The sequence below is a fragment of the Euleptes europaea genome, chromosome 15 (assembly GCF_029931775.1).
Source record: "Euleptes europaea isolate rEulEur1 chromosome 15, rEulEur1.hap1, whole genome shotgun sequence".
NCBI classification, from domain to species: Eukaryota; Metazoa; Chordata; class Lepidosauria; order Squamata; family Sphaerodactylidae; genus Euleptes; species Euleptes europaea.
Window position 1 is genome coordinate 53,486,823 of NC_079326.1, and position 72,089 is coordinate 53,558,911.

Here is a 72,089-nt window from a genome sequence, read left to right on the forward strand (position 1 = left end):
AAGGACAACTTCGTTGCTGCTGCTTCTTTTCTTCCCTTTAAAAAACAAAAACAAAAAGGAGTGTTCATACAGGAAGGACGAAGGATCAACTAAATTGAAACGACTGAATCTGGGCAAGGTATTGACAGGAACGTTATTGTGCCTGGCTTCAACCAAGGGGCCAAGCAAATGGATAATGAAATGCAAATGTAATGCAGGAAAGAACTAAAAGGGAGACTTAATTATAAAGGGATTTGAAGGCAAAGGAAAGAAATTTCCTAGTGATATAGAGTTTGGCGGGGGGGGGGGGCACAAGCCAACACAAGGCCTAAAAAGAATAGGGAGAGAACAGTATAGCAAGAAGAAAAAGAAGAAGAGGAAGAAGAGGAGGAAGAAGAAGAGTTGGTTTTTATATGCCGACTTTCTCTACCACTCAAGGCAGAATCAAACCGGCTTACAATCACTTTCCCCTCCCCTCCCCACAACAGACACCCTGTGAGGGAGGTGGGGCTGAGAGAGTGTGACTAGCCCAATGTCACCCAGTGGGCTTCATGTGTAGGAGTGGGGAAACAAATCCAGTTCACCGCTCATGTGGAGGAGTGGGGAATTAACCCCAGTTCTTCAAATCAGACTCCACTGCTCCAAACCACCACTCTTAACCACTACACCACACGGAGCCAAGACTTAGGCTTTTTATGCATGGCTGTTTCCCTTGCGGTCACCCCTCCAACAACTTCGGGTCTTTGTGTTGATTATGCATACCATTTCCGACCATCAGAGGTTGCCTCGATCTCCCCCTGAGTTTCCAGGTGTTTTGCCTGTGTTTTCAGAGACCTGTTTTAACTCAAATTTGAAAATGCAGGCAAAATGCGGGGAAACGCAGGGGGAGAGCGAGGTGGCCTCTGACGGTTAGAAACGGCAGGCGTAATCAACACAAAGAACCAAAGTTGTTGGAGGAGAGACTGCGAGTAAAACAGCCATGCATAAAAGACCCAGATTGCAGTGGCTTGAATGGACTGGATGCGAAGAACATGGCAGATATCAGCCCAGGAGGTCTTGAAAACATACTACAAGCCAGTGGGAAATGGCTGACTTCAGTGCTTCAGTTCCAATTAGGCTCGCCAACCTTCAGATGGAGCCTAGAGATCTCCTGGAATTATAACTGATCTCCAGATCTTGGAGATCAGCTTCCCTGGAGAAAATGACTGCTTTGGAGGGTAGACTGTATGGCATTATACCCCTACTGAGGTACCTCCCCATCCCAAACCCCTCCACCAACAAATCTCCAGGAATTTCCCAACGGAAAGCTTGCAATGTTAATTCCAGCCCCACTCATCAAATTCAGTGAGTAGCAAGGCTGTTTTTTTTGTTGTTGTTGTTATTATGGCCATTAGCTAAATTGCTACGGTCTCTGCTGCTTGCGACCTGAACAGGGCCCATTTAGATGTCACCTTCAAAGTTATTTGCTGGAAAGCCAAGATTTGAAAATTATGCAAAAGTTATGACTATATAAATAAATAAATATAAATAAATAACATATTAAATAAATAAATGTAATGACAGATGGCTTTGCCATGTCAATCCATAGCTTTATGCCTTCAGAGGGCTATATGAAAGGAGGTGGAGGTGTTCCAAGAAAAACAGTGAGGAAAATTGGCCCCATGTGCCCATATATAAGGACCTGTTGGAAACTAGGGTTGCCAAATCTGTTTGGGGAAATTCCTGGAGATTTGGGGGCAGTTCCTGAGGAGGGTGGAGTTTGGAAAGGGAGCCTGAGAGCTTCACGATGCCGTAGAGTCCAACGTCCAAAGCTGCCATTTCCTCCAGGGGAACTGATCTCTGCAACTTGGAGATCAACTGTCATTCCAGGGGAACTCCAGGCTCCATCTGGAGATTGGCAACCTTATTTGAATCATGGCCTAGGGCCTTTCCCCAAAGCAGTACGAAATGTGTTTGCTGTTTTGTTTCTGAACAGGCTGCTGTTCGGAAAAGGAACACATATTCTATGTGGTACAAAGGCAGAAGCATGCCGCGGGAAATTAGTCTAACATAATTAGGCTTTCCAGCTCTACTAACTGATTCTCAATTCCCGTATGTGCAGAAGGGCATTGTTCTCTAGTACATTTTCTAATTTTGCTTCAGTAATAAAATGTTATCTTCAGCTTCATTTGTTTTGACTTGAGTCAAGTTCTGAACCTTTGACAGCGTTGCCAGGCTCCAAATAAGGCCCGGGGATCTCCCAGAATTACAACTCATCTCCAAACGACAGAGATAATTTCCCCTGGAGAAAAGGGCTGCTTTGGAGGGTGGACTCTATGGCATTGTTCCCCCCACTGAGGCCCCTCCCCTCCCCAAACCCTGACCTTCCCAGGCTCCACCCGCAAATCTCCAGGAATTTCCCAACCTGGAGTTTGCAACTCTAATCTGGAAAACTGGGTCTGATTCCCCACTAGGCTTGCCAGGTCCCGCAGCTCCACTGGCGGGAGCTTTGCGGGGCCATGGCGTTAGAGTGTGATGCGCCTACAAGTGACGGGGACGCCCTAGCGATCCCGGCCAAAACTCTAGAGTTTTAGTCGAGGGTGCTAGAGCGTCCGCGTCACTTTTGGGTTTACCCAAAAGTGACACGTGCGACGGGTCTGCACGCACGTGCCTGCAGTGCCCGCACGTGTGCCCGCAGTGCCTGCTGGCCCTCAGCTGGCTGGCGGGCAGCCCGGTGGATGGGCGGTAGTTTACCCGCCGCCACCGGGCAATTGGCAAGCGGTGGACTTTAATCTGGTGAACCAGGTTGGTTTCCCCACTCCTACACATGAAGCCAGCTGGGTGGCCAAGAGCTAGTCACAGCTCTCTTAGAGCTCTCTCAGCCCCACCTACCTCACAGGGTTTGTGTTGTGGGGAGGGGAAGGGAAGGTGATTGTAAGCCGGTTTGATTCTTCCTTAAGTGGTAGAAAGAGTCAGCATATAAAAACTAACTCTTCTTCTTCTTCTTCCTCTTCTTCCTCTTCTTCTTGTCAACCTCCAGGTCCTAGCTGGCGATCTCCTGCTATTACAACTGATCTCCAGGTGACAGAGATAAATTCACCTAGAGAAAATGGCAGCTTTGGCAATTGGACTGTATGGCATTGAAGTCCCTCCCCTCCCCAAACCCGGCCCTCCTCAGGCTCCGCCCCAAAAACTTCCCACCGTTTGTGAAGAGAGACCTGGCAACCCTACTTCTTCTTGTTCTATCTACGTTAAGAGGATACGTTGTATTATCCAACCAGAGACTGGAGTACTAACTTGAAATTCACATTCAGCAACACTTGAGGGAAAATTCATCATAATCGCCACTTAATTAATCATCTCCAATTTCAAGATGTAAACATTGCATGTGCAAGGGATAAAAAATACAGGCACAAAACCCTGGGATTAAGCAGCCTACAGTTTCATGGAAGGAAGACGGCCTACAGAGCTAGCTAAAATGACCCCTGCGAGGGAGAGTTGGTGCCCTCTCATGGGGAGGAGTGGGGAATCAAACCCAGTTCTCCAGATTCAAATCCACTGCTCTTAACCACTACACACACACACACACACACACACACACGCACACACACACATTGTTTTCTCTGGAAAGAAAAATGTGTTTGGTTGATAATTTGCAAGTAGGCAGTGCAGTATATATGCTTTCAGGGATTTATGACAGGCATCAACACCTGCTCCGCAACTGATAAACTAGACAAAAGATGAAAAGCAGACAATTATACATTTGCACTGTAGCTGGAAGAGGAAAAACTCTCCTGCCCTCCCCAGCCTGTTAAAGGCAGCGATCAACAGAGAGGATTCTTGCAGGACATCAAACAGAGTTATCTCTTAGCCTCCACCTGAGGTGCAATTAATAAAGAGCTCCGTGTTTGCGGTCGATCGCCCTTATGCGGTATTTGCTCGGCCCAGCAAAGTCCTAAAATGATTCAACGTCGGGATCGAAGGGCGAGCGCAAAATATTTTTGCAGTATGTTTTTCTTTGGCATTGTGTGGTGGTGGTGGGAGGATATTCCTACAAGCCTTTGATTCTGCATGAAATTACAGCGGAGATCTTTGGGCTTCTCCCAGTAATTTCAAAGGGCCTTTTCACCGGCATAATGATGAGCAGAAAGAAACATCTTGATCTCTCTGCCCGAGACGGAGCCGCAAAAGATGCCATCGCGAACTTGCCCCAAACCTCTTTGCATTCAGTCGTCGTTGTTCTTTGTTCAAGTGGGAGAATTTATTACTTACTGCGGAAGACAAATAATTTAAAAGGTACAGACAGTCTGCTGAAGGCTTAAATCGAAACTCGGGGCTTTTCCCCCCGTGAGTTCTGGCCCCATACTACTTCAGTTTATCTCCTGATTTCTGCACTCATTTTTGTGCCTTTAGTTTTCACTTCACTTTTTCGGTGTCTCCCCCAGGTTTTTCTTCTTCTTTCTGAGTTGGCTTTTTCCTCATGCATAATGTTTCTGTTGGTTTTCTGTGCTAACCCCTGAAAACGGAATTTCATAGCTTAGCAAAAATGTTACGTGGGCTGGAGGGGGGGTGAGGTAGGGGACTGCTGCTTTGGGGGATACAGAGTTGTTTCTAAAATAACTCAAGGGGACCCCCCCACATGCTTTCTCATTTCAGTTTTTTTAACTTGGAAATTTTCTCATTTCCAGTAACATAATATGGCAGCCGCGTTTTCTGCCAAGGGACACAAAAGCTTTGTCCTCTGTGATTAAATTCTGCTCAAATTCTTGCTGAGTCCAAGGTCTTCTGGGGGACTTATTGGGAGTAATGGAACTCGGGTTGCCTTCATCCCACTTTCCTTTTTTGAAAGAAAAAAGGTGTCTTACACCTTTCTAGGCCCATTCATTCAATAGATGTGGATGGGTGGGGTAACTCTGCTAAGGACAGGCTCCAGGTGATGACTGGAAATTGCCCGAGATTACAACTGATCTCCAGGTCCCCTGGTGAGAATGGCTTCTGTGGATGGTGAATTCTATGTAGGGTTGCCAGGTCCCTCTTCGCCACTGGCGGGAGGTTTTTGGGGCAGAGCCTGAGGAGGGTGGGGTTTGGGGAGGGGAGGGACTTCAATGCCATAGACTCCAGTTGCCAAAGCTGCCATTTTCTCCAGGTGAACGGATCTCTTTCGGCTGGAGATCAGTTGTAATAGCAGGAGATCTCCAGCTAGTACCTGGAAGTTGGCAAACCTAATTCTATGGCATTATACCTAGGGTGGACAACTCTGGGTTAGGAAATACTTGGGGATGGAGCCTGGGGAGGACAGGGACCTCAGCGGGGTATAATGCCATAAAGTCCTCCCTCCAAAGCATCCATTTTCTCCAGGGACACTGATCTCTGTAGTCTGGAGATGAGCTATCATTAGGGATGTCAGGTCCCTCTTTGCCACCGGTTTGAAGTTCCTCCCCTCCCCAAACCCCACCCTCTTCAGGCTCTGCCCCAAAAACTTCCAGCTGGTGGTGAAGAGGGACCTGGCAACCCTAGTTGGCAACTCTAATTGTAATCCTAGGTGTGGTTGCTCCAACACAATCTCCTGCAACTCTACAAACAGTAATTGCCCTATGAGTGCCATCAGGAGCCTGGGTGTGATCTTCGACACCTCCTTAACTATGGAGCCTCAAGTCACAGCTGTGGTCAAGGTGGCATTTTACCATCTCCGCCAAGCCCGGCAGCTGGTGCCTTACCTCTCCCGCCCAGATCTAGCTACGGTTATCCATTCGATGGTCACCTCTAGGCTAGACTACTGTAACTCGCTCTACGTAGGGCTGCCTTGAGACTGACCCGAAGGCTCCAGCTGGTACAGAATGCGGCGGCGAGGCTCCTCACTGGGGCCTCACCCCGAGAACATATACAGCCAGTGCTCCAACAACTGCACTGGCTCCAGTTGGAGTATCGGATCAGATTTAAGGTGCTGGTTTTAACCTTTAAAGCCTTACACGGTCTGGGACCCTCGTATCTTCAGGACCGCCTCTCCTGGTATATCCCCCGAAGAGCATTACGCTCTGCCGACAATAATCTGTTGGTGGTCCCCGGCCTGAGAAATGTGCAGCTGTCCTCGACCAGGGCCAGGGCCTTTTCGGTCCTGGCCCCGGCTGGTGGAATGCTCTGCCGAATAACATCAGGGCCCTGCGGGACCTGAAGGAGTTCCGCAGGGCCTGTAAGACAGAGCTATTCCAACAGGCCTATGGTTGAGGACGGCCGCAGGTGAGATTAAGTAAGATCTGCACTGGCCTCCCTACTCCCCACCCTCAGTTTATGACCTATTTGATTATATACTATGGTTGGCCTTACCTGCTACAGTATGCACTTATATACGGCGACCATCTTTTAAATTAATCGGGTTGATCTGTGGTTTTATGGTTTTATATATTTTATTGTTATTGTTATATTGGAAATTTTGGTGTTGTAACCCGCCCTGAGCCCGGCCTCGCCGGGGGAGGGAGGGCTAGAAATACAAAAATAAATATAATAAATAATAAATATTAAAACGCTAAGGGCTGTTTAGCTTGGAAAGAAGGCGGCTAAGGGGAGACATGATAGAGGTCTATAAAATTATCCATAGTTTGGAGAGAGTGGACAGGGAGAAGCTTTTCTCCCTCTCTCATAATACTAGAACGCGGGGTCATCTGCTGAAGCTGGAGGGTGAGAGATTCAAAACTGATAAAAGGAAGTATTTCTTCGCGCAACACATAGTTAAATTGTGGAACTCCCTGCCCCAGGATGTGGTGATGGCTACCAACTTTTAAGGCTTTAAGAGAGGAGTGGACATGTTCATGGAGGAGAGGGCTATCCATGGTTCCTAGTTAAAATGGATACCAGTCATGATGCATACCTATTTTCTCCAGGATCAGGGGAGCATGCCTATTATCTTAGGTGCTGTGCAACACAGGCAGGATGGTGCTGCTGCAGTTGTCTTGTTTGTGGGCTTCCTAGAGGCACCTGGTTGGCCACTATGTGAACAGACTGCTGGACTTGATGGGCCTTTGGTCTGATCCAGCATGTTTTTTTTCTTATGTTCTTAAGATCAATGGCCATCGATGCCATTAGGAAAAGATAACGGACTGCGCTGTTACGGATGTTTGGGGCCTCCTCTTCTGACATCCATGAGGACGGGCTATTTCTGCTTCGGCACAGATTAACACACTAGAAGAGAAACTTGTCAAGATGATGTATTCCTCCACGGCTTGCAGAGATGTGGGGAAATAAATGAGTGGTGTTAGAAGGTGTAGCATGTCCTCTAACTCAATTGTGGCAGAGATCCAAGTGGAGAACAGTCTTTTGGATTAGATGCTCAGACGAAAATTTATAACTTTGCCAGGATTTTAAAGTCTGTGGAATTGGGGCGGGGAGGGGGAACCCTTCATCTCAGTCTCTGGATTTATTGATAATCAAGGACATAGAAAAGAGACGCCTAGTAAAGTTTGGGGATTAGTTGCCAACCTCCAGGAGGCACCTGGAGATCTGCCATTTCAATTGATCGCCAGACAATCAAGGTCAGTTCCCCTGGAGGAAATGGCTGCTTTGTAGGTAGGGTTGCCAGGTCCCTCTTTGCCACTGGCAGATTTTTGGGGTGGAGTCTGAGGTAGGCGAGGTTTGGGGAGGGGAGGGACTTCAATGCCATAGAGTCCAATTGCCAAAGTGGCCATTTTCTCCAGGAGAACTGATCTCTTTCAGTTGGAGATCAATTGTAATAGTAGGGCATCTCCAGCTAGTACCTGGATGTTATTCCAAATCTAACACAAATCAACCATACAAAGTATAGCTAAACAACAGATTGCATTATACAGTAACATTGACAAACACATACAAAAAGTCCTATTTCTTAAGCATAAAGACACAAAGTCACAATATTCCAAGGTTTCCAAAATTCACTATCCTAAAGACAGACAAAAAGTCCAACAGATACCAATTCAAGGTTTTTCTTCTTCTTTCAGGTGTGGATTCCAGGTAAGTATTACTCAGTCCCAAATCGGGGACTCAAAAGTGAAGAGGAAGATGGCCATTTCAGTTCTTCATCAGTTCCACTTCACCAACCTTATATACTGTCTCTTATTTCATATTAAAGAATCCATATCCAAGAATCCTTCATAAGGTTCCTTCCCAGGATACCAACAATTTTATTTCTTAACAGTCTTCCCTGGGAAGGAACCTGGACAAAATGGCCACTTTGGCAATTGGACTCCATGGCATTGAAGTCCCTCCCCTCCCCAAACCCCACCCTCCTCTGGCTCCACCCCCAAATCCTCCCTGGCTCTTAATCACCACACCATGCTGGCAAGTAATTAGTTTGGCCAGTCTGAAGCTGGCATCCAGCGAAGGACTTACCATAGGTGGGGTGGGGGCTCACCAGCCATGTTGTGGGGATGTTGACAATGAGGAGGTGATGTCACATGCGATACGGCCTGGTTGTGACATCATCGCAGAGAGGTGACGCTCTAGCGTGTGCCCCAAACTCTATGATTTAGCAACAGAGTTTGGGAGGAATGCTAGCGCATTGTCATCCCGTGAGATGACATCTCCTCATGAGATGATGTCACTTCCAGGTTGCGCTGGAAGTGGCGGAAGCTGGAGATCTTGGCCTCCCTACAATTAATGGGGGATACTACGGAGAGGAACAGTGAAACTAAGGTGCCGCAGTGACACCCAGGGACCCAAGAGTTAATTTCTGTTGTTGAAATAGAAGAGTGGACAATCAACATCTATAGTGCCTGTTTTTTGTGTGTGTGTTAAAATTGCAGCACAATCCCCTAAACAGCTACTCCATCCTAAGCCTATCAAAATTAAACAGGAGCCAACAATCTTCTGTGCCTTTGGATATTTTTCTAAAATGAAAACATTTTAAAGGAATGTCATCTTTAAATCTTTACGAGTATTATTCCAAGTAATTTCCTCATAAAACTGAATTTGTTTGAATATAACATTTAATCTACACGATTTATTTCCCCCTTAATCAACCATTTCACTTGATGCATTTGCTGCCGCCGAGACATAAAATTAACATGGAGTGCACTTTAAATTTTGTTTTCTAAAGATAATAAATGCGATAAGTCAGAACGTGTTACTGGAAAACTGGAAAACCTTACTGTGGTTTAGGCTCTTGTCAAAAGTCTGTACATCTGGGGTAAACCTGGAAGTTATGTGGATGCTTTAGCATATTCCTCCAAAAACTTTCCATAGAGTTTTTGGAGGAATGTGCTAGAGCATCTTGATCACTTCCGTGATAAACCCAAAAGTGTAATTAATCACCCGCCTTCAGCTGGCCTGCTTCCACCCACCAGCCTTAATTGCCTGCCATTATCTGGTATCTGGCAACCCTAGTAATGAGTAGGGTTGCCAGGTACCTCACCATTGGCAGGAGGTTTTGGGGACAGAGCCTGAGGTGGGTGGGGTTTGGGGAGGGGAGGGACTTCAATGCCATAGAGTCCAATTGCCAAAGTGGACATTCACAACTATCTCCCCCACACACCCCAGTGACCTCTACTCCATGCCCAGAAAAACCAACTCTTCTTCTTCTCCTCCTCCTCCTCCTCCTCCCCCCCCAATACTTTTTGTTTTTAATTTTGCATTTTCCTCCAAACCTTTTTCAGGTATGTAGAAAGATCTGTCTTGCCCGTTCACAGCTTCAATCACTGGATTGAAGTATCCTCAGACTTGGCCCACTTGGCTATTAATATGTAGATGACACCTTGAGCAAATGAGCTTGCCAATTACATTAAAATGGTAATGCAGAACGAGAAATACAATATATTCCAGCAGGCTCTGCCTTTTCCACTACCTGAGTAATAGGCATCTCGAAACGATGAAATGGCTCCGAGAATATTGCCCATAACAAATTCTTTCCCGTGTGCCTTCGATGCCTTGCATAGTTAAGAAGGCAGCAAGCCGATGCCCACCCGGCTCCTTCTTGGTAAACTGCTCTGGGTTGAATCCGGCCCCGCAAGATGCTGCCGCTCTTTGCAATTGCCCAGCCAATAAAAAAGCTCCAGATTGCACATTAGAAACAGGTAATTAAGCCAGTATCTAAATCACAGAACGCTGCAACTCCCGTTTTGCTCTGCTAATCAATCCAGCGCTGCGATGCCAAGGCAAAGTTCGTTCCAGGCAGAGGAGACGGAAGAAAGCCAAAGGAGCTTATATATTTGGAAACGCGAGGTGCTCTGTCCCGGGAAAAAGCTGCAGAAACAAAATAAAGCCTCTGGTGGGGGTGGCTTTTTCCGCAGATGCTGTGTCTAGGGTTGCCTGCTATTACAACTCATCTCCAGGCGACAGAGACCAGTTCCCCTGGAGAAAAGGGCTGCTTTGGCAGTTGGACTCCATGGCATTGAAGTCCCTCCCCAAACCCTGCCCTCCTCAGGCTCCAACCCAAAAACCTCCTGCCGGTGGCAAAGAGGGACCTGGCAACCCTAGCCGTGTCTGGAGTTGCTTTGCCTACCCAGTTAGTCTCCCTCTGTCTTTTGTAGCGGCCTGTATATCACAGGTGACGCTTTCCTTACTGCTTCTCTAGAGCCACTGGCTCTCAACCTATCTTGCCGAGTGCTTGTGAGGATAAAATTGACAGAGGAGGAAATCCTGTTTCCAAGGCCCTGATTTTTTGGGGGAGGTGGAATAAGGTTGCCAAGTCCCTCTTTGCCACCAGTGGGAGGTTTTTGGGGTGGAGCCTGAGTAGAACGGGTTTTGGAGAGGGGAGGGACTTCAATGCCAAAGAGTCCAATGGCCAAAGTGGCCATTTTCTCCAGGTGAACTGATCTCTATTAGCTGGAGATCAGTTGTAATAGCAGGGGATCTCCAGCTAGTACCTGGAGGTTAACAAGACACTCCTTTCTACAGAAACCCTCTGTGGTGGTGTTTAATTTTGTGATATTTGAGGCTGATAAAGCTGAGCCCTCGGGCAGCGAAAACGTTGAATCCAAACCAGTGGACACGTTCCCTGAAATTGCACCAGCCTGATTATTAAGCTGTTAAGCTGGAAGAAGGTCAATGAGAATATTTTTGAAGACCTACATTATCAGACTTCTAATTTTGTGTAATCGATTAGAGTATCAAGTTTTTCAGCGGATTGGATGGACTTTTGATAATAGTGTTGTTACACATATATATGGAGATTTGTTTGTTACATGGTTTATGTATGTGTTTGTATAAATATGTAGTTGTATTGTAATTTATGTGTGTAGTATATGGAATATATAGCATTGGATAATTAAGTGTGAGCCCTCGTGCTGTCATTGTTTTTGAATACCTGGAGGTTGGCAACCCAATTCTCCACACTAAGGCCACACTTCCTAATTAGTGACATACTCAAAATAAATCAATTTTCTCACATGAGGATAATGTCTTCGAGTGACAAAACTGCGTTTCTCACTCGGCGCCACTCAATACCACGTCCTGCATTTGCTACCCCTGATTTCCAGGGGAGCTTTGCATTCAAACAGGCCATTATCCCTTTGCCTTTCCAGCTGAGGAACTAGCCCTCCTCGATGTGGTTCAATTTACAAGTTTAATCTGTGCTAATAAGAGAGAAACGTTAAATCTAAGAGCGTGGCCTTGAAAGTGAGCTAATTGCAGTATTTTAACGGCACGAACTCATTGTTTCCAGTCACCGGCAACAGAAATCTATTTTTCTCCTAGGGTTTTGGAAATACGCATCCAACTGACTTGTTCAAAATAGTGATAAATCTTGAAAATTACCGTGCGCTACCTTTACCAGTCGAGTACCTAATGCGCAGAGATTTAACTTGTTTAAATGCTAATGAGGGCGCATTCTGCCTGGAATCCCAGTCGCTGAAAAAAGGTGCAGAAGTTTGAGGAACAGTAATCCAAGGGTTGCCAGCTCTGGGTTGGGAAATACCTGAAGATTTTGGGGGGTGGAGCCTGAGGAGGGCAGGGTTTGCGGAGGGGAGGGACTTCAATGGGATATAATGCCATAGAGTCCACCTTCCAAAATGACCATTTTTTCTAGGCGAACTGATCTCTGTCGCCTGGAGATCAGTCATAATAGCACGGTTGGAGTGAGCGCGAGGGAAACAGCCCTGCATAAATGGCCAGAGTTGCTATAATATGATTAAGCAGTGTTAGGAACTTTAATAATTTTAGCATTTCTCTTCACTGTAATTTTAGGGTGAATTTTGTCGTGCCTTCCCCCCCCCCCATCTTGCTCAAGAAAAAGAATATTTTCTTATTCTCAATAAAACAGAAACATTTCTGCAGGTGTCTTGTCTGTAGGGTTGCCAGGTCCCTCTTTGCCACTGGTGGGAGGTTTTGGGGGTGGAGCCTGAGGAGGGCGGGGTTTGGGGAGGGGTGTGAGCTCTAGTCCCGTGATAAACCCATAAGCAACACCAGCAGACCGACAGTCCAAAGAAAGTTGATTTATTGGAACATTCACAGGTAGCAGAAGCCAGGAGTCAGATGGACACTAGTGAAAACTAAGGGAACAGTACAGGGCATATATGAAAGAGCAAAGGGCAAATCTGGATACCATGGCAAACCCCCCTCCCAGGAGCTGTCAGGGTGCTAGAAGTCTTCCCACAGAGAGTAGTCTAAACACGCTGTTTACAGGACGCAGAGCTGGCCAAGGCCAGCACCTGGAGAAACCACAGCATTCCTTTCTCAGACCATGTCTGACAAGGGGAGGGACTCCAATGCCATAGAGTCCAATTGCCAAAGCAGCCATTTTTTTCCAGGGGAACTGATCTCTATCGGCTGGAGATCAGTTGTAATAGCAGGAGATCTCCTGCTACCACCTGGAGGTTGGCAACCCTACCTGTCAGGTTTGCTGGTTAATAGTTCCCAGAACCAAATTCAACCCCTTTATTCTTTTGTATTATCAGAATTAACGCTTGTTAATCTCCCTTTAATTCAGGGGTGGGGAAACTTTTTTCTGCCAAGGGCCATTTGGATATTTATAACATCCTTCGCGGGCCGCACATTCTGGCCCTGCCCCCTTTAACCCTTCCATTGTCACCACTTCCGCCCCCAGCCCTCTTGTAGTACAGAGGAAATACGCTTCTCCATGGCCTGGGTGGGAAAGGGTTAATACAGTTTCTTGGGCAGTCCTAGCTGCTCCATAGCTAATGACTCTTCTGCAAGGGGGAAAGAAGCTTCCTTTTCTCAGCAAAACAAACTCACATTTGCCTTGAATAGAGGCTATTCCTGTCTGCGGGAGGGGGTGGATCGCCAGTCTTAGATCCTTCTGAGCTAGAGATCTGCCAGGACCCATGAAGGGCCAGACCAAATGATTTTGTGGGCCTTATACTGCCCCCGGGCCTGATGTTCCCCACCCCTGCTTTAATAGATAGGTCCTGGAACTTTTCGGCGCTAGGCTGTTTTGTACAGGCAAAGCCATGAAAAGCGTTTAGTGCGGACCCTCTAATAGGATGCGGGAGGGAACCTCTTGTTAACTGCTCAACCACCAAGGCCTGTTAAGAATGGCCATTGATCTTGTGATTGAAGAGAAGCCTGAAGACGGCTGTATCTTTCTTTACGCCTACCCTAGTAAACCTCTGCTGTAAATAAGCATGTGTCATTCCCCCAGTATTTCTCCTGGCTACGATGAAAATAGATAATCATCCATTCTTAAGAACAGATGGCTCGCTACTTAGAAAGGCAAGCATGCAGCTTGAAACTACTTTATTACTGTAATGGAAAGGACCGTCTCTGTGTTTAAGCAGGAACACTTACTTTTTTAATGGATCTGGGCAATCATGTGGAGGCACATGAAGCTGCCTTATACTGAAGCAGACCATTGGCCCATCAAGGTTAATATTTAGGGTTGCCAACCTCCAGGTGGGGCATGGAGATCATCTGCTATTACAATTGATCTTTACAGATGGCAGAGATGTCCCCTTGGAGAAAACGGCTGCTTTGGAGGGTGGATCTTCTGCATGCGAAGCAGAAGCTTTTTTACTGAACCACAGCTAGGGTTGCCAGGTCCCCCCTTACCTCAGCGAGAACTTCGGTGGGGGGCAATTTCTGAGCATGCAAGTGCATGCACACAATAATGTCCCTTCCAGGGTAGTCCCAGAAGGGACGGGGGATGCTCTAACATGTCCCTCAACCCCCCCCCCAAAAAAAAAAACTCTATGGAAACCATAGACTTTCTATGGCTTCTATGGAAACCATAGAGTTTTTGGAGAAACGTGCTAGAGCATCCCCTTTGCTTCCAGTGCAGATTCCTCCTCTTCAGATGAAGAGGCCAAAGACTCAGAGACGGGCACCCAAGACTACCACAGAAGGAGGCAGTTGAGATACCTCCAGGAACCCCTTTTGATGTGCAAGAGGAGCCCCAAGAGTCTGAAGCAGCCCCAAGAGTCTGCTCACCCTGGGAATCAGACCTGCCTTCTGCCTCAGACTTGGAGACAGACCCCCTCCACCCCAGAGGCCTGTCCCCCAACCAACCCCTCAAGCTTCTCAAAGCCCTGAACCACTTCAGCCCTGAGGCAGTAGTCACTGCCATAAGCTGGTGTGGCACCTTTAAATACTGGTAGCCTGCTCCTGAAGGGGAGGGGCCTGTAAGCTCCACCTCCTTGAAGGAGTATTTAAGGCCTCAGATCATCCTCAGCAAGCAGGCATGGTGTAGTGGTTAAGGGTGGAGGACTCAAAACTGGAGAACTGGGGTTGATTCAGCATTCCTCCACATGAGTGGCAGACTCTAATCTGGTGAACTGAGTTTCCCCATTTCCCACACATGAAGCCAGCTGGGTGACTTTGGGCTAGTCACTGTTCTCTCTGAACTCCCTCAGCTCACCTGTCTGTTGCGGGGCAGGGAGGGTGATTGTCAGCTGCTTTGAGACTCCTTAAAGGTTGAGAAAAGTGGGGTATGAAAGACAACTCTTTTTCTCCTTCTTTGCTGGTACGACAAGTGTGATACAGTACTGTTGGCTTCAGTGCCTTGACTGGACATCTGGGCCTCAACGTTGAGCAGGACTAATGCATGAAAAGTAATCCAACAAACAAGCAATTTGTTAAACCTATTGATGAAAAATCTGTTCCCTGCTGTGACTGGTGAGCAGACGGTGAGCTGAAACAGTGGGGGTTCAGGTACCCTCAGGGGAACAGGCTTCCTCAGGAGGTGGTGAGCTCTCCTTCCTTGGAGGTTTTTAAGCAGAGGCTAGATAGCCATCTGTCAACAATGCTGATTCTATGACCTTAGGCAGATCAGGAGAGGGAGGGAATCTTGGCCATCTTCTGGGCATGGAGTAGGGGTCACTGGGGCTGTGGGGGGAGGTAGTTGTGCATTCCCTGCATTGTGCATGGGGTTGGACTAGATGACCCGGGCAGTCCCTTCCAACTCTATGATTCTATAATTCTAGTTAGCATCGCACAGTATTGCTCCTTATTGAAATACAGTACTTGATGAGATTAAACACAGTTTTCACTCTGATCTAACCATCTGTGGTCATCAACATGGAGGCCCAGAGTGTCTCTGTTGATAAGGGCAGCTTTGCTTATTCCAACGGGAGCAGCAGGTCCCATGGACATTTCCCCGGTGAGCCTAGACCTGATGCCTCTATTTAAATGGCTGAGAAGTCATGTGTGAATTTCCTACATTGTGCAGGAGGTTGGACTAGATGACCCTGATGGTCCCTTCCAACTCTTTGATTCTATGATCCCTACAGAAAATAGAAAAGCCCACACTTCTAAACAGTTACAGGGCAATAAGTCATATTGAAACCAGTGGGGATGACTTCTGAGTAAACATGGTTCAGGTCAGGCTGAGAAAGGAACGTAACCTTGTGTTCTCATGACAAACTAAGATTGCTGGAGTTTTCACTGGCTCGGCTTCTGCGCTTTTATCAGTGGTGTGAAACACAAAACTTCAGCAGAAGATCTTTCCCCATTATTTATGTCCATGCCAAGAAAAATTTCAGGAGCTAGATTTCAGTGTCTCAGACTGCTGCTGCAGCAGGAACAGTTTTTTAAAAACGCATGATACTGGAGTTACTTCAAAGCAGAGCAGGATTGTATTTCCTCTTCAACATCCAAAGATGTTTAAACCTCCAGTGGTGTACGGAAAGATCTGTAAAACCTCAACGTATTCATCTTGCCTTCGTTCTGGCCAGTCTGAAGCTTCTACTCATTCGTCTCATTACAGTGCAGGACAAATGATTTCGGAGTAGAGAAACAAGCAATTGTGAGAGAGATGGTCAGGATTCAGATGGTGCTGAATTTTCATTTTCATATTCAGATTTTGAAAATGAAGTTCCCCTTTGAGAAGTCGAAGAAGAAGAAGAGTTGGTTTTTATATGCTGACTTTCTCCACCACGTAAGGAAGAATGAGTTTTCTTGGTGGTGGTTTAGGCACTGCAACTAGGGCTGTCAATTCGGTTCGGCCCGAACTGAAAATCAGCCGAATTTCCCTTGATTCGGCGGTTTTTAGTTCGGGAGGAACCGAACTCAAAACTGGCGGGCAACCGGGGGGGCCGAATTCAGCGAGTTCGGGAGTTCGCGAATAAATTCGGCCAATTTGGGGCCGTCAGTAAGCAGCATAACCTTCAGTAAGCAGCATTCTCCTCCCCCGGCCAATCGGTGGCCAAGCTGGGTCTTCTTCTGGCCAATCAGTCAGGATTGAGTACTGGAGGAATCAGCTGATGTGCGGCCGGCCGGGGAAAGAGAGAGAGAGAGGGAAATCCTCATGTGTGTGTGAGGGGGTGCTTGTGCACATTCGCTCCTTTCCGTGGCTGCAGTGGGCGCATTTTTTGGGGTACAGACCCCAAACTTTCAGGGGATATTCAGACAGGTTTTCTTAAGAGACCACCCAAGTTTTGTAAAGATTGGGTCAGGGGGTCCCGAGATATGGGCTCCCCCCCTTTTTTCTTTCCATGGCTGCAGAGGGCGCATTTTTGGGTGTGCCGATCCCAAACTTTCAGTGGAGCATCAGACAAGGCTTCTTAAGATACCCCCCAAGTTTTGTAAACATTGGGTCAGGGGGTTCCGAGATATGGGCTCCACCCCTTTTTCCTCTCCCCCCTTTTCCATTTTTGTGGCTGCAGGGGGCGCTTTTTGGGGGGTTCAGCCCCCAAACTTTTATCATTGCTTCAGAGAATCCCTCTTAAGAGACCACCCAAGTTTTGTAACGATGGGTCCAGTGGGGGCTGAAATATCGGCTCCCCCCCTTTTCTCTTTCCGTGGCTGCAGGGGGCGCATTTTTGGGTGTGCCGACCCCAGACTTTCAGCGGAGCTTCAGTCAAGGCTTTTTAAGAGACCACCCAAGTTTTGTAAACATTGGGTCAGGGCCCCCCGAGATATGGGCTTTCCCCTTTTCCCTATTGGGATGAATGGATCACCCTCGAGAGATGCATACATATGGATCTTATATTGGATACAAATGGAATCATATTGGATTACCCAGCCTCCCAGCCCCTCCTGCTGGAACAGAAGACAGCCACAGTAAGACCCCTTTGGGGGCTTTAATCTATATTTTTTTCTTTTCTGTGTGTGTGTGGGGGGGAAAGCAGAGTCTGTGTGTGTGTGTGGGGAGGGAGCAGTTTCTGTGGGTGGGGGGGGAGCCAAAGGGGGCTTTTGCCGGTTCTGCCTGGGGTGTGTGTTCCCCCTCCAGTCTCTCTCTCCCTGGTTTGAGAGGGGGCTTCATTTTTATTCTTCAGGTTTTTCCTCATTCATAAGATCAGTTAGGTTATTTTGATGCTTGCTCAAAACTGGTTTTCAAATGGTGACTTAAAGAATGCATCTGTCTGGTCCCAAGTCCAATGCAAAAGGAGAAATTCCACCCCCTCCTGCTCATTATGCATAGCTAGCTGCCTCTGTCCCTTTCCATGGTTTGCAAACTCCCAGGTGTCAGGTGTTGCTTTGCACTGTTGCAAAGGTGTTGCATTGCGTGCTTGTGTTGCTTTGCAGTTGTATCGTTTTGCAAAATTCTTCACACCTGCCCCGCCCTTTGCATGTTTGCAAAGGTGTTGCTTTTCAGTTGTGTTGCTTTGCAAAGTTCTTAGCACCTGCCCGGCCCTTGCTCTCATCAGCTGTTTGTCGGGGCTGGGAGCTTTGTGCGTGGGCGGCAAGCTCTGCTGAGAGATACACATTAATGGTGGGGGGACCCCTTTCAGGGCCCATATCTCAGCCCCCCCTGACCCAATCTTTACAAAACTCGGGGAGTCTTTCAATATACGCCCTTTGAAGCTCTGCTGAAAGTTTGGGACCTCTAAGCCCAAAAATGGCCCCCCCAGAGCCGCGGAAAGGCGCGGTTGTGTTTTTAATGGCTTTATTCGGCCGAATTTTTTTTCCGAACTTTGAATTCCCGCCGAATTGAACGGATCCGAAGTGGGGGAGTTCGGACTTCAGCACGTACCGAACCCACAAGGGCCAAATTCGGCCGAATCCGAACTGTACCGAATTTTTTTTTTGACAGCCCTAACTGCAACTCCCATGGTGCACCAAGCTATGTGCAGACACTGTGAACACTAGGGTTGCCAACCTCCAGGTACTTGCGAAAAAAGCAGCATGAGGGCTCACAAATAAATTTTTGATTTTGAAATTCTATATTAAACTCAATAATAAACTAAAAGACATTACTTCATGTGATATTGCAGTTCAGTTGTTAGAGAATACAAATTATAACAGAACCAAGGTAAGTATTTCTCTCATACACCTTGACAAATCAATAAATAAATCAGTCCATCATATAAGCAAAGCAAGTAGTCTTAATAACCACCAACTTGTGGTTTATATGATAATTTCTGTTCCACAATGATTCTTCATGGGAGTCCCTCCCATCCCCAAACCATACCCTCCTCAGACTCTGCCCCAAAAACCTCCTACTTTTTACCCACTGCAGATCTTTTCCAGTATACCAAGCCATCCCATAACTAGGATTGTCAACCTCCAGGTTGTAGCTGGAGATCTACCTCTATTACAACTGATCTCCAGCTAATAGAGATCAGTTCACCTGGAGAAAGTGGCCGCTTTGGCAATTGGACTCTATGGTATTGAAGCCCCCCAAAATCTCCAGGTATTTCCCAACTCAGAGCTGGCAACCCTACCCTTAACCTTCACCTTCAAAACAAAGCAAATGTAAGTCTGGAGCATTAAACTAAAAATAAGTAACTCCAAGAAATGGAGCATTAATTCATTGTATCAACTGCCATTTGGAAAACATTAAGAGAGGCAAGAAAAACGAGCAGCCATTCTTCATTGTACAAATGAAAGATCGACTGCGTCTTGCTTTCTGACGTTCTTCGCCGCTGCTTTCCTATCTCACCTCTGACTTGGTGGCTCATCCGTTATAGCCAAAGCTTCCTTGGCATTTTTTCGGACTAAATCATAAAATAGGTGGGCGTCAATTGCACATAGCAATTGCTGGAATCCAGCCATTCAATTTCTTAATTTTCCCATTCGCTGCAAAAATAATAATATCTGTTTGTAATTCCCTCTCGCTAATGAGCAACGTCTTGTCGTTAGATTTTTGTGCAGGCTTTACTTTATTGCTCATCATTCATCTCTTTGCTAGCACTTGTACAGCTGATTAATTAAAACTGAACACCGACGAGCATTCTCATCACTAAATGCTTAATTTTGCCGGGTACCAAAAAAAAAAAAGGGGGGGGAGCCAGAGGCATCTGCAAACATGAATGGAAAGATGACATTTATGAAAGTTCCCTGAGGCAGCTAGATATTACCAAGACAGGAGTCATTATTGACATGGTGAGAAACAAGACGAGTGCCTCTTCAACATCTGGGGAAAATATTAACAGAGAAGAGAAATGGCAAAATTTCCCCCAATCACGAGGCTGCTTTGGGCGATCATATCACCGGCCCGTCTAGCTCAGTATTGCCCGCTGAGACTAGCATAGGGGTGCCAACCTCCAGGTGGTACCTAGTGATCTCCTGATACTACAACTGATCTCCAGGTGACCAAGATCAGCTCCCCTGGCTGCTTTGGAGGGTGAACTAGGGTTGCCAGGTCCCTCTCTCTGTTGGCTAGAGATCAGTTGTAATAGAGAGAGATCTCCAGCCACCACCTGGAGGTTGGCAACTCTAATCATGAGGGTCAACCCAGTTACACCCAATCCATTCATTAGCAACACTAAGGATGATCTTAGGGACTTATTAATATTATTGTCCCAGTACCCCCAGATGGCACCAGCAGTCTCCAAGCTCAACTCAAGTCCCCGCCCCTTTAAAAGCTGTTTTGTAATTGGCTTACTTTGTAGTGCTTACTGTGAAAAAAGCCCCCCCCCAAAAAAAAAAACAATGGCAGCATAAAAAAGCATTTTAAGAACAAAAAACAGAGCAATCTGAAAGGTGGGGGGAGAAATCCAAGCCTCATTTTTAAAAAGCCTTTCTTCTGCTCAGAAAGAGCTCCCAGGAAGCAGGAAGCATTTGAATCCCCGCCTCTTTACACCCTGCTTTGTAACTGGCTGAGAGAGAAACCAAGCTTTCGTGTCCTGCACTTTGCCTTATGCACAGGGATTTCACCCGGGCTGACCTCAGAGGAGAGGGAAGAATCGGGTTAATAGAGGGACGGGAAGTCCTGGGATTTGTGAGGGCTGGCAGCGAGGTCATCTCTAATGGAGGGAAAACTCATGCATAACTCCAAGGAACAACCAAGACAGACCGGGAGCAAATGTGAGTGAATGTACGCATGCATAAACAACCTCTATCTCCTCAGCTAATTCCCCCAGCTTAAGTAGAGACTGCCTATTTAGGGTAACAGTGCTGTCAAGTTGCAGCCAACTTATGGCAAGTCTGTCGTGCTTTCATGGCAAAAGATGTTCAGAGTTGGTTTGCCATTGCCTACCTCTGCACAACCTTGGCATTCCTTGGTGGTTTCCCATCCAGTTACTAGCCAGGACGACCCTGCGTATCTTCTGAGATCTGACGAGTTCGGGCTAGCCTGGGCCATCCAGGTCAGGGCCCTTGAGCATATGCAATGCAACCCCTCAAGAAACTGAAAAGGTACAAATTCATTTCCTGCTGCATTTTCTCCAACTGCTTTGGTTTTGAGCATTTCCTGTAACATCTGCAGCCACTTCATAATCCACCAGAAAATTAGATAACTACCCTCTCTAGAAAAATGCCTCAGTAATGCATTTCAGACTTCCTTGGAAACTGATCCACTTTCTCAGCATTAGCATACATTATGTGCCAATGGACTCTCACCACTCAGGCACAGTCTTTAAATCTTCCTCTTTCTTTACAAATCATCCCCCCCCCAGGAGCTGATTTTGCATCGAAATAAATTTCGACTGACTGATTCTCCCCCCCCGAATTATTTCCACTTCTGCTTCTTTATTAAATTTTCTTATATTTTGAATACTTGAAGCATGCCCGCAGTAAACACTAGGATTGCCAACTGCAGGGTATTTGCTGGTGATCTCCTGCTATTACAACCGATCTCCAGCCAACAGAGATCAGTTCACCTGGAAAAAATGGCTGCTTTGGCAATTGGATTCTATGGCATTGAAGTCCCTCCCCTCCCCACAGACTGTGATCTGGAGAACCGGTTTTGGTTCCCCACTCCTCCACATGAGCGACGGAGGCTAATCTGGTGAACCAGGTTGGTTTCCCTACTCCTCCACATGAAGCCAGCTGGGTGACCTTGGGCTAGTCACACTCTCAGCCCCACCTACGTCACAGAGTGACTGTTGTGGGGAGGGGAAGGGAAGGTGATTGTAAGCTGATTTGATTCTTCCTTAAGTGGGAGAGAAAGTTGGCACATAAAAACCAACTCTTCTTTTCGTTATTGTTATCTGATTCCCCTTTGCATTATTAGCACGTAGCATATCGTAGGTATGAGTGGATTTCTCCTGCTCCATTGCCTTATTTTTGGGGAATTTGCCCCTGTGCAATTTTTTGTTCACATTCAGATCTCCTTTGCAAAGAGGAGGCACAGTTGCCTGCAGCATTCTGGATGAGGAGAAATTCAGAACAATCCCAAATTACTGACGTGCTACTGTAAAAGAGGTAGCATTCTTGGTAATAATATCCTTAATTTGATTTTAGTAAGCCTCGAGGGACTGCAGAAACACCAGTCGTCGGGTTGTTCTTGCTTGTTTTGTTTTGCATTTTTGGCCATGGTTCTTTTCTGCTTTCATGAAGAGCTTACAAAACCGGTGTAATCATCCCGGTCTTTCTGGGGAGTGCTTTGGGCAATATGTCATGCTGAGTTTATTCTTAGTGGGGTGGGAGAAGACCCAATATAAAACACTGGATTTGAAGGAGGAAGTGCAAAAGTAATGGATCCTTAGGGGAGTGCAAGAGAATAATCACCTGGGGGGAAAAAATAGCGGTGATTAGAGTCCCGAGAGACAAGATTAAAAGGCAGGCGCATTCTAAGGTTGCACATGCCGATACGGAGTTTAGAAACACTGAAACAGTTCATACTGCAGGTGCGCCGATATGAAGAAAAGATGTTCTTCAGTCCATTCAACACCTTCGTCGATGCAGATTCTCTCCAACGGGGACCCACAGTGGCTGGCAAGTTCATTCTCCCTTTCTCCATTTCGTGGTGCAGGTGAGTTTGAATGGTTTCCCTCCCCAAGCGTTTGAAGAAAGAATCTGGATTAGGTCGCCATTGTATCATTCTCCTCTCATTCATTTTATCCTCGCAATAACTCTGCGAGGTAGTTTAGGCTGAGGGTGTACGACTGGCCCAAGGTCCCCCAGCAAACTTCCATGAAACAGTGCGGATTTGAACTAATTTGAACTTGTTCATAGTGGACTCATACAAACAAAAGAAGAGCCCTGCTGGATCAGCCCAGAGTTCCATCTAGACTTGCAACCTGTCTCACACCGTGGCCAATTAGTTCCTCTGGAGGAGGAGGAGGAGGAGGAGGAAGAGGAAGAAGAGTTGGTTTTTATATGCTGACTTTCTGTACCACTTAAGGAAGAATCAAACTGGCTTACAATCACCTTCCCTTCTCCTCTCCACAACAGTGTGAGGTAGGTGGGGCTGAGAGAGCTCTATCAGAGCTGTGACTAGCCCAAGGTCACCCAGCTGGCTTCATGTGTAGGAGTGGGGAGGGGCTGTGGCTCAGTGGTAGAGCCTCTGATTGGCATGCAGAAGGTCCCAGGTTCAATCCCTGGCATCTCCAGTTAAAGGGACTAGGCAAGTAGGTGATGTGAAAGACCTCAGCCTGAGACCCCGGAGAGCCACTGCCGGACTGAGTAGACAATACTGACTTTGATGGACCAAGGGTCTGATTCAGTATAAGGCAGCTTCATGGGTTCATGTGAGTGGGGAAACCAACCCGACTCACCAGATTAGCATCTGCCGCTCATGTGTAGGAGTGGGGAATCAAATCTGGTTCTCTAGATCAGAGTCCACCACTCCAAACCACCGCTCTTAACCACTACACCATGCTGGAGGATGAGGCCTTCCCCTGATGTTGCCTCCTGGCACTGGGATTCAGAGGTTGACTGCCTCTGAAGGTGGAAGTTCCCTATAGTCACCATGTCTAGTAGCCACTGATAGACATCTCCTCCATTAATCTACCTAACCCCTTTTTAAACCTCTATAACAGGGTTACCAACCTCCAGGTACGAGCTGGAGATCTCCTGCTATTACAACTGATCTCCAGACGATAGAGATCAGTTCACCCGGAGAAAATGGCCACTTTGGCAATTGGACTCTATGGCATTGAAGCCCCTCCCCTCCCCAAATCTTGCCCCTCCTCAGGCTCTGCCCCCAAAAACCCCTGCCGGTGGCGAAGAGGGACCTGGCAACCCTAGTCTATCATACCCCCAGCCTGTCATCTCTTTTATAAACTGAAGGCTAACCCCCACATGGCTCGGTGGCTGTGTTCTCTGGAATGCTGCTACTGCTGTCGTGCCATAATCTGTGGCTACTCAGCGCATACACAGCGAGCCCCATTTGACTACCTCTCTGGGCACAGGCCATGTAAATTACATGGGGACCACAAATGTTGAACTTGGTCAGGGTTCAATTCCACATCAGAGAGGGCATTTGTCAGGCTCATTACATGAAGGGAGAAGTATTGGTTTGGCCTTGATTTTAAGGTATTTGCTTACATGTCTTTTTTAAAAGTTTTTTTTAAAAATATATATGAGCTGGGCAGTCCATTGGTCGTGTGATTGGGCCTAAAGGGGAAAGTGAATTAATGAGTCTGTCCAAGCCAAACACCTTTCTTGCCAACGTTGTCCACAGATGGCTCTCTGTTTACCCATTTTAATCAGGCCCAGCAGGAGAAATGTGACTTTGGCTGCAATCCTAAGAACAGTTTCCTGGACATAAGCCCCATTGAATAAGATGGGGCTTACATTTGAGTAGACCTTTGACACTCTAACCACTATATCACGCTAGCTATTTTTTTCAACCAAGATGGTGTACAGAGAGCCAGTGTGGTAGAGTGGTTAAGAGCCGTGGTTTGGAGCCATGGATTCTGATCTGGTTTGATTCCCCACTCCTTCACATAAGAGGCAGAGGCTAATCTGGTGAACTGGATTTGTTTCCCCACTCCTACACATAAAGCCAGCTGGGTGTCCTTGGGCTAGTCACAGTCTCTCAGCCCCACCACCTTCACAGGGTGTCTGTTGTGGGGAGGGGAAGGGGAGGTGATTGTAAATCTGTTTGATTCTGCCTTAAGTGGTAGAGAAAGTCGGCATATAAAAAGCAACTCTTCTTCTTCTTCTTCTCCTCCTCCTCCTCCCCCTTTCTGCACAGATCAGCTGTTTGGCAGTTGGTGGGACCCATGGGGATGTTGATGCTCTGATGGTGTCTGGGTTGGTCACTGTGGGTTGCTCTCTGCTGCAGTTGCTGCTGCCCCCATATTGGAATTCCTGCTGCTACCAAGGCTCCTGTTGCCCCCAAGGCTTCCATTCTGCTGCCTTCATGGTTGGGGCTTCTGCTAAGGGTCACTGGGGGGTACGTTTCTCTCCCATGCGGTGCCACCCAAAGGGGACGTCAACATGCATGTGCAAGTGCACACGATTCGCTGCCCCCCCATGAAGATCCCACCAATGTAGGGGTGCCAGTTCCCTCTTCACCACCAGTGGGAGGTTTTGGCGGCGGAGCCTGAGGAGGTCAGGGTTTGGGGAGGGGCTTCAATGCCATAGAGACCAATTGCCAAAGCAGCCATTTTCTCCAGTGGAACTGATCTCTATCAGCTGGAGATCCGTTGTAATAGCAGGAGATCTCCAGCTAGTACCTGGAGGTTGGCAACCCTACACTGATGGCCTGGGGGGACCTGGCAACCCTAAGTTCAGCCTGTGTCATGAAAAGCTGTCAGATGTATCAAATGTGTCATGGCAGACAGATCGACATGTGTACTGCTTAGTAATGGGCGTCTTTCGTCTCTGCTGGGATTTCTTTTTCGTCTCCAGATGTAAGGGTCTCCATGCTTCTTCAAAGGCTTCTTTTTTTTTGCTGAATCAAAGGCCAAGACAATTTTCGATTTGCATTTACAAAACCCACATCTGTGGTGAGTAATACTTTCGATGCATCCTCAACAAGCTCTCCTCTGTATTCTTAATAATTGCCATCCTTCATCATACTTCCAGCCAATTTATTCTGCACAGGAATTAGGCTAATAGGCCTGTTATTTCCTGAATCCTCTCCCCCATCCCTTTTTTAATAATTGGTATTATTTTGGCTATATTCCCATTCTGTCTCTTAAGAAGCCCAGTTTTAATAAGAACGTATGTTTGTTAGAAGATCAGCAATATCACATGACAAACTCCCGGGTGTTTGTGCAGTGCAAGGCAGTTTTTAGAGCGTCCCTGAGTCTGCTCATTAACTGCACAGGAATTCTCTAGGCTCATTTTTTAACATCTCCTACTGTGTGGCGAACTTTGATGAAACCTGTTTGAAATAACTCCATATTGTCCTGAAGAGTTTCTGCTCTCCTGACTCTCACTTTCAATTTTTCTTTAACTTCCTCATTTTTAAAAAGTTGGTGTAATTTGAAATTAGATTTGACCACACTGAACTTTCTAGACATGTTTCTACTTAAATATGTAGTGTGTGTGTGTGTGTGTGTGTGTGTGTGTGTGTGTGTGTGGTATTTAGAGTTGCCAGGTCCCTCTTCGCCACCAGTGGGAGGTTTTGGGGGTAAAGCCTGGGGAGAGCGGAGCTTGGGGAGGGGAGGGACTTCAATGCCATAGAGTCCAATTGCCAAAGCGGCCATTTTCTCCAGATGAACTGATCTCTATCGGCTGGAGATCAGTTTTAACAGCAGAAGATCTCCAGCTAGTACCTGGAGGTTGGCAACCCGAGTTGCATTTGATAAATCTGTGGTCATTGTTTGTTTCTTTATACCTTGCTTTCCCACTCAATGTGGACCCAAACTTAATTCCCTCCTCCTCCATTTTATCCTTACAACAAGAATCCTGTGAGGTAAATCGGCACAAAGACTGGCACAAAGTAATCCTATGCTATACCCGTCTTCTCATGACTCTGGATTTGGAGTATCATGCTCCTAGATGCAAAGCTAAAGCTCAGGTTTGTGATCTGTCTTGACTACTGCAACCTTCTTGTCTCTGACCTTCCCCTGTTCCCTGCCTGTTCTTTCACTGTTTCCAAGATCCCACTGGTCAAACCATTCACCAGTAAGGTTGCCAACCAATGCAAACACTTTGCATAGGGACCAATGCAAAGTGCATTGGTTTCCATGGAGGAAGGGGGTGACTTCTTCCAGACCCCATAACTTCGGAACCCCTACCCAATATTCACCAAACTTGGGGGTCCTTGCAAAGAGAGTCCCTTCCAGATACCCTGAAAATTTGGGACCTCTACCTGCAATAATGGACCCCAGGAGCCGCGAAAAGCCGCAAAACCCCCCATAGGGTTTAAATGGCTGGATTTTTTCAGGATACCTGAAAATAAAGCCGAATTTCAACATTTACCGGTATGGGAAATTCGGCTTTCGGGTTTTCCCAGGGGGAAAAAAGGGCCAATAAACTCGAACCCAAATTTTAGAAAAAAAAATTTTTTTGCACAGCCCTACAAACCTGTTCATCTCTTGACTTGAAAATCCCATGGGATCGCTGTAAATCATCTGTGACTTCACGTCACTTTCAGCCACCAACCAAATTTTAAGTATGTAGAGCAGCATTTCCCGTCATCTATCCCTCTCCCCAGTTTGCCTTGGTTAGTGGTTTCCACCATTATCTCTTTTAGATTTTCTGCCACCCGAAGAGCGGAGATCTCTTTAACGTTTGCTTATTAAATTCAGTGCAAGTTCCATGTTTGCGGATGATGCTGTATAAATGAATAACTGTAATTACAGGTTCACTGTGCCCCTTTATCATGTATTCTTGATTTCTCTTTTCAGTTTGATTTTCACTGTATTACTTTATTCACTGCAACCACTTTCTCTCCTGTTCCCCTAGAAAAGGTTTCCTTTGTTCCTGTGTCGGAGACCTTCTCTCCTGAGCAAATTACTAAAACCCGCACTCTGTTTGCATAGTGGTTTGCCAGGGCATATTCTTAATGAAAATCAGAAGGAAAATAAATTAAACTTTCCTATATTGACAAGAGATTCCGGAGCATTGAGTGCCATGCTTTTAAAATTAAATAAAGAAACTCTATATCTTGTTTGGTCTTTTGACTCGCTGCAAATAATTGCCTTTGCAATTCCTTACGTTCCCCATTCTTTGGAAATATTTCCACCATTAACTCCAACGAATTAAGCAGCTTAATGTTGTTTCTCTAACAGACACTGCATATGTAGAATTAAACGTTGAAAAAACATTTCAGCGACAGTGAAGCCTTTGACTTCTGTTTTCCCCCCTCCAGTATTTTCATTTTGTTGAGTGAATTAAATAGGCCAGCAACAAACCATTTCACAAATTAAGGAATGAAACAGCAAAAAAAAAACAATACCCCGATTCTACAAAGCTAACGCAACAACCGGGACACAAAAGTGAAGTTCCCCTAGTTTTAGAATCAGCTGCAAGTTTGGCAGTAGATTGGGGTTGCCAACCTCCAGGTGGTGGCTGGAGATATCCCACTATTATAAATGATCTCCAGTTGACAGAGATCAGTTCACCTGGAAAAAATGGCCACTTTGGCAATTGGACTCTATGGCATTGAAGTCCCTCCCCTCTCCAAACCCTGCCCTTCTCAGGCTCCACCCCATTCGGTTGGAGATCAGTTGTAATAGCAGGAGATCTCCAGCTAGTACAACACATGAAGCTGCTTCATACTGAATCAGATCCTTGGTCCATCAAAGTCAGTATTGTCTACTCAGACAGGCAGCAGCTCTCCAGGGTCTCAGGCAGGGGACTTTCACATCACCTACCTGACTGGTCCCTTTAACTGGAGATGCCGGGGATTGAACCTGGGACCTTCTGCATGCCAAGCAGATGCTCTACAATCTGAGCCACAGCCCCTTCCAAGGAGGTTGGCCCCATCTACTGCAGATCAACACAGCTAGGTCAAAAACACATGGTCGCTTTATTCCCTGTTTCAGCCAGGATTCAGCCAGGATCGAATGCATGTTCGGCGAAAAAGCATGTGTTCGATCCTGGCTGAATCCTGGCTGAAACAGGGAATAAAGGAGGCTCAAGCGACATGCGTTTTCAACCCTACTCTCTGAAACTATGCTTTATAGTTACTGCATGAGTATATTTTATGGGTTTGATTGTAACCCAAGAGGGAGGTGGAATGAATATACATTTTTAAAATAAATCAGCAGGTGTTGTCCCCACAGGAGGCAAATAAGCATCAGAAAGGCAGGCAGGCACACTGCTGTGTCATGTGCGTAAACTGAGGGTCTGGGTAACGGTGGAACTGTGGAGAAATTCAGAGAATAAAGACAATCCATCAATCACGTTGGCTTGAATTGTGCCTTTTAAAGATTAAAGATTAGCTGTGGGACAGCCAGGAGGCAAGCTCGAATGCCCAAGTGGTGTGAATTATTTGCAGAAGCCAAGCTGCTGAAGTGTAAAAAGAGTCAGATGTGAATTGTGCTTCATCCTTAATTCAGAGTGGCCCACGGTGGCCTGTAGCATCGTGGAGATGCAGATAATTAGAACTTCTGGAAAATGCTATCAGTGAAGTCTGCTAGCTCCAGCCTCTTCGTCTGTTAATTATGGATATTGACCTCCTGTAGGGTTTCCAACCTCCAGGTGGTGGCTGGAGATCTCCTGCTATTACCACTGATCTCCAGCTGATAGAGATCAGTTCACCTGGAGAATATGGCCCCTTTGGCAATTGGACTCTATGGCATTGAAGTCCCTCCCCTCCCCAAACCCTACCCTCCTCAAGTGCCACCCCCAAAACCTCCTGCCAGTGGCAAAGAGGGACCTAGCAGCCCTAGCCTCCTCCCCCCTCCCGACATTATACTTTATTCAGACACATCAAATAGTTTGCTTGGGCTTGTTTCATAAAGAGTCCAGTAGCACCTTTGAGAACCAGCATGGTGTAGTGATTAAGAGCAGTTGTGGACTCTAATCTGGAGAACTGGGCTTGATTCCCCACTCCTCCACATGAGTGTTGGACTCTAATCTGATGAACCAGGTTTGATTCCCTGCTCCTCCACATGCAGCCTGCTAAGTGACCTGGGCTAGTTGCAGTTCTCTCCAAACTCTCTCAGCCCCACCTACCTCACAAGGTGTCTCTAGCGGGGAATAGGAAGGGAAGATGATTAAAAGCCACTTTGAGACTCCTTAAAGGTAGAGAAAATCAGAGTATAAAAACCAACTCTCCTCCTCCTCCTCCTCCTCCTGATTTTGCTGGTATGTTCCAACTGGTCACTGGACAAACATGGAAGGGGACTGCTTTGGGAGGTTGGAAGAGTGTTGAGAATGTACCAAAGCTGGTCATTGAATACATGACCAAGATGCTTTCTACTACATGTATGCAGGAAAAAGCATCCAAACTGTTCTGAAGTTTTAAGACGCTTGACGAAGGAACTCTGAACCAGTATAAAACCCTGTATACACTCAGATTACACTTGCAAGGACACGGTTTGAAATTTTCAGTACCTCTTTGGTAACTATAGAGGAAAAATAATCTGATCTAATACTACTTGGACAGTACGAACTAGTCCTGTTATAAGCAGCTGCTGTTTCCCATTTTATTGTGCCAGGAATTCAACATCAGTCAATAAAACTTTAATTGTAGACAAAAAAAAAAAAGATTTTGTGAGTATAAGCTTTCAAGAGTGAAAACTCCATTCGTCAGATAACAAAAGGATCTTGGACTCTCAAAGGGAGTATATAATGAAGGGAGCTTATACCCCCAAAACTGTGTTATTCTGAAAGGCGCTACTGGACTCGAACCTAGCTTGTCTCACAAAACTGTCCATCTTTGTTTCAACCCGAAAACGAGACCCCACTCTTATGTCAGACAGTAAATCTCCCCTTTGGAAGGAAGGGTGCTCTTGGAAGGTTCTGTAGAGCTTTTAGATATCAATAGCCATCCTTCCGAAGAGTAGGGTTGCCAGCTCTGGGTTGTGAAATACTTGGAGATTTTTGGGGCGAAGCCTGAGTGGAGCGGGGTTTTGGGGAGAGGAGGGACTTCAATGCCATAGAGTCCAATTGCCAAAGCGGCCTGAAGTGATCTCTATCGGCTGGAGATCAGTTGTATTCCTAAGAGATATCCAGGTAGTACCTGGAGGTTGGCAACCCTACCGAAGAGGTGGATGGAAATAAAATGGCTCACTTATTGGGGTTTGGTTTTCACGGCCACTTGATGAAAAATGAATGGTATGAGCAGCTTGGTAATAAAAGGCTTTCGAGGTACTGTAAGGACCATCGGGGGAACGTTTGTGGGAAAACATGACCCCATTTTACAGGGAACTAAAATTCTGACTATCACAGTGGGCAATGATACAGCAACATCAGTACATGAATGAGTTGTTCTTTCTCCTAGGCCCCAAGCAGGGGATTAAAACAACAACAACCCTGGGACATAAGGGAAACTATCCCTGCCCTCTCCCACCTTACTTCACTGTGCTTGCAAGCCGTCAGGCATCTCCGCATGGTGTAGTGGTTAAGCCAGCATGCTGTAGTGGTTAACAGCGGTGGTTTGGAGTGGTGGACTCTGATCTGGAGAACCGGGTTTGATTCCCCACTCCTCCACATGAGCAGCGGAGGCTAATCTGGTGAACCAAGTTGGTTTTCCCACTCCTGCACATGAAGGGTGACCTTGGGCTAGTCACAGCTCTCTCCGAACTCTCTCAGCCTCACCTACCTCACAGGGTGTCTGTTGTGGAGAGGAGAAAGGAAGGTGATTGTAAGCTGCTTTGATTCTTCCTTAAGTGGTAGGGAAAGTTGGCAAATAAAAACTAACTTTTCTTCTTCTTCTCCTCATCAGGCCTAGATAAGGTTGCCAGACGCCCATGGGGAGCAAGAAGTCTCTCCTGGCCCCAGTGGGCATTGCCCGTTGGCACCTCAGCATCCTGCAGGAGAAAGATTTTTTTTAAAAACCCATTGGCAGTGGTGTGAAATCACTTCTGGAAAAACGTGGACGTGATGTCACACCTGTCTAGGAACTGCCAGAAACTGTATGGTAAAACATAGAGATTTTGGTGATTCCTAGATGTCAGCTCAGGCGTCTATCCCTAGCTTCCCATAAACAGACACGCTCAGGCAGGTGAACCTAAGCAATGCTTATTTATTAGGAGCAAAAAGACAGATTTAAGAAGTGACTGCCTCTCACGCAGGAGAGGGCGTTAATAAAAGTAAAGCAGATGGGTTGCAATATAAAAGCATTCAAAGCGAAAACAGTACTACAAGTGAAACCACAGGTTACTAAGGTTACCAAGAGATAACGGTTCTCACGGCTCTCACAGAATCAAAGCCATAACACGGAGACAGGGTCAACAGCATGAGATCATAACCTTGACCAGCAGCCAGCACCCGGCCTTGACAGGAGGCCAGCCTCTGGTCTGCAGATGCCAAACCTTAACTTCGAAAGGAGCCCAGCCAAGACCTGACTATTAAGGAAGCCTAGTCAAGGCCTGACACTAGAGAAGATTAATGTTACTTCTAGAAAAACCTGAAAGTGACATCAGTCCAGTAGGGATTGCAGATAATTCTAGGGTTTTACCATACAGTTTCCAGTGATTCCTAGAGAAATGTGACATCACTTCGAGGTTTTTCTTGGAAGTGAAGTCACACCATTTTCAACGGCTTCCCCCTCATATCCTTGCCCCCCCTTCTCCCCCTGGTCGCCAGGTTGGGTCTGGCAATCATAGGCCTTGAAACATTTCAAATAACCGTCTCCTCACTGAGGAAAACATTTTATTGCATTTTTTGCCATTCAGATTAGATCTGGGTTTTTATGCGCTGCTTTGGAAACCAATTTTGGCTGAAAAGCAGAATAAAATGCAATAAAAAATCATGGCATTCAAGACATATCCAAAGCAGGTAGGATTGCCAGCTGCTGGTTGAGAATTATCTGGAGATTTTGGGGGTGGAGTAGGGTTGCCAGGTCCCTCTTCACCACTGGTTTTTGGGACAGAGCCTGAGTGGGGCAGGGTTTGGGAAGGAGAAATCCTAAGATGCTTAGAAATTACCTGATCAAAACTGACTTGTGCATTAATAAAAAACACACCAGCATCTCTGGCCATCATAAATGTGGCACATGTTCAATGTGCCCCTATAGTTTGCCAATCAAAAAGGTCAGTTCCACTTCTACAAAATTCACATACATTTTACAACAATTTACTAATTGTGCATCAGAAATGGTTATCTATTCTGTAATTTGCCAGTGCAAATTAATGTACATTGGATGCACATCAAGAGCATTGCACCTCTGCATAGGCGCGAAAACAATGGATGTTTTCGTTAGTCCAACATTTTCACACATTTGGTCACTCTGGCACTGACCTCCTTTTCTTTGCGTTATGGAAATACAAAGCCTGCCCTTTCCAAATTCAAAATGCAAAGAAAATTATGCTCCAACAGGAGGCACGTTTAATTTTTTCCTTCCAGACTTTGATGCCACATGGCTTGAACAATGAAATAGACCTCTCCTGCTTTTTATAACTACACTTACCAGACTTCTGCAACTGGAACTATGCCCCTTTAATTCCAAGGTTCACTCCGACTGGAATTCAGTCAGGTGCTTGCAATCTCTGCACTCCCGTAGGTTTAAACTTCCATAGCTGTAACGTGCATTTACTGTTGCGGAGAGGCAGCTTGCCCCACAGTCTTCCTTAGGCAATTCGTCAACATTGACCAGTCACGATCCTCGGACTGGGTAAGTGATACTTCGCACCTTATGCTTTACTAACTTTAAATATACCAGCGATATAATTGCTATAAAATCGATACACAGACTGACACAAAAACATATTATTTAAATTTAAGTTCAGAACCTCAGGCAATTCACCGAAATTGACCAGTCACGATTTTCGGACTGGAAATTATACCTAGCAGAAAGTAAACGAACCATACTAGCTGGCACCTTTATTGCATTAATATTAGGAGCTGACGAAGTTTTCGAAACGTGCTTAGACCGGCACCACGTTCTCCCACTCCTGATCCACTGACCCAACATTGTTGAGATGGCTCTCTTGCTCCCGCAAGAACCTCCTGTAATCTTCAGGCTCTCAGTGGACATCCAAAGCCACGCAGCCCATTTGGACTGACTTCTACCTTGTAGCCCTCTTGGACTGAACTAAAAACGTTTAAACCTCATTAATGCTTTACCTTGTAAACCTTTAGGTGATCTTATTGCGTACAATTGGAATAACGACATACTACAAGCTTGATTATCACCAAATTGTGAAATTTATGTTCTGTTTATACTGTGAAGCTAACAGTTTTCTTTTCGGTTGTGCCTTCTCTTACAGTGTACTTCATTTGTATAATTATAATTTTTTGCATTATTGTGTCTATAGTGGCAAATTGTACCACTGTCTACATATTATATATGATTATGAATATAGTATTTGATTCTCTGGTGTGATTAATAACATGCAGGATGGCCTTTTCAATTTATTTATATTAACAACTACCAGTTGTTTGCTGTCTTTAGCTCTTTATTCCTGTTTTCATAGAGCCTACGTGCTGCTAATTACCTCAGTTTATACTTGATTCAGCACAGGTGATTTCTTATCTCACTACCTGGAGGCTGGCAACCCTCAAAGCAGGTCACACAGCTTGGTCAGTCTGATATTTTCTCAAAGTGAAATTCTGCGGGGGGGGGGAGTAAAGAGCCTCACTTACTGCAATGTGGACCCTCATAAAAATGTCTCTCGGTATTCAAGCTGCTGACCTCTTTTGTTTCTGATCCCAGTGACTTTTGAATCTCTGGTGTGTTAGCTTTGGTGTCATATTCTCAAACATGAGGGGACTCAAGGTGCTAAATATACTGTGCATGATGCACTCTGTGGATTACATATGCTCAGCGGTATATTGACATTTCCTGCTAATCAGCAAGGTACACTCGGCAGCTGTTGTTTTTGTCCTTTGCACCGTTATTATTCATGAGCTTTTACTTTTTGATAAAACATGCTATTCATGAGTGTAGAGGGAACATTCTGATGGGAGCAGGGTCATTTTGACTGGCTTGTTGTGAAAAAAGAGGGGGGGATCAGTGCTGAACCAGAGTTAGGGTTGCCAACCTCATCGAAGACATAGGGTTACAAGCTCCGAGTCTGGAAATCCCTGGAGATATTGGGAGTAAAGCCTGGGGAGGGTAGTGGGAAGGGTCTCAGCAGGGCATAATGCCAGAATCCGCCCTCCGAAGCAGCCATTTTCTCTGTGGGAACGGATCTCCGTCATCTAGAGATCAGTTGTGAGTGCAGGAGATCTCCAGGCATCACCTGGAGGCCCATTGCAAGCATTCATGGGAAACTGAGTTTTCCCACAACTCTTTGGAGAGGAAGCGGTCGTTACAGACTGTAAAAAGTAAGTCTTTTTAAAATTCTCCCGGGGGGCATTTTTCGAGGTAGCATCACCAAATTTGCAGCGTAGCTTCAAGGGACTCTCCTTGCATGAACCCCAAAGTTTGGTAAAGTTTGGGACTGGGGGTCTGATTTTATGGGGTCTGGAAGAGATCACCCCCTCCATAGAAAAGTATGGTAAAGTTTACAATGCTTCTCTATGGAGGAAGGGGTCGACCCCTTCTGGACCCCATAAAATCGGACCCACTGATCCAATCCTCACCAGACTTTTGAGTTCGTGCAAGGATAGTCCCTTGAAGCTACCCTGAAAATTTGGGATCTCTACCTCCAAAAATGCCTTCCCCGAGCTCATTAAAACAATTCCCATAAGGAAAAGCCGAAGCCAAATGTGGGTATTCGGAAAAACCGAATATTGCCAAAACAGGTAATTTTGGGTTTATTTTCGGTTCAGGTTTATCGATAAGCACAACCCTATTGCAACCTTAGGGGGATCGGCCTATGGGCACCTCATAGCTGAGCAAGGATTTGAACATGTTTTCCCTGCCCAAACTCAACTCTCAGATCTCTTACACCACACTCCCTTCATTCTGACTTTGAAAGCAGGTCCGGTTCTTTCTTAGCGGCATAACCAGGGAGCATCTGAGATTTGCGCGCCGGTACAAATCACACACTCAGTTGGAGCTGCCTTTGAAGTTTTCGACAACAATACTTAGTATTTATGCAGTGCATAGGGTCTCAAGAGGACGGGGAGGGGCAGAAATCATACAAACCCAGTCGTCATACATATGGCTTCAGTGAGGAGAGTCAGCTTCATGCGTTACGTTGCGCTCAGGGAAAGGAAAGGCTCTCCAGCGGGCTCCTCCACCACGCAAATTAAAATGCTAGGCCAGTAAGGGAGGAAACCGAGCCTGACGTCCATAAATTAAGTTTTAAACTGGCAGATGGAAGCCATTATTTTTTCTTAGGGATGCATTTTTCATACAAACAATACAGTCACGGCATTCTTAAACTGACAGGAGCTGGAGAGAAGTGTCTCCGTGACAGAAGTAACGACTTGAAACGTGAGGGAGTATGATAACCTCTCTTATTGGCTTATTTTTGAAATAAATTCTTCAGGCGTTGCCTTTTCTGCAGTTGTTTTTTCTGAGAGGTCAAGGCAGGGAAGGCCTAAATCCATTTGCTTATTCACTGGATTCAGAAAGGTTTTGGTCGAAAGTGAAAAACAAACTTTACCTCCAGGAGGAAGAGTATCATAGCTAAGACATCTGCCTTGTCTCGCAGGGAGAAAGGCAGACTATAAATCACACAGATAAATAAATAGGAGGAAGCCCCTCTGCAAAGATGGATCCACCCAGCAGCATTTTCCATCTGTGTGGTGGCATAATTTTGCAGGGCAAAGCAGAATATGTAGCCGTCAGCTCACTGCATTCAAATTACTTTTGATGGAAAATTGAAACACATGCAGTTCACAAGAGAGAGGGAAAACATGATAGCTTTCCTAACTGGTAGATAGGATTGTCAACCTCCAGGTACTAGCTGGAGATCTCCTGCTATTACAACTGACCTCCAGCCGATAGAGATCGGTTTCCCTGGAGAAAATGGCTGCTTTGGCCATTGGACTCTATGGCATTGAAGTCCCTCCCCTCCCACAACTCCACCCTCCTCAGGCTCTGCCCCAAAAACCTCCCACCAGTGGCGAAAAGGGACCTGGCAACTCTACTGGTAGAACATCTTCTGCACTGGGTTTCATTTTCTGGTTTAATCTCTTATTCATATCGATTACAATGTTCAAGTAGATATTCCCAGACAAATTCCTATTAGACAGCCGTCAGCTTTGTATCTCCTGTGAAAACTGGGCTTTTGAAGCAGCTATAACTGACCAACAGAACAGAAGGGTGGGGTTCAGGACTATGGGTAGGATTGCCAACCTCCAGGTAGTAACTGGAGATCTCCTGGGATTACAGCTGATCTCCAGGAGACAGATCAGTTCATCTAGAGAAAATGGCCGCTTTGGCAATTGGACTCGATCGCATTGAACCTCTCCGAACCCCGCCCTTCTCAGGCTCTGCCCCAAAAATCTCCAGGTATTTCCCAACCTGCAGCTGGCTACCCTAACTATGGGCAATCCTATTTTTGCAGTCAGGCAAGAAGAAAAAGGGAGGAATTGGGCAGTGTCAGCAGGGAGTGATGCAGGAACTGAATTTTAGGAGGTCCAAATCAGCCAAGCGGAGCAAAGACAGCCATATTTATTGCTGATGTACATCATGGGGCCTCAGCCAGGCCACCATCTTCGAACAGCCCAGAAACAGGGAACCACTTAGGGTTGCCAACCTCCAGGTACTAGCTGGAGATCTCCCGCTATTACAACTGACCTCCAGGTGACACAGATCAGTCACTTTGGCCGCTTTGGCAATTGGCCTTTATGGCATTGAAGTCGCTCCCCTCCCCAAACCTCCCCTTCTCAGGCGCCACCCCTAAAATCTCCTGCCAGTGGCAAAGAGGGACCTGGCAACCCTAGAACAACCACCTCCCACCCCCCTCCAGTTTGGACATGCCCAGTAAGATTCCCCAACAATGACTAAACTCGGCCATTAGGTGGCAACAACTGAACATATATTATGAACCACAAAATACGGAGGCTGTTCCCCAACCTTCCCTGCAGCTGCAGGGTAGGATGGAGTTGCATTTTTTTATCCCTCTGGGGAAGTAGTCAAAACAAAAAGGGTCACATTCATACCTCTCTGTAACTTGAATAATAATAGGAAGGAGAAAGAGAAGGAGAAGGAGAAGGAGAAGAAGGAGGAGGAGGAGGAGGAGAAGGAGAAGAAGAAGAAGAAGGAGGAGGAGGAGAAGAAGGAGAAGGAGAAGGAGGAGGAGAAGAAGAAGAAGAAGAAGAAGAAGAAGAAGAAGAAGAAGAAGAAGAAGAAGAAGAAGAAGAAGTTGCAATCAACTCAAGGGGTTTCCAAGGCAAGAGATGAATGGGGGTGGTTTGCCACGGCCTGCCTCTGCATAGCAACCCCAGTCTTCCTGAGAGCCAGTGTGGTGTCGTGGTTAAGAGCAGAGGACTCTAATCTGGAGAACCGGATTTGATTCCCCAGTCCTCCACATGAGTGGTGGATTCTAATCTGATGAACTGGGTCGGTTTCCCCACTCCTCCACATGAAGCCAGCTGGGTGACCTTGGGCTAGTCACAGTTCTCTTTGAGCTCTCTCAGCCCCACCTACCTCACAGGGTGTCTGATGTGGGGAGTGGAAGGGAAGGTGATAGTAAGCTGCTTTGAGACTCCTTTTAGTAGAGAAAATCAGGGTATAAAAACCAACTCTTCTTCCTTGGTGGTCTCCCATCCAAATACTAACCACGGCCAACACTGCTTAGTTTCTGGTATATTCAGGCTGCTACATAGCTTGGATATTTGCCAGGAAAGAAAACAAACTTTGTCTGCTTCTGTACAGCAGAAGTCACTCAAGGGAGCCGCTCATGATAATGATCATTAATACTTGGTGATACCTGCATATCAAGTTGCTTTTCAACTTGACAACTCCAGCATAGTCCCACCACTCCTGAACCTGGACAGGTAAGGACCATCAGATGTGCTGTATGAGATCTGTGCTCTTCTGGTACACCAGCTGGTAAGGAGCAGCTTATTTCTGCCTGCTTGTTTCAGCCCCTTGGAGCAGTAATGGTAACACCTGAGTCTGCAAGAGGTAATTGATAATGGCAGTAAGAACTGGTGGTTGAAATTATTTACTCCTATAACCTTTGCAGTTCACCTTTGTAAGCATCAAACAACTCACGGTGAACAAACCCTTTGATGGCGTTGACAGTTTTGGATCAATGTTGAACTTGGAGGGCACCTGCCCCTTTTCAAATGGATGGTCCACCATGATGTCTTTATCAGGCATTCCTTTTGAATTGAAGGCTGAACAGCCAATCAATACAGAAAATGGACCCATTGCCATCCATTGGAACCAACTGTCAATCCAGTTGTTTGCTGGGTCACTGTTAAATAAATTCAGCACAAACATTTGGAATCATGGAATCGTAGAGTTGGAAGGGACCACCAGGGTTATCTAGTCCAACCCCCTGCACAATGCAGGAAATTCACAACTACCCCCCACACCCCCAGGGACCCCTACTCCATGCCCAGAAGATGGCCAAGGTGCCCTCCCTCTCATGATCTGCCTAAGGTCACAGAATCAGCACTGCTGACAGATGGCCATCTAGCCTCTGCTTCAAAACCTCCAGGGAAGGAGAGCTCACCACCTCCCGAGGAAGCCTGTTCCACTGAGGAACCGCTGTAACTGTTAGAGAATTCTTCCTAATGTCTAGACAGAAACTCTTTTGATTTCATTTCAACCTGTTGGTTCTGGTCCGACCTTCTGGGGCAAAAGAAAACAACTTGGCACCCTCCTCTACATGACAGCCCTTCAAGTACTAGAAGATGGTTATCATATCCCCTCTCAGTCTTCTCTTCAGGCTAAACATATCCAGCTCTTTCAACCTTTCCTCATTCAACCTTTTTGTCATATTTACACAGCCTGTAAGCCAAACTGTAGTACCAGCACAGTTCAAAAGAAAACCCCTTGACAGTGAGGAAGAATTCAGTGTGGAACAGAAAGTGGTGAGAAAGATGCATGAAAGAGCCAAGTGCCTGAGGGCTACAGGTGCCCGTATTCATAGCTGAAATGGAAAATCGGATTGAAATACACAAGAGATGTCATTATCCTAAAAAAGAATTAACTGAGACACACAATATTTGATGTTGCATAAGCCAAGCATGGTTTCATTAAATGAAACGTCGAAGACAGATTGGCGTCAGGCTTTTGTTGAGATGATTAGAGAAGGAAACATTTGGGAAGGACTCATAAGTTATATAGTAGTGGTTAAGAGTGGTGGTTTGGAGCGGTGGACTTTGATCTGGAGGAACGGGTTCGATTCCCCACTCCTACACATGAGTGGTGGAGGCTAATCTGGGGAACTGTATTAGTTACACATGAAGCCAGTTGGGTGACCTTGGGCTAGAGCTCTCTCAGCCCCATCTACCTCACAGAGTGTCTGTTGTGGGGAGGGGAAGGGAAGCTGATTGTAAGCCGGTTTGAGTCTCCCTTAAGTAGTAGAGAAAGTTGGCATATAAAAACCAACTCTTCTTCTTCTTCAAAAGAATGGTGTGCTTTCTAGTTGCAACGGCTTCATGGCGACCCCAGAACCATGAGGTTTTCAAAGCAAGAGTCGCCCAGAGGTGATTTGCATTGCCTTCCTCTGCGTGACAACCCTGGACTTCCTTGGTGGCCTCCCATCCAAATACTAACCAGGGACGACCCTGTTTAGCTTCTGAGATCTGATGAGATCAGGCTAGCCTGGGCCATCCAGGTCAGGGCAAGAGACAAACAGAGGTGGTTTACCATTGCCTGCATAGCAACCCTGTCTAGCAACCCTGGACTTCCTTGGTGGCCTCCCGTCTAAGTACTAAACAGGGCTGACCCTGCTTAAGCTTCCAAGATCTGATGAGATCAGGCCAGCCTTGGCCATCCAGGTCTTGGCCTGTTCCACACACACGTTCATAATTGCACACCTGCATGGCGAATTGCGCTTGAACACATACGGATGGAGTTCACAGACGGTTCTTCTGGGCTAAAAAATGCCTTTCGGTGCATTTGTTCTACAAGCATGACTCGGCAGAATTCAGAGAACATTCCCATGACTGGGCCATTTATCACTCCGCTTGGGGCTCTGAGTGTCTGCTCTGCCCCCAGATATCTGGCTGGGGACTGCTGGAAGCAGAATCCTGGCAACACGGACCTTTGGTCTGAGCCAGCAAGGCAGATCTTACGTTCAGTCTCATCCCTAGGAAATAAAATGTAGTGTAGATGGAGAGTGGGGAATCTGGGGAACTGTGTGTTTGGTCTGTGTGTCTGCAGTACAAAATACTGCATGAGAAGTAGTAGGCTGCACATTAACTGAAGCAATCTTACCATAGGGGTTGCTCTAGTAATCTTACCACAGAGTTCTCTAGTTATTACTAGAGTTCTAGCAATCTTACAACAGCGTTCCTGACGATTGCTAAAGCTATTCTTGTTACTTTCAGGTAGCTCTACGAATTGTCAGGAACTCTATGGTCAAAGCCTTCAACAATATGGTCAAGCCTTCGACAATATTTCTATGGTCAAAAGTTCCTATAAGTAGACTAGGTAGGGTTGCCAGGTCCCTCTTCGCCACCGGTGGGAGGTTTTTGGGGTGGAGCCTGAGGAGGGGAGGGTTTGGGAAGGGGAGGGACTTCAATGCCATAGAGTCCCATTGCCAAAGTGGCCATTTTCTCCAGAGGAACTGATCTTTATCTGCTGGAGATCAGTTGTAATAGCAGGAGATCTCCAGCTAGTACCTGGAGGTTGGCAACCCTAAGTCTAGATCTTATTTTTCTTTTGAAGTTTCTTCTCGGGATTTTGTCCGCCACCACCCTCCCGCCGGTTGCCCAGCACTGCCCAGCAACCCTACTTCTCAGGGACCTACTCAACCCTACTTCTCCTATCAAGCATTCTGACTGGGTAGTCTGTAGCACAGGCACATCCTGGCAGAGGCTGATTGGCCTGTGAAGACCCTTCTCCACAGGTAGGACAGCGGTTTGTTCTTTTATCATCGTTCGATACCTACAAAACAGATTTTTTTTTGTTTCTATAACAAAAGCAGCCTAATAGTTTAATTCACTATTATCATGCAGAACGAACGAACACCAATGCCTTGTCAGGCAGCCCTTTCAGCATAAGAAACGGGAGACTGATAGGTATTGTTATCTACCTTAGCCTTCCTTGTGTAGCAAAATCAATCTTTTGTCTCATCCACAGGTTAGGGGTAATGAAATGACAGGCATCCCTCTTCACCCCCTCCCCTTTCCCTGTTTTACTAAGATACAAAATTTCAGCATTGACAAATAAATATTCATAGTTTGTGAGGGGAAGGGAAGGTGATTGTAAGCCGGTTTGAGTCTCCCTTAAGTGGTAGAGAAAATCGGCATATAAAAACCAACTCTTCTTCTACTACTGCAACTACAAATATTCTAAGCCTAAAAATTACATATTACGTGTATGAATAAAATTCATACAAACATCGTATAACTTGGTGTGACCCCCCCCTTAATATTTTGAGTAATGAAGTATTTCTGTTGCTCTTATCCTGTCAAGGTATGGCATATTTTAATAGCTGCAGCACAGAATTTAGCAGTCAAGAGTGTAAACTGTGATTTTTCATCAGTTAAGAGCTTCTTAGCCAGAAACTCATCTGGTTGGTCAGGGCAAGTGTTGAGCAAAAGGGGAAACTCTTGTGAGTGTGCATGCGATCTATTGTGGTCTCATATCCTCATCTGACCTCCAGGAAATGGGGCAGAAAGACCTCATGGCCCTAATCCAGCTACAAATCTTAATATTAAATACCCCCGGCTGTTGTGTCAGATTGGGTCAAGTGAAACACAGCTGTGTTCAGAGCACTGTGCAGTCTAGGCGACTGCAGAATGCCCTTTGGACTATTGGTTGGGTAGTATTTGGGACACATTCTAAAATTCAGTGTAAACACATGTTTTGTAAAATAAGAATAAAAATAATAACTATAAAGACTTGGCTACTGACTGCTAAATTCTGTGCTGCAGCTATTAAAATACGCCGTACCTTGACAGGATAAGAGCAACAGAAATACTTCATTACTCAAAATATTAAGGGGGGTCACACCAAGTTATACGATGTTTGTATGAATTTTAAGCAGCTTTGAGACTCCTTAAAGGTAAGCAGCTTTGAGACTCCTTAAAGGTAGAGAAAAGCGGGTTATAAAAGCCAACCCTTCCTTTTCTTCTCCTCATTCTCTGAACGTGAATTGTGATCTGACTGCCTCTAAATTGGCACCGCTGATCAAAGTTATAAAGGAATCCCTGGCCAGAATTGACGCTGTGTCCACTGGTATCCTCAAGAGCAGGTGCAGCGTTCCCTCCCGTGAGCCACGGTTGACCTTCTGAAGAAGGTACAGCCTTTCCCAAAAAAAGAGGTCGGTTGGCTGAGCATCCTGTCACCCTTCTATAAATAAACGATATCGCTGTGAATTATTGCTCGGCAATTTCAAAGCTGAATGCCTGGCTCGTTTTGGGACAGGTGCGTTTAGAAACGCTGAAGCACCAGGAGGTCTCAGAAGAGCCTGCGGTTCCAATGAGCAAATCCCGGAATTGCAGAGAGACCATCTGGGGAAAACAGGGAGGGAGGAAAGAAGAGCAGAGCAAACATCCAGTCAGGAGGTCCTGATCTCTTACGGCCTGGAGCGCTCAAGTTGGCAGGAGCCTGGTGTGAAATATTCGGATTCCTACTGTCCTTTTTCATGGAGACGCTCCAGTTTTCTATCTGTTACAGTTTTTTAAATCTTGTTCTTCCTTCAAGATGCTTCGAGAGGTGCACATGGTTCTCCTCCGCTCCGTTTGTTCTCACAACGATCCTGTGAGGTGCGTTAGGCTGATGGAAAGAGGAATTGGCTCAAAGCCTTCCAGTGAGGAATAGGGTTGCCAGGTCTCCTCTCGCCACCAGCGGGAGCTTTGGTGTGTGGGGGGGGGGGGGCTGGGGGTGATCCATGCATGTTTGCAGAGGCACAGTAATGTCACTTCTGGGTTTACTCTGGAAGTGACGCAGATGCTCTAGCACATTCCTCAAAAACTCTGCTGACTTGAAAACTTTTCATCCTGTCTCTGATCTGTAGCAAAGTAACATGTGGTCACACACATGCCATTGTCATTTCCCCCCGAAATCAAGCACAGACCAACAGTGCATCATATGAGAACATGAACACATGAAGTTGCCTTATACTGAATCAGATCCTTGGTCCATCAAAGTCAGTCTTGTCTGCTCAGACCACCAGCGGTTCCCCAGGGTCTCAGGCAGAGGTCTTTCACATCGCCTACTTGCCTGGTCCCTTTAACTGGAGATGCCGGGGATTCAACCTGGGACCTTCTGCATGCCAAGCAGATGCTCAGCCACTGAGCCACAGTCCCTCCCCTTTTAAAAACAAAACTTCGACCAGTGTTCAATTGTGACAACAGCAAAGTGCAAGCAAGCTGGCAATCTGACTAAGGATTTGTTTTTTATATGTATAATCGAGATAAAATGGAAGCCTTTCCCACCAGAGTTAACCATATCTCTTTTATGAGTGGTAGGAAGCAGAAGGAAGCCGGGGGGGATTATTCCTTTGGTAGCCAGTGTGGTGTAGCGATTAAGAGCGGTGGTTTGGAGAGGTGGAGCCTGATCTGGAGAACCAGGTTTCATTCCCCACTGCTCCACACGAGTGGTGGAGGCTAGCCTGGTGAACTGGATTTGTTTTCCCACTCCTACACATGGAGCCAGCTGGGTGACCTTGGGCTAGTCACGGTTCTCTCTGAACTCTCTCAGCCCTTCCTACCTCACAGAGTGTCTGTTGAGGGGAAGGTGATTGTTAGCCGGTTTTATTCTTCCTTAAGTGGTAGAGAAAGTCGGCGTATAAAAACCAACTCCTCCTCCTCCTTTTTGGAAGCATTCCTTTTTGGTTCCTGGATTTATCAGGAACTTCCCATCTTGGTGGCTTCTCGCTTCCTCACACTGTGATGGTATCATGCTTTGGCCTGTGATGGTATCTGCTCCACTTAGCACATCCGGCTCCCGGTTCTGTGTGCCTAGAATTATTCTTCAAGTGCCCTAATTGACACCTGGCAAATTCTCAAGAAGAGGGGATTGTGGGGATTGTTCTGCCATATGATTTGGAAAGAGACCCACAAGTATTAAAATAGGCGGGCCAATCATTAGAAAGAAGGCATCACATCTCCAACTGCCATGGCTGGTACTATTTTATGAAAACGGAGGAGACATATGCTCATTTGGTTATAGCTGGTTGCACTGCAAAGCAATTTGGGGGGTCACTTTATACCTTCACATAAAATATACTGCTGGGCTATTGCAAGATAACAGCGATGCAGTCGTGAAAGCCAAAGTCCGTTACATAAATTGCCCATCTAATCAAAGCAGAGAGCTTAATCAGAAGAAAGCGAGGCATTTTATACAACCAAATAGTCCAGAAAGTAGGCTGTTGAGAGGCACTAGGCTGGTTTTCCATGCAGGTCTCCTGTCTCCATTTTTATAGTGACAAAAGAAAGATATTACAAGCCATGGAGCACATACATTCTTTCCAAGTCAACCACACATTTATTTTCCCCACTGTTATCATTAGCAAAACAAGTTACAAACAAGTTATTTGCATTGTAAACCACCTTGAGTTCCTAGAATGTAGAAAAGTGGCTAACAAAATGTTTTAAATAAATAAATAAATAAAATGACTCATAAGAACATAAGAAAGGCCCTGCTGGATCAGACCCAGGCCCATCAGGTCCAGCAGTTCACACAGTGGCCAACCAGGTGCCGCTAGGAAGCCACAAACAGGATGACTGCAGCAGCACCATCCCTTTCTCAGATTCATGTCAGATTTTTGACATGATGAAAAGATAATCTGTGCTGTTCGATGTATCAGTTTTGCTAATCCTCTGGAGCCTCTGTCTATCATTTTTTAGTATTCTTGGAGAACAGGTGAGGTACCAGAAGATCGAGGTGGGCAAAAGGAGGATCAAGGGTTAAGGAAAAAGGGGAATCAAGGTTAAGTACTGACCCATCAACTTGAGGTACGTACCTGGAAAGTTTTTAGAACAAATAATCAAACAGTCAGTCCATGAGCATTTAGAAAGAATGACTGTGATTATGGGTACCTTAAGAACAAACATGTCAGATTAACCTTAACTTAAGTGAGGCCTCCAGAACTGCACACAGTACTCCAGGTGTGGCCTGACCAATGCACTGTACAGCAGAATTATGACATCTTATGATTTGGATGTTATGCTGCAGACATTGTTTACCTTGATTTCAGTAAGGCTTTTGGTAAGGTTCCACGTGATATTCTTGTTGACAAAGTTGGTAAAATGTTATTTGGATCCTACTATTGTTAGGTGGATTTGTAACTGGTTGACAGATTGCACCCAAGGAGTGCTTGTTACTGGTTCCTCATCTTCTTGGAGAGGAGTGACAAGTAGAGTGCCTCAGGGAGCTGTCCTGGGCCCTGTGTTGTTCAACATCTTTATAAATGACTTGGATTAAGGAATAGAGGAGGGATGCTCATTGCATTTGCAGATGATACTAAATTGGGAGGGGTAGTAAATACAGTAGAGTACAGAATTAAGATTCAGGATGGTCTCAACAGGCTGGGCTAAAACTAACAAAATGAATTTCAACAGAGATAAATGTAAACCAACTCTTTTTCTCCTTCTCCTTCCTTCTCCTTCTCCTTCTCCTTCTCCTCCTCCTCCTTCTTCCCTAATTTGTGCCTATCAGGTTCCCATTATAGTGTAATATATTTACGCTTACCTTTTGCTGGATTGCTTAGAGTATAATCAGAAAAAAAGAGAAAAGGGAATTAAAATACTGAAGTTATGCATAAGTGACTAAGGTGAACATCTCAGTCAGCAGTTTCAGCAGCCTTAGTTTATAGAATGAGATGGATCACTTCTCTTCGCACAGTGTGACCTGTGTGTAGTGAAAATGATATGATGTCGCATTTCATTCATCCAGAACAAAGCAGCAAGAATATATTTTTTTTGCTCAAAGAGGCAGCTTCATGTCTATATTGTTTAGAAGGCAGCTGTGTAAACTTGGCAAATAAATCCTGACCTCATTTCAGAAACAGAATGTGTTCAAGAGAGATGAACCCAGATGTAACCAACATTTTTCAGGAACTCCCGTCAGAGAGTCATAAGACATTATACAGCAATCTGCCTTTCCATCGTTAAATGCCTCAGGACCCATTTAAGGGTATAAGTATTGGTCCTTTGGCCATTTGTAGTGTGCATGTTCTGGATGCATGTGTGCACCCCCGCCGGCTTACAATTTCTTTCCCTTCCTCTCCCCACAACAGACTTCATGTGAGGTAGGTGGGGCTGAGAGAGTTTTGAGAGAACTGTGACTGGCCCAAGATCACCCAGCAGGCTTTCTGTGGAAGAGTAGGGAATCAAACCCGGTTCACAAGATTAGAGTCTGCCGCTCATGTAGAGCAGTGGGGAATTAAACCTAGTTCTCCAGATTAGAGTCCTCTGCTCTTAACCACTACACCATGCTTCCAAGACTGAATCAACACTCAGTAGCAGTGAAATATCCAGCCGTTATCCAGCAAATATCGCCGCCGCCTCAGATCCCAGGTTGGAACAACTTGTGATTCCTCCAGGCTTAAACCACTTCACCCACCAAGTTATGTCAGCCCTCCAGAGTTGTGGTAACCATTTGTTTAGTTTCAGAGGGTAACCATGTTGCCTGCAAAAGAACAGCAAGATTTGAGTCCAGTAACATATTAGAGACCAATAAGGTTATTGGGGCGTATGCTTTCCCTTGAAGGGACTCTCAAAAGCTTACACCCCCAAAATCTTGATGGTCTCTGATGTGTTACTGGACTCAAATCTAACGATTTGGTTGTTGATGTTGTTAACTTCCTGGGACAGCAAAAAGAGAGGAGTTCAGTCATTGAGCTGATCATAGGACATCGCGGTTAAGGGGTGATGTGATAGAGGTCTATAAAATTATGCACGGTATGGAGAGAGTGGACAGGGAGAAGCTTTTCTCCCTCGCTCATAATGCCAGAACGCGAGGTCATCTGCTGAAGCTGGAGGGTGAGAGATTCAAAACAGATAAAATTAAGTATTTCTTCACACAGTTAAATTGTGGAACTCCCTGCCCCAGGATGTGGTGATCGCCGCCAACTTGGAAGGCTTTAAGAGGGGAGTGGACATGTTCATGGAGGACAGGGCTATCCATGGATACTAGTCAGAATGGATACTAGACATGATGCATACCTATTCTCTCCAGGATCAGAGCAGCAGGCCTATTATATTAGGAGCTGTGGAACACAGGCAGGACGGTGCTGCTGCAGTCGTCTTGTTTGGGGGTTTCCTAGAGGCACCTGGTTGGCCGCTGTGTGAACAGACTGTTGGACTTGATGGGCCTTCCTCTGATCCAGCACGGCCTTTCTTATGTTCTTACAAGTGGTCACAAGCTGTCCGAGGCACTCCCAATATGAGAACGCCTAACGCGACTTCATGTAACCAGTCAAAGCTCAGAATATTTGTCACACTGATTCCGTCTGAAAGTTCAGCCCATGCTTAAACCCTCTCCTTTTGAAATCAATGATTTTTTAAACTCAGCTTGCCTCATGCTGCCGTAGATAAAATATACAGATGAGCGTCCGTTCGAATCTAGAGCAGGGGTCCCCAACGTGGTGCCCGTGGCACCCATCAACACCTTGCCTGGCGCCCACCAGGTGTTTTTAGAAAGTGTGAGGGGCCAGGTTATTTCCAGGCTTAGGTAAGAGACAATTGGGACTTTGGTGGTTGGCACAACCTGTGAGTTTATGAGCTTCAGTAAACAACTAGCACAATACATTTTTTTAGTAACATTTATATCATTAATTAAAGTCGTCAGAAGGCAGTTGATAAAATCATTCAACTGGGGTCCTTGTGAAGCCCGAAACCATTAAAAAAAAAAATCGAACCAAGATGAAATAAAGAGTTTCTGGGCACAATTGACGATGCAGTTAGACTTTTACTTTCCCACTGGAAAGGTTCCCAGTTACAGACTGCTTTATTTCATCTTATAAGGTGCAGCAAATGATGAATAAGATTATCTAAAATTTTGAATGTTTCGTTTATCACAATATATTCTGCACACTGGCAGAATAATGAGGAAGCATTCAGCAATATATTTTCGAGTATTAATTTATGTTTCCTGAAATCATTTTGGAATACGAGGTTGGGGCAATGAAAATTTACAAAGCCTGCTAGAGAGAAATATTGCTGATGAAAACTGAAGCAGGTTTGTCCATGCAACTAAAAATCCTGAAAACCTAAAGTGGGATACTAGAATCATGGTGGCGGAAAGTGCTGTCAAATTGTGGCTGATTTATGGCAATCCCATAGGGTTTTCAAAGGAAGTGATGTTCAGAGGTGGTTTGCCATTGGGTGCCTCTGCATAGCAACCCTGGACTTCCTTGGTGGTCTCCCTTCCAAGTTCTAACCAGGGCCAATCCTGCTTAGCACCCAAAATGTGACAAGATTGGGCTAGCCTAGGCCATCCAGATCAGTGGTCTAGAATCACAGCAGAGCATTATTTTATCCCAAGGTAACCCTTGACATACAGCCTAAGTTGGTTGCATCAGTTTTACCACCTCAGCCTTTTACCACCTCATTCTGATCAAAGGTAGGGCTGTCAAAAAAAAAAAAAATTCGGTACAGTTCGGATTCGGCCGAATTTGGCCCTTGTGGGTTCGGTACGTGCCGAAGTCCGAACTCCCCCACTTCGGATCCGTTCAATTCGGCGGGAATTCAAAGTTCGGGAAAAAAATTCGGCCGAATAAAGCCATTAAAAACACAACCGCGCCTTTCCGCGGCTCTGGGGGGGGCATTTTTGGGCTTAGAGGTCCCAAACTTTCAGCAGAGCTTCAAAGGACGTATATTGAAAGACTCCCCAAGTTTTGTAAAGATTGGGTCAGGGGGGGCTGAGATATGGGCCCTGAAAGGGGTCCCCCCCACCCTTAATGTGGATCTCTCCGCAGAGCTTGCCGCCCACGCACAAAGCTCCCGGCCCGACAAACAGCTGATGAGAGCAAGGGCGGGGCAGGTGCTAAGAACTTTGCAAAGCAACACAACTGCAGAGCAACCCCTTTGCAAATATGCAAAGGGCGGGGCAGGTGTGAAGAATTTTGCAAAACAATACAACTGCAAAGCAACACAAGCACGCAATGCAAAACCTTTGCAACAGTGCATAGCAACACCTGACACCTGGGAGTTTGCATACCATGGAAAGGGACAGAGGCAGCTAGCTATGCATAATGAGCAGGAGGGGGTGGAATGTCTCCTTTTGCATTGGACTTGGGACCAGGCAGATGCATTCTTTAAGTCACCATTTGAAAACCAGTTTTGAGCAAGCATCAATAACCTAACTGATCTTATGAATGAGGAAAAACCTGAAGAATAAAAATGAAGCCCCCCCTCAAACCAGGGAGAGAGAGACTGGAGGGGGAACACACACCCCAGGCAGAACCGGCAAAAGCCCCCTTTGGCTTCCCCCCCCCACCCACAGAAACTGCTCCCTCCCCACACACACACACAGACTCTGCTTTCCCCCCCACACACACACAGAAAAGAAAAATTATAGATTAAAGCCCCCAAAGGGGTCTTACTGTGGCTGTCTTCTGTTCCAGCAGGAGGGGCTGGGAGGCTGGGTAATCCAATATGATTCCATTTGTATCCAATATAAGATCCATATGTATGCATCTCTCGAGGGTGATCCATTCATCCCAATAGGGGAAAGGGGAAAGCCCATATCTCGGGGGGCCCTGACCCAATGTTTACAAAACTTGGGTGGTCTCTTAAAAAGCCTTGACTGAAGCTCCGCCGAAAGTCTGGGATTGGCACACCCAAAAATGCGCCCCCTGCAGCCATGGAAAGAGAAAAGGGGGGGGAGCCAATATTTCAGCCCCCACTGAACCCATCTTTACAAAACTTGGGTGGTCTCTTAAGAGGGATTCTCTGAAGCTATGACAAAAGTTTGGGGGCTGAACCCCCAAAAAAGCGCCCCCTGCAGCCACGAAAATGGAAAAGGGGGGAGAGGAAAAAGGGGTGGAGCCCATATCTCGGGGGGCCCTGACCCAATGTTTACAAAACTTGGGGGGTATCTTAAGAAGCCTAGTCTGATGCTCCGCTGAAAGTTTGGGGTCGGCACACCCAAAAATGCGCCCTCTGCAGCCATGGAAAGAAAAAAGGGGGGGAGCCCATATCTCGGGACCCCCTGACCCAATGTTTACAAAACTTGGGTGGTCTCTTAAAAAAACCTGTCTGAATATCCCCTGAAAGTTTGGGGTCGGTACCCCAAAAAATGCGCCCCCTGCAGCCACGGAAAGGAGCGAATGTGCACAAGCACCCCCTCACACACACATGAGGATTTCCCTCTCTCTCTCTCTTTCCCCGGCGGGCCGCACATCAGCTGATTCCTCCAGCACTCAATCCTGACTGATTGGCCAGAAGAAGACCCAGCTTGGCCACCGATTGGCCGGGGGAGGAGAATGCTGCTTACTGACGGTTATGCTGCTTACTGACGGCCGAATTGGCCGAATTTATTCGCCGAACTCCCGAACTCGCTGAATTCGGCCCCCCCGGTTGCCCGCCAGTTTTGAGTTCAGATCCGTCCGAACTAAAAACCGCCGAATCAAGGGAAATTCGGCTGATTTTCAGTTCGGGCCGAACCGAATTGACAGCCCTAATCAAAGGTAAGTGTTAAACAATCAAGTGATAAGAAATCGAGTGACAAAGGCTTGTTTGTGCAACGGAGCAACCTGCTACTACACACCGAAATCTCTACACTGGACATGGTGAGACACTAGTGGAAATACTCCCAGAGGTTTTGCTTTTGTTTTGTTAAAATTGTGGTTTTTGACTGGAAATAGGGTTGCCAACCTCCAGGTGGTGGCTGGAGATCCCCCGCTGTTACATCTGATCTCCAGGTGACAGAGATCAGTTCCCCTGGAGAAAATGGCTGCTTTGGAAGGTAGAGTCTATGGCGTTATACCTCGTTGAAGTCCCTCCCCTCCCCAAACCCCTGCCCTCCTCAGGCTCCACCCTCAAAACCTCCAGGTATTTCCCAACCCAGAGCTGGCAACCCTAACTGGAAAACAAGCAGCAAAATTAGAAATGCCGTCGGCAAAATGTCAAATTTAAGACAGTCAATCTATTAGGCCATCGTGGCTGATATTCTGCCTTGCTGTGGTTCTCATGCTGTCTGAAAACTTTTCTAGCTGAAGATCCCAGGGATTAAACCTGGGATCACCTGATAGATCTAGGGGGTTACCACACTTTGTATTCCCAGCGATGTATTAAGAGTTTGAAAATGTTGTAAAAAAACATCGCTTTAAAAGGGTTTTTGAATACCACGGCTTATAAATGGTTGGAAGACGTCTTCACAGCTAAAGGGGCCAAACAAAGTGCGAACAGTGTTTTTTATAACTTTTGATACATTGGTGGGAATACATAGAAAGTGCAAACAGTATTTTTTATAATGTTTTCAAACTCCTAATACATCGCTGGGAATACAAGTGCGGTAACAGCCTTTGTCAGACCTTGGAAGCTAAGCAGGATTCACCCCAGTTACTATTTAGACAGGAGACCTCCAAGGAACTCCAGGATCACTATGCAGAGGCAGGCAATGGCAAACCACCTCTGAAGGTCTCTTCCTTCAATAATCCTACAGGGTTGCCTTATGTGGGCGGCAACTTGACATTACTTTCCACCTCCTACCTTAGGGTTGCCAACCTCCAGGTACTGGCTGGAGATCTCCTACTATTACAAGTGATCTCCAGCCGATAGAGATCAGTTCACCTGGAGAAAACGGCCGCTTTGGCAATTGGACTCTATGGCATTGAAGTCCCTCTCCTCCTCAAAGCCTGCCCTCCTCAGGCTCCGCCCCAAAAATCTCCGGGTATTTCCTAACCCCGAGTTGGCAACCCCTAATGCTAATGGAGGTTTTGCATGTCTTGTGCAATAGAACAAGCTCCAGCACAGAACGTCCTCTTTAAAAATCAATCCCTAATACCTCAATTTACCTGTGGCGAGACACACCATTCCCTTTCAAGACCTAGAGAAGTCCATCCACCCAGGATGGGTATAATTAATGGAAGTGAGTCAGAAAGAACCGAGCTCTATTTAAAACGAGATGCTTCCAAGTTGCTCCGGACCATTAGATATTCAGGACATTTGCAAGAGGAATTGTCCCCATGCGCACCCTCAGTGGCAATGAACACCGATGGGGACTCTCACTAGAAAAATGGATGATGTCAGTCATGAGCATGGCGGCAGCATCTGGGAGCAATGATCTCAGTTACCACGATGGTCAGGGTTGCCAACCTCCAGGTACTAGCTGGAGATCTCCTGCTATGACAGCTGATCTCCAGCCGATAGAGATCAGTTAGCCTGGAGAAAACAGCCGCTTTGGCCATTGGACTCTATGGCATTGAAGTCCCTCCCCAAGCCCTGCCCTCCTCAGGCTTTGCCCCCAAAACCTCTTGCCGGTGGCGAGGAAGGACCTGGCAGCCCCAACGATGGTGGAAACGGGGTTTGCCCAATAGACTAGACCGCGACACTTTAGTATATTGGAGGTCAAATATGAAACCGCAAGGCACAAAACTGTGTCGGCTTCTTCACAACGTATTTCTTTCCTCTCCACAGTTAGTACCTGGAGGTTGGCAACCCTACCGGGGTGGGGGCTATTGCCCCCCCCCCCACATCCATCTCCTCATCTCCACTGATCTCACTGCTGCCCTCTGGGCTCTCGGCAGTGGTACTGATTCTTCCCAAAATCATTAGGGTTGACTGAAGAATGGTACACTCCTTCTATCTGGGATGATCGTCCCACTCCACCGAGCGCACAGCTTCAGGAGGGGCGCGCATGGAGCCGTGAGGGAGGTCGGGGACACCCACCTAGCCAGCCAGATCAGCCGAATCAACCCTGGCGATCAATGGGGTGACAGATGTCGCAGCCAGATTGCCCTCACATCCCAGGGTTAGCATCTCTGGGTTGGGAAACACCTGGAGATTTTGGGGGTGAAGCCTGAGGAGGGCAGGGTTTGGGGTGGGGAGGGACGTCTGTGGGGTATATTGCCATAGCTTCCACCTTCCAAAGCAGCCATTTTCTCCAGGGGAACTGAACTCCATTGCCTGGAGATCGGTTGTAATCCAAGGAGATCTCCAGCCACCACCTGGAGGTTGGTAATCCTAACAATGATACAGAAAGCAAAGGGCCTTCCTCCTACTCTGAGTCCCTGGTTCAAGCCCCTTTGCTTTGGACACTCACACGGATAAAGTTAAGAATGCAAAGGAAATCGTTCGCAGAGCCAAAATATTAATTCTTTCAACTTTTTTTCTGTCTCTCATGTGGCTGTAAGATCGTTAATTATTTTCATGTTTAATGTCGTCATTTATTAAGCTTTTTCTTTCCCCCGGAACATTTTTCTTCCCTATCCAATTTAATTACTTGAATAGAATTCTAAGAAAGATATTCAGACAACTTGAACAATGATTAACAGACAATGGCTGCGATCTTGGGCATAATTACGCTGCCAAGGGGATTTCAAGAGTCTTTTTGTAAGGCTGCAAGCAAAACTTGAGGGGAAAGCTATAGTGCACTTATGGAAACTGTTTGTACAAAGAAACGCCATTGTAAACTTCTCAGTTTGCAACTACCAGATCACATCAGGGTAGGGTCCAATTGCCAAAGCAGCCATTTTCTCCAGGGGAACTGATCTCCATCGCCTGGAGATCATCTGTAATAGTAGGAGATCTCCAGCTAGTACCTGGAGGTTGGCAATCCTACGTCAGGGTGTTCCTAGAGGATCGAGCTACAAATTCCATGACTAACCTGGAGATGGGGATTTACGGGTAGTCACCAGCTGTGAGTTCCCTGTGGGTACTCAGTTCTCAAGCAACACAGAGGCCTGACGTGGATGGAGACCATGGTCCACAGGGGGAAAAGGCTCTTGTCTCCCTTGGATGCCATTTTCCTGGCCCCCAAAGAGCCCAGGAGGTTCGTACTTATCCCATTGGTGGCTTGGCTGCATGGGCCACGCTGGCCCTTTAACTTGCTGAGAAAGTTTCCAGCTAGCCGCGGGTCGCCACATGTAAACTGAACATGTGGGGGGCGTCCAACACACTGTCATCGGCGCCACAGCCCCTTGTCCAAGGTGAGCAACCCTAGTGGTGCTACCAGCTTAGCATTACCAGGTCCCTCTTCGCCACTGATGGGAGGTTTTGGAGTGGAGCCTGAGGAGGGTGGGGTTTGGGGAGGGGGAGGGACTTCAATGCCATAGAGTCCAACTGCCAAAGCGGTCATTTTTCTCCAGAGGAACTGATCTCTATCGGCTGGAGATGAGTTGTAATAGCAGGGGATCTCTTGCCACCACCTGGAGGTTGGCAACCCTACACCAGCGCCACCAGGAGATTTTGCTCAGATTGCTCCAGGGCTAGGGTTCTGTGCCATTTTTGTTTAGTTTTGCTTGATTTGTGTGATAACTACAATTTTGATCCTGAGTCAATCTCTGCTCAAGGGACTTCCTCCCCCTCCAGAATTAGCCCCAAATGCTGCTCCAGGGATGGTCAGGAGTAGGGTTGCCAACCTCCAGGTGGTGGCTGGCGATCTCCTGCAATTTCAACTGATCTCCAGCTGATAGAGATCAATTCTCCTGGAGAAAATGGCCGCTTTCACAATTGGACTCTATGGCATTGAAGTCCCCCCCCCTCCTCAGATACCCAACAACATGAGGGGTGAGTGAAAGGTTTGAAATGGGAGAGGGAAATTACTGACAAGTCGCAGAAATTTTCCATGGGATCTCACCTGTCCCTTTTGCTAGGAGGACAGAATGTTGACGCTTCAGCTCATTGGGGTTTCTAAGCATGGGATGTGGTTCCTGCTTCCCAAACACCAGGTGTGTGTGTGTAAAGTGCCGTCAAGTCGCAGCCGACTTATGGCGACCCCTTTTTGGGGTTTTTATGGCAAGAGACTAACAGAGGTGGTTTGCCAGTGCCTCCTCTGCACAGCAACCCTGGACTTCCTTGGTGGTCTCCCATCCAAATACTAACCAGGGCTGACCCTGCTTAGCTTCTGAGATCTGATGAGATCAGGCTAGCCTGGGCCATCCAGGTAGGAGCATGGAAATTGCCTGAAGGGTGCCTTCTCTCCGCAGTGCCCAAATGGCAAAAACACTGCATGACAAAAACACTGGAAAAAATGGACTCTGTTTTTCAGGGAGACCGTACATCTACAAAATGTGCTATCTCTTCATTCTGGCTCACCCCTTGTTCCAAACTGAAATTAGGATGCTATATTTATAGATGAATTTTAAACTGTCGACGAAGCATGTAGACAGCGAAGGAATTATTTAAAAAATAATGCTGGGGAACGGATATTTGTTTCCAAAAGAACCTTTAACAGTCTTGCCCTGTTAGGGAAAAGGCAGCCGCAGAGAGCACGCAAACCCACAGGTTTACACAGCTGTTTTCAGGGAGGCGGGAAGTAGGCGTGCTCTGCTTCGAAAATATTTGTGTTTTAAAAATAAAAATTCCAGAGTAGAAGTGACCATAGCTTCGAGTCCATGGTTTAGATTTCTGCTACTTTGATGCCCTGGGTTTGAAAAATTTATTTGAACACCCTCCCGCACCTCTGAGTGAATAAACATGTCGCTTTATTATTTCAGCAGAAATAAAATGATCCGTGTGGGCTGTCTGAATGGAAAGTTACTCAAGAGGAAGGAGGGAGGTAGTCTTTTCTTCCTTAAGCCTTTAGATAAGAAAAGTATTTGGGGTGCCTGTTGATTCTTACAATAGCATTTGCCGTGGTCATGCTCACAACTGAAAGAACATTTACAATCCCTTGGTATATTTTTCTCCTTGATATCATTTGACAACGACAGTTTTTTGCTTTACTCAGTTTAGTTAACTGTGTGTGTTAAGTGCCGTCAAGTCGCTTCCGACTCATGGCGCCCCTATGAATCAATGTCCTCCAAAACGTCTTATCCTTAACAGCCTCACTCAGGTCTTGCAAACTGAGGGCCGTGGCTTCCTTTATCGAAGTCAATCCATCTCTTGTTGGGTCTTCCTCTTTTCCTGCTGCCCTCAACTTTTCCTAGCATGATTGTCTTTTCCAGTGACTCTTGTCTTCTCATAATGTGACCAAAGTACGACAGCCTCAGTTTAGTCCTTTTAGCTTCTAGGGTCAGTTCAGGCTTGACTTGATCTATAACCCACTGATCTGTTTTTGTGGCAGTCCACGGTATCCATAACACTCTCCTCCAACACCACATTTCAAAGGAATCTACTTTCTTCCTATCAGCTTTCTTCATTGTCCAACGTTCACACCCATACATAGTAATCGGGAATATGATGGCATGAATTAACTTGATCTTGGTGGCCAGTGACACATCCTTACACTTCAGAATCTTTTCTAGCTCCTTCATGGCTGCCCTTCCCAGTCTTATTCTCCTTCTGATTTCTTGGCTGCAGTCTCCCTTTTGGTTGATGGTGGAGCCAAGGAATAGAAAGTCTTGAACATTGTCAACCTTAAAGTTGAGTAATTCTCCTGTAGTCATTACTTTTGTTTCCTTGATGTTCAGCTGTAGTCCTGCTTTGGCACTTTCAGATTAGTAACAATGGTACATTAATCTTTTTCAGGAAATTTCAGAAAATATCCCCCCCCCCACACACACACAAAGTCTCTGATTTTCTCTCCTTGGTGTTTTGTTGAGGAACCTCAATATGTAAGTCTTTGCCCCCTGAGACCTGGGGCAGGCCGGTCAAACCCTGAGGGTCAGGATCACACCTGCATGCGGAAGATCCTGTTTTTATGTGAGTTTCCCACCGTTTCCCCCCCATGTGGTCTTAGCTCATCCTGACATCTTTACTCCTGAGAAACAGGCCTCTGGAATTCCAGATTGATCATTCTGTCAGTGTGCGGCAATATCAAAGATGACTGGATTTCGAGTCTGTGTAAACAGGTTTTGTCACCCATGGGCTGGCTCTTGGTTACAAAAGACAAACTCAAAGCTAAATAAAAGAAAGGGAGGACGTTTGTATTCTTGAGCAGACTCTTCCTTCATAGGCACGATTGTATGTGATCTTCTGTTTTTTGTCTCGCACAAAGGAGACGTTGCTATAAAGCGATAAAACCCGGCCATCTTCTGATCGCTACTTTGCAGAAGGCAATGGTGGAATGAATTTTAATAAGGCCTGCCGTCTGAATCTTACATGGATCCTGGTACCAAGGCTCATGTTCTCCAGCAGTGATTTGAAAGGCCAAGCCATTTCATTCGAGCAGGAGAGTTAGCGTCGGAGGATTTCACAGAGGGACTTCCTGTAGTAACTTATTTTCCACCCTGTGGGCCAGCATGAAGGATTTTCATTCCTCAAGTATATATCCCCTATGAGGTGAGGTGAGTGTCACAGTGAAAGAAGAAGATGTTATATATTCTTCCCAACCTTGACACTAAAACCATGTGAAGGGGAGGAAAAGGAACACTGAATAGTCGTTTTCATAGTAGAATATGATTCCACAGGATAAGCGAGGCAGATGTATTGCAGACTTCACACACAAACACACCTGAAGTTAGAGTTGTCAGGTCTTTCCTGGCAATCAGTAGGGCATGGGGAGGAGGAGGAGGAGGAAGAGGAAGAAGAAGAGTTGGTTTTCATATGGCGACTTTCTCTACTACTTAAGAAAGAATCAAACTGGCTTATAATCACCTTCCCCTCCCCACAACAGACACCCTGTGAGGTAGGTGGGGCTGAGAGAGCTCTATGAGAACTGTGACTGGCCCGAGGTCACCCAGCATGCTTCATGTGGAGGAGTAGGGAATCGAACCCTGTTCTCTAGATTAGAGTCCACTGTTGTTAACCACCCTTAACCACTACACCACACTGGAAGTGGTACAAGAGGGGAGGAATTTCTATCATTCATGCCTTTCCCTGAGATATATTGGACTCTGTCACCAAGGGAACTCTGACCATCAGTGGCAGCTTTTTGGGGAGCAGAGGAGACTGAAAGAGCTCTAGGGGAGAGAGGGAGAGATCCAGTTTGCGAATGTCGTTCAATTTCACTTCATCAGATCCAACCCAGCATAGCATGCAGGTGGTGATTTGGGCGAGAGCTGAAGATTGGACAGGTGGTGTGAACCAGCGGCATGAAGCAGCACCAAAATTTGGATTGTGAATGGAAGTTCAGAACTATCACCCTTTAGATTCAGAATTGAAAATATTCAGAATGTGCCAGGCCGGCACCTAGCAGGAGTCTGGGGGTGGGGACATGGGAGGGGGCACCGTCGTGTTGACAGCATGACGTCATTTCCGGGGCAAACCTGGAAGGGACATCTCACTGCTATAAGAGATAGTAGAAACACAACAAGTTTCTCTATGGTATCCTTGCTGAGCTCCTTCCCCTGCTGAAATGCTGCCCTCTTTAGGCATTGTCTGAGGGGGAGGGGCTGTGGCTCAGTGGTAGAGCATCTGCTTGGCATGCAGAAGGTCCCAGGTTCAATCCCCAGCATCTCCAGTTAAAGGGACTAGGCAGGTAGGTGATGTGAAAGACCCCTGCCTGAGACCCTGGAGAGCCGCTGCTGCTCTGAGCAGACAATACTGACTTTGAAGGACCAATGGTCTGATTCAGTATGAGGCAGTGAGACATGTGTTCATGTGTCCCCAGCATGGTGTAGCGGTTAAGAGTGGTGGACTGTAATCTGGAGTGTAGCCAAACGGTTCCCATCTCCCAGACTGGATGCATGGCAACTCCCGGAGCTGTGTGTCACCACCGTTCCAAGACTTGCAGCAAGCCCCAAATGCTATGGAAAGGGCTCACGCATCGTCCCACGAAACAGGCATGAAGGAACCACGGGCAGGACGGCCCTCTAAGTAAACCAGAGGGAATCCATTTTCCTGTGACCCCGTTCGAGTATCCAGTAGAAGCCATTTTGCAAGGAACAACCAGACACGTAGGCAGCACCCACCCAGTCATCTGCATGATGAACGAACCATCAGAAGCCTCCCGGATATCAATAACGAAAGATCGCCCCTCCGGCATTGCGAAAGAACTCACCCCGGACGCGACCATGCGCGCCTTTGTCTCCTGTCAAATAAACCCATCAATGATAGTCTCCTGACCATCCCGGAACTGCGCAAACCATAGTTTTTTAGTTAGCCTGTCTCAATTGCCCCCCCCCCCCGGTCACACCTTTGCAGACGATCATTAAGGTTTCATTCACCTTTTGTTCACCATGGGAACCACGAGGGGATAATCCCATTATCCCCCACCCCAAAAAGAGTACAACTGGGGTTGCTCTCAGCCATAAGCTACCTTCCTTTTCCCCTCTCATACTTGCTGTCACTCCGTTGGTGTGGGTTTTGCGCAGCCCAGCCACGATACCCTCCCGTCTCGCTGGCCGAGCCCCGGGAATCCCTTGCCCCAGCTTTTCTTGCATTCTAGCCTCACGGAACCCCGGACGCCCGCTTCTGGATCAGGTGTAGTATTGCCCCTCTTCAAAGGGAAACTGCCACATTGGTGAACGTCTCTATTTTACTACCTTTATTTCTTAGGCTCTGTGTGTGTTTTGTAAGAATCGGTTTTGTTTGAGTGTGAACATATAATCAAGTAAACACCTTTTGAATTTTAATTCCATTGCTTCCGCCTTATTCCTTGAACCTCGGGACGGTCTCCTGTAGACACAGGTTTAGATCTTGCGGTTATGCCCAGTGCCGGTTATTGATTTGCTAATTCCCCCGTATGAATATTCATAACCGAGCAATTTGTCTAACAGGAGAACCTGCTTTGATTCCCCACTCCTACACATGAAGGCAGCTGGGTGACCTTGGGCTAGTCTCAGTTCTCTCTGAACTCTCTCAGCCCACTTACCTCACAAGGTGTCGGTTTTGGGGAGAGGAAGGGGAGGAGCTTGTAAGCAGGTTTAATTCTCCTTAAAAAGGTAGAGAAAGTCGGCATATAAAAACCAACTCTTCTTCTTCTCCAGGAATTTCCCAAGCCAGAGCTGTCCACCCTTTCTGTGAAATCCTCTGACGCTAACTCTCCTGCTTGAATGACATGGCTTGGCCTTTCAAATCACTGCTGGAGAACATGAGCCTTGGTACCAGGATCCATGTAAGATTCAGATGGCAGGCCTTATTAAAATTCATTCCACTGTTGCTTTCTGGAGATCTCCCGCTATTACAACTGATCTCCAGCTGATAGAAATCAGTTCCCCTGGAGAAAATGGCCACTTTGACCATAGGACTCTATGGCATTGAAGTCCCCCCTCCCCAACCCCCCTCAGGGTGCATGCCCAAAACTTCCCACTGGTGGTAAAGAGGGACCAGGCAACCGCACACATGGTTGAAAACCCTATTACATATATGCTCCATCAAGGCTCCCAGATGTGTGTGAACAGATGTTTAAAGATGTGCCTCATGTCACCCACACTTTGTGTTTTGCTGTGGGAAAGAGGAGGGTGTGTCTAACAGTCGTGTTGACTACGTCAAGGGTGGGTCCGCTCTGAAGGCCTTTGCAAGCCAGGGCAGAAATATTTGCACACCAAGTGCCAGGAAGACCTGGTGCATTCCTCACCGCATCGCATGACCAATCGCTCCTCTTCGTCCGCTGCCTGCATTTTTCCCGCACAAAAGCTCTCTCTCCCCTCCATCCAAAACCGAAATGTCTTTAAAAAGCACATCTCAGTGGGGGGGAAAAGTGATTTCCGTAGTTTATGCTAGGGAAAACAGTCTACAAAAGCCGCCGAGCGCCTCTTTCCCTCTTCGCCCTTCCTCTCCTTTGTCTTGGAGGTAATCTTGTTCGGCTTCTTTGACAATGCTTGAAAAGCGAGGGGCGGCTTCTTCCCCAGTTAATCTGTTTACACGAGGAGGCAGAAGACTCCTCTCTTCCTCTAGGAGGAGATTGTTTGCAGGGCGAAAAAACCCACAAGGTATCAGCCATGTCGCTGTCAATCGGAATGCCTCCAGGAAAAGCACACAATCTTGTAGCTGCAGCAGTGTGTGTTGTGTTTGTGTGTGTGTATTCATGGCTGGTAACGTTGTGCATTCTGCAGCCTAAATGTGGGAACAGTATGGGTAATTTCAGAGCCTATGCAGAGGAAAACCCACGTCTTCCCTCGCATTGCACGCTTGACAACAGTACTGATGATTTATGGGCTTGTAAACAAGTTTCTGCCACTCGCCCTTTTTATTCTTATGCCTCATTTAAAGCATCACGGGAGGATCTGTGTACAAAAGGCCAAAGCAATAGCAATTGTCTGGAAAATCAAATCAGACTTCTTTGATAACACTTTTGTCTGAAATCCACCTCAACCCATTCCCCTACAGTCTTGATTCACTGGTAGATTTGGGAAGCACTATAACATGTACAGTTTCAGAAAGAAAAAAAAATTAATGTTCACTTTTACAAAAAAAGAAGAGTTGGTTTTTATAGGCTGATTTGAGAGCCAGCGTGGTGTATTGTTAAGAGCGGTGGTTCGGAGAGGTGGACTCTGATCTGGAGAACAGGGTTTGATTCCCCACTCCTCCACATCAGCGGCAGAGGCTAATCTGGTGAACTGGATTTCTTTCCTTACTCCTCTACACAAAGCCAGCTGGTGACCTTGGGCTAGTCACACTCTCTCAGCCCCACCTACCTCACAGGGTGTCTGTTGTGGGGAGGGGAAGGGAAGATGACTGTAAGCCGGTTTGATTCTTCCTTAAGTGGTAGAGTAGGTCCCTCACCCCCACTGGCGGGAGATTTTTGGGGCGTAGCCTGAGGAGGGTGGGGTTTGGGGAGGAGAGGGACTTCAGTGCCATAGAGTCCAATTGCCAAAGCAGCCATTTTCTCCAGGTGAACTGATCTCTATTGGCTGGAGATCAGTCGTAGTAGCAGGAGATCTGCAGCTGGTACCTGGAGGTTGGCAACCCTATTTGGTTCTTAGATGATGTTGTTGTGACTGTCCCCCCCTCCCCACACACACACACCCATTTCCTTTGCTGGTGTTCTCAGTTTGTTTCTGTCATGCCATTTATATGTGAGAGGCCTTTCGTGCCCAGATGATGCACAAACAGGGCTGAAAAATGTGTACGCATTACACAGTTGACGCGGGGGGAAATTGGCAAAAGAAACGGGAAATAGCGTGGAAAGCAGAGAGCCGCGGGATCAGCAGGTGCCAAGGAGCAATCCTATGCCCAGTTAGTCCAAGTGAAGCCCTGCGGCTTTCAGTGGATTTCAACTGGAGTAACTGCTTAGGACTGGACGGAAAATCTTCATTAAAAAAAAGTAAAGCCAGCAGGGAGGAGAATTTTAATAGCATCCCGGCTGGTTATGTTTCCTGCTCTGAGATTTTGCGTGTGTTTGGCTGTCAAAAGCTTCTACGTAACCTTAATTGTGAGTGGCCTGGGGAAGAGGAGGCATGACATCTCTCTTCCTAACTTGATCCTGTAATGATTACCTTCTAGGGCTGCCAACCTCCAAATAGTGGCTGGAGATCTCCCGCTGTTATGACTGATCTCCAGCTGATAGCGATCAGTTCCCCTGGAGAAAACGGCCACTTTGGCAACTGGACTCTGTGGCATTGAAGCCCCTCCCCAAACCCCACCCTCCTCAGGCTCCACCCCCAAAACCTCTCACTGGTGGTGAAGAGGGACCTGGCAACCCTACTCAAGGCTAGGTGGTTGACTTCCTTTGCTTCCTACTTTTGAGGAGGAGGAGGAAGAAGAGGAAGAAGGAGGAGGAGGAGGAGGAGGTTTTTATATGCCGACTTGTGAGAAACACGATGAAGAAGCACGCCAAGCCTTACAGCCTATATGCTGGGGAATAATTCTTTCTTTGGCCGGTCCTTGAGCTTGTTTCTGCCCCTCCCAAGGCGGACAGATGCAAGCCAGCTAGGAAAGGGAAGCATTTGATGCTGTCGACTCATCCTGCTAACAAGCTGTTGGAGCAACTTGTGCTGGTTTTCTTTCGTTGGCTTGCAGGTGAGCGTCTGTCAGCAACGAAAATCACGACTGTTCTGGGAGCCCAGGAGCTGCAAAATACGGTTTTTGACTTTCCAAGCACAGCGCCAGGGGGAAACAGAACCAGAAATCTGCCTCCAGTCCATGATGCTTGCCTGTCAACCCAACTTCCCTTTCTAGTATAGAATCCTAGAGTTGGAAGGGACCACCAGGGTCATCTAGTCCAACCCCCTGCACAATGCAGGAAATTCACAACTACCTCCCCCCCACACACCCCAGTGACCCCTTCTCCATGCCCAGAAGATAGCAACAAAAAACACTCCAGGATCCCTGGCCAACCTGGAGTTGCTTCCTGACCCCAAATTGCTTCCTGACCCCAAAGTGGCAATGGGCATTACCCTGGACATGTCAGAAAGGGCCATGAGAGCCAAACACTGACAGACTCCTTCCTGCCCTCCCTCTCATGATCTGCCTAAATTCATAGAATCAGCATTGCTGACAGATGGCCATCTAGCCTCTGCTTCAAAACCTCCAGGGAAGGAGCACTTACCACCACCCGAGAAAGCTTGTTCCACTGAGGAACCGCTCTAACTGTAGTGCAGAATCCTTCAGATGTGTGTGTGGGGGGGGGGCTGTTCTTGCGAGGTAGGCAAGCCATATGTTTTTCTTCACTTGTACTCCACTGTGGCGCAGAGTGGTAAAGCTGCAGTACTGCAGTCCAAGCTCTGCTCACGACCTGAGTTCGATCTCGATGGAAGTCCGTTTCAGGCAGCCGGCTCGAGGTTGACTCAGCCTTCCATCCTTTCGAGGTCAGTCAAATGAGTACCGAGCTTGCTGAGGGTAAAGGGAAGATGACTGGGGAAGGCACTGGCAAACCACCCCACAAACAAATTCTGCCTAGAAAACGTTGGGTTGTGACGCCACCCCATGGGTCAGGAATGACCCGGTGCTTTCACAGAGGAGAGTTCTCCCCAAAGGGGACCCAAAGTGGTTTACAACATTCTACGCTCTTCCATTGTTTCCCCACAACAACCCTATGAGGTTGTGAACTGAGAGTCACAGTTCTCTCCAAACTGTCTCAGCCCCACCTACCTCACAAGGTGTCTGTTGTGGGGAGGGGGAAGGGAAGGCAATTGTAAGCTGCTTTGAGACTCCTTAAAAAGTAGAGAAAACTGGAATATAAAAACCAACTCTAATAATAATAACAACAACAACATGGGGCAGGCAGCCGTCAGTGACGTCAGTCCTCTAGGAATTACCGGTTTTATCATAGAGTTTCTGACAATTCCTAAAGAGACGTGGTCGCCATTTTTAATTTAAATTTTCTTCTCCTTCTACTCAGAGTGGTGGCAGGATCCATCCGTGTATGACTGGCCCAAGGTCACCTGGCAAGTTCCCATGGCAGAGTTAGGATTCGAATCCATGTATCCCAGATCCTAATTTAATGCTACACCAGGGTCACTATGCAGAGGCAGGCAATAGAACATCACCTCTGTTCATCTCTTGCCTCGGAAACCCTACGGGGTCACCATAAATCAGCTGTGACTTGATGGCTTTTCCCCCACCACTGTATGAAAGATCCAGCTTTTCTACCTTAGCTTGTGCATTTGATATGGTGGTCCCACACTGTCCTCCCCACATCTCTTACTCACAGGTCACAAACAATTCCTCCACACAAGCAGAAATAGAATTGCACAATTCTATAATCCTAGCACAGAGTATGAATCTACAATGTTACTTCTTAGTGGACTCTAATCTGGGGAACCGGGTTTGATTCCGCACTCCTCCACAAGAGCGGCGGAGGCTAATCTGGTGAAGTGGGTTGGTTTCCCCACTCCTACACATGAAGTCAGCTGGGTGACCTTGGGCTAGTCACACAATTCTCCCAGCCCCACCTACCTTACAGGGTGTCTGTAGTGGGGAGGGGAAGGCGATTATAAGCTGGTTTGATTCTTCCTTAAGTGGTAGAGAAAGTCGGCATATAAAAACCAACTCTTCTTCTTCTTGCACTGATTATGCAAAATACTGCAAACGTTCACAGAAAAGAGTAAGGGACCCTTCTTTTTGAAGCTTTGGTTGGGGTGTCAATTTCTGACAAATGGAAGCCATCCCAAATCATTAATGCCCCCTTTTTTTCATTGCATCTCAGCTTGTTTTGATTTCCAACCACCTGGAATGTCTCTGGAACGCACAGAATTTCCTTCACACCCTCTCATAAAGGAGTCAGGTATGTTTGTCTCCTTCGGATGCAGAAATTGGTCAGGCTTGGTGTGTACAAAGACGTGGCTTCATGGCCCTTATTTAATTCCTATGGTGAGTAGACCTTCCCTGTAGTCACACAGCAGTGAGGGAAATACACTCCGCACCTGTTTAGGAATACTTTCATTGGCTAAAGGAAAGGAGGGCTGTGGTTTAACTTGCCTCTTTAGGACCTCAGTCTGTTGGTTCGTAACCTCAAACACTGAAAATTAAACTTCCAGTTCCAATACAAAATGGGTACCTGCATGCAAATGAGAATTTAGGCGTAACTTGATTATAACTTTCGGCGTATCTTCAAAGTGGCCATTAAATAATAAACAACAGAGAGAGTAACAGCCTCATCTTTACCAGACAGCAGACAGATTAAATGATAGCCATGAAAGTGTGAAATCAATGGAATAATAAAAGAAGATCTAGAAGAAGAAGAAGAAGAAGATCTAGAAGTAGAAGTAGAAGAAGAGGAGGAGGAGGAGTTGGTTTTTATATGCTGACTTTCTCTACCACTTAAGGGAGACTCAAACCGGCTTACAATCGCCTTCCTTTCCCCTCCCCACAACAGACACCTTGTGAGGTAGGTGGGGCTGAGAGAGCTCTAACAGACTTGTGGCTAGCCCAAGGTCACCCAGCTGGCTTTGTGTGTAGGAGTGGGGAAACAAGTCCAACTCACCAGATTAGCTTCCGCCGCTCATGTGGAGGAGCAGGGGATCAAACCCAATTCTCCAGATCAGAGTCCACTACTCCAAACCACCGCTCTTAACCACTACACCACAACTGAATAAAAAACAAATAATTGTTTCTGCCTTTCCACATGGGCAGATTCTCTGTTCGATTGGACTTTCTAAGAATCTGCCAAATAATTTGTTGAGAGGTGATCACATAATCGATTATTGCACAGATCTATAGCCTACTTCTTGCAGTGACAAATAAGAGAAAACCTGTCCAGCTAATTAATCACCGATTCCTTTGCTGTTAGAGCCTCACGCCGGTGGCCAGCGACTGCACCGGGTTGACCTGAATCTGCTGACGTCGTCTTTCTTTTTCCAGCATCCTTTTTATAGGTTCTCGCCCACCATCTGAGTTGGTCATCCTCTAGCGCTGCTAATGAAGGGCGTTCTGATGTTGCTGCTCTTATAAAATTAGACCAGAACGCCAACATACTGGCAAGAGACACACACTCTTTACTCATAAGAAGTCCCTCGGTCTCTCTTTGATAAGGGCTGGGTGCTCAGCAGTGTTGGCAAGGGTAGAGAGCCACTGTGGTTTGAGAGCCAGTGTGGTGTAGTGGTTAAGAGTGGTGGTTTGGAGCGGTGGACTCCAATCTGGGGAACCGCGTTTGATTCCCCACTCCTCCACGAGTGGCGGAGGCTAATCTGGTGAACTGGATTTGATTCCCCACTCCTACACATGAAGCCAGCTGGGTGACCTTGGGCTAGTCACAGCTCTCTTAGAGCTCTCTCAGCCACACCTACCTCACAAGGGTTAGGGGAGGGGAAGGGAAGGTGATTGTAAGCTGGTTTGATTCTTCCTTAAGTGGTGGAGAAAGTCGGCATATAAAAATCAACTCCTCTTCTTCTTTGAGTTGGGGCCAGGACATGGGGTAAATTGTATTACCTGTTATTACACTGTTGTGTTGATATATTACTGCTTTCAGCTGTAGTTATTTATGTATTTAGAATATTTCTGTGCCGTTTCTCCAGGGAGGGGCTGGAGGCCATGAACAATACAAAGTAAAGCAATTAAACATTCACATGTCAATGAAACAGCTCAATAAAATTAATTGAAAAGACATGAAACCAATAGCCAACAAAACCAATTGTGGGTCTGCAGCATAAAAATGTCAAGCAGTCAGAATACAAACCACAACATCCTTTTCTTTCTTTCTCTCTTTGCCTTCAAGTCACAGTCAACTTATGGGATGCAGTAGAGTTGTCAGGGAAACAAATGTTCAGAGGTAGTTTGCCATTGCCCGCCTCTGTGTATCAACTCTGGTCTCCTTTGGTGGTCTCCCATCCAAGTACTAACCAGGGCCGACCCTGCTTAGCTTCAGAGATCTGTTGAGATCAAGCTAGCCAGGACTATGCAGGTCAAAGCAAATGTTTTCAATGATGGAAAGTGCCGTCAAGTCATAGCCGATGTTTGGTGACCACATAGGGTTTTCAAGGCAAGAGACGAACAGAGGTGATTTGCCATTGCCTGCCTCACCTTCCTTGGTGGTCTCCCATCCAAATACTAACCAGGGCTGACCCTGCTTAGCTTTTGAGATCTGGCTAGCCTGGGCCATCCAGGTCAGGGCTACATAGCCTAAATCTACTAAGATAGATGACTATACACAGCTATATACAGAAGCAGGTCCCATTTTATTCAAAGGGGCTTACTCCCAGGAAAGTGTTAAGATTGTAGCGAAGGTTGCCCAGTGAGTGGAGATGCCTGAGCTAAGATTTCCTACTAGATGAAACACGCCGTGCTGGAATCTTGCTCAGTTTATCCTACATCACTACATTGTTTCCGGACTGCTACATAGGACAGTGATTCTGGGAGTATGGAAGAGTAGCAATAATTGTCTCTTGGGTAATAATACTTCCTGTAACAGTTACTGCTCACGTACTGCCCTGTGTTTATCTTCATCACTATTTGAAACTGTCTCCTGGTGATGTCAGATGGATCCACCCCCTATTCCTCCGTACCATGGAGAGGGCCTCAACTTCAGGCCGAACCATCTGGAACATTAGAACGATGTGATGCACAGATCTGACCACAGGATCCATCATGCGGAAGTTGTTTCAAGCAGTTTCTTCTTGATAAACGGTGGATCAGCCCTGCGGACCACTATTATTTCAATCGTATTCCTTTCCCCCAAAGATTACCAGTCCCCAGCATGATGTCCATAGGTGCCATGGCGCCCAACAGCACCTCTCGAATTGCAAATGTGCCCACAGGTTCCAAAAGGTTGGGATATTCCTCTGTAGTAGTAGAGGAAGGAAAGTTGGTTTTTATATGCCACTTAAGGCAGAATCAAACCGACTTACAATCACCTGCCCTTCCGCTTCCCACAACAGGCACCCTGTGAGGCAGGTGGGGCTGAGAGTGTGACTAGCCCAAGCTCACCCAGCTGGCTTCATGTGTAGGAAACAAATCCAGTTCACCTGATTACCCTCCGTCGCTCATATGGCAGAGTGGGGAATCAAACCCCATTCTCCAGGTTAGAGTCCACCACTCCAAACCACCGCTCTTAACCACTACACCACGCTGGCTCTCTAACCTATCCTTCTTTCATCTGTTTCTCATTTTCCACCTTTTTTTCTTATTTAGGATCTTTCCCGGGGGGTTGTATCTGCCGTTATGACTCTGAGTCAGTGGCCCATGGCAGGAACTGGCCACCTGCCAGCCTTAACAGAAAGGTGTTAGCAGGGCATTCCAGTCCAAGGCAGCGGGTGGACACTTTGCCGAAATCTATACAGCTCTGGTGTGTTTTTCCTGGGTTTCGTCAGTGGCAGTGGCTGCTGTTGGCAGAATGTGCCCTTCATCAGAGAACGGTGTGAGCAGCGCCACCCAGATCCTGGAGCAGGACCACGTAAGCTGGGGCAGAACTTCCTGTGCACCCTGAGATCACTTGTATAACTGTGACGCCAGCTTAGGTCTCAAAACTCTCTGGTGGGCCCTCATGTCAGCATCCGGAATATAGCTGCCTTCCCTGCATTTCATTTGCACATTCTTGACTGCCTGCCAGTTTGCACACCCCTCCCCTCCCCGTACGGATCAAAACAACCACAGTCTAGGGACTGCACTGAAAATTGTTCTCTGCTGCGGGGGAGCAGCCCTTGGCCCGTGTATCTCCCTCCACCACAGTTACAAAGGAATGTGAGTGCAGATGTTTCCAGGAGACTTATTGGAAAATCTTGAGAAATAAACAGGGAATAGGATGGAACTTAACACCATCAATCCTTTGTACACAGATCCGAGAGCTATCTCTTTTGGACTCAGGTGATTATCAATAGGTTCTGGCCCAAGGTACAGTGGGAAGAACTCTAGTAGTAAAAATGGCTACTAGTAAAAATGGCTACTAATAATGATGCTTATCTATTCACTCCAGGATCAGAGGAGCATGCCTAATATATTGGGTGCTGTGGAACACAGGCAGGATGCTGCTGCTGGAGTCATCTTGTTTGAGGGCTTCCTAGAGGCACCTGGTTGGCCACTGTGTGAACAGATGGCTGGACTTGATGGGCCTGGGTCTGATCCAGCAGGGCCTTTCTTATGTTCTTAACAATGCAAGTTATTTAATGGCACAAGATGAATAAACGCCCTGACCTGGATGGCCCAAGCCAGTCCAATCTTGGATGCTAAACATGGTTGGCCTTGGTTAGAAGAAGAGGAGGAAGAGGAGGAGGAAGAGTTAGTTTTTATGTGCTAACTTTCTCTACCACTTAAGGAAGAATCAAATTGGCTTACAATCACCTTCCTTTCCCCTCCCCACAACAGAACCCTGTGAGGTAGGTGGGGCTGAGAGAGCTCTAAGTGAGCTGTGACTAGCTCAAGGTCACCCCGCTGGCTTCATGTGGAGGAGTGGGGAAACCAACCCAGTTCACCAGATTACAGTCCCGTGCTCATGTGGAGGAGTGGGGAATCAAACCCGGTTCTCCAGATTAGAGTCCACCAAGGAAATCTGGGGTTGCTATGCAGAGGCAGGCAATGGCATACCATCTCTGTTCATCTCAAGGTTCTAGTTTATTGCATAGGGCCAACGGCTGTTACAAAAATTAGGCTAACACCACTATAAATTCATTTGACAATCTTTGATAAAATTTATATTTATATTTACATTTTTGTACCAAATTAAAACTCAAGGAGGAAGAAAAAAGAAAAAAAGTTTCTCTACACTGTTGAAACTTTTATCAAAATATTGAACATGAAGCATTCAAAGCAATCTAAAATTTAACTAACAAAAACCACAACCGCCCACGACTTGAAATTGTAGCTTTTAACGCTTGCCTGAATAGAGCTCACTTTTGTGAATGGAGAATCTCACCCAAGTTCTGGGCCAAGGTACAGAGGGAAGAATCAATACAAGTTACTTAATGGCACTAGAGGAACAAACACCCTGACCTGAATTTCCCAGGCTAGTCTCGGATGCTAAGCACGGTTGACCTTGGTGAGTACTTGGATGGGAGACCACCAAGGAAGTCCAGGGTTGCTATGCAGAGGCAGGCAAGGGCAAACCACCTCTGTTCGTGTCTTGCTCTGACCTGGATGGCCCAGGCTAGCCTGATCTTATCAGATCTCAGAAGCTAAGCAGGGTTGGTCCTGGTTAGTACTTGGATGGGAGCCCACCAAGGAAGTCCAGGGTTGCTATGCAGAAGCAGGCAATGGCAAACCATCTCTGCAGGGGTCGCCATCAGTTGGTTACAACTTGACGGCGCTTCCCACCTCCTCCAGATGAATAAGTGTTCATTTGAAATTCAGTCTACTGATCTGCAGGGGCTGCAGATACCAGGCTGGGGGCGGGTCCATGTAAGACCCTACAAGCTTGTGGGGGCAGGTTTCCTGATTTGAGGGGGGGAGGTCTGAGAGTTCGGCAGATTGAGGGAGTGGAAGTTGGTGGAGAGAAACTTAATTGAGAGCGGGTCTGCAGGAAATGGCAGTACTTTCGATTGCTACAGATCCGTTACATTAAAAAATCCACTATTTACCATATTGATGCTAATTATCCTGTGTAATTAATCTAGTTACAGTGTTGGAGGTAGAAAGTGCCATAAAGTAGCAGGTAATTTATGGCAATACCTCAGGATTTTCAAGGCAAGCTATGATCAGAGGCGGTTTGCCATAACATAGCATGGGGTTGCCAGGTCCCCCCTGGCCACTGGAGGGTGTTGAGGGCGGGGTAGGATTGCTAGATCCAGGTTGGGAAACTCCTGGAGATTTGGAGGTGGAGCCTGGGGAGGACAAAGAAATCAGTGGGGTGCAATGCTACAGAGTCCACCCTCCAAAGCATCCCTTTTCTCCAGGGGAACTGATCTCTGTAGTCTGGAGATGAGCTGTAATTCTAGGGGATTCCCCAGGTCCCACCTGGAGGCTGGCATCCCTAGGGGCAACTAGGAGAGGGGGCAGAGGAGAGTGACGAGGACGACCAGGGGCCTGGAGACCAAGGTCTAAGAGGAAAGGCTGAGGGAGTGTGGAATGTTTAGCCTGTAGAAGAGGAAGTTGAGGGGGAACATGATTTCTCTCTTGAAGTATTTGAAGGGCTGTCACTTAGAGTAAGGCAGGTAGCTGTTCCTATTGGCAGCAGAGGATAGGACTCGCAATAATGGGTTCATACTGGGGCAGAGAGGTACTGACTGGATATTAGGAAAACATTTTTTACATTAAGAGTTGGTCAACAGTGGAATTTTATTGACTACCTAGGGAGGGGGTGAGCTCCCCCTCACTGGCAGTCTTGAAGCAGAGGCTGGACAAGCGCTTGTCAGGGATGCTCTGGGCTGATCCTGCATTGAGCAGGG